This window comes from Helianthus annuus, chromosome 11 (assembly GCF_002127325.2).
Source record: "Helianthus annuus cultivar XRQ/B chromosome 11, HanXRQr2.0-SUNRISE, whole genome shotgun sequence".
Taxonomy (NCBI): Eukaryota; Viridiplantae; Streptophyta; class Magnoliopsida; order Asterales; family Asteraceae; genus Helianthus; species Helianthus annuus.
This window is the reverse complement of record NC_035443.2, coordinates 63,679,633-63,751,721: the sequence shown is the minus strand read 5'-3', so window position 1 is coordinate 63,751,721 and position 72,089 is coordinate 63,679,633. Positions and strand designations below refer to the sequence as shown.

At 37.1% G+C, this 72,089-nt stretch overlaps 1 protein-coding gene across 1 annotated transcript; it reads right to left on the bottom strand.

The window, feature by feature from the left end:
• Nucleotides 1-40,966: 40,966 nt before the first annotated feature.
• Nucleotides 40,967-57,173, bottom strand: LOC110937518 (DNA (cytosine-5)-methyltransferase 1B). Its single transcript, XM_022179950.2, has 12 exons — nucleotides 56,837-57,173; nucleotides 52,956-54,501; nucleotides 50,721-52,224; nucleotides 50,474-50,638; nucleotides 49,855-50,059; nucleotides 49,651-49,762; nucleotides 49,429-49,576; nucleotides 48,442-48,639; nucleotides 42,910-43,188; nucleotides 42,130-42,291; nucleotides 41,846-42,064; nucleotides 40,967-41,312 (listed from the first exon to the last, which is right to left on the bottom strand). Exons 1-12 carry the CDS (start codon nucleotides 56,889-56,891, stop codon nucleotides 41,169-41,171), a joined length of 4,737 nt encoding a protein of 1,578 aa, XP_022035642.1. The 5' UTR covers nucleotides 56,892-57,173; the 3' UTR covers nucleotides 40,967-41,168.
• Between the last annotated feature and the right edge of the window lie 14,916 nt (nucleotides 57,174-72,089).

The window sequence follows — 72,089 nt, the reverse complement described above, 5'->3', positions numbered from 1 at the left end:
AGCTACAAGAGAAGTTTCAATGAGCTACGTGACGTGGGAATCTATCATATATACGTTAGACTTTGTTTGATTTCTTTAATGTCCAGATATCATAAGAAACTTTAGGGACATATTTAATAGAAATCTTAATAAGTATATATATATATATATATATATATATATATATGAATAGATTTCTTCTAAGACCGTGAGCCATATGCGACAAAATTTAGATACAAGTTGATAGTCTTTTAAATGATAAATGAATTATGTCTGAATATTCCATTTGGAATAAGTTCCACGAATGTCAATGAATGATGTATGATGGACCCATGCTTATTCCTTAAGCCAAGTAATATTTAGGGTTGTAACGTCATGATTTAAAAAATCACTTAGAATGAGATTAGATGAAAAAATTATCCTCATTAACCATGTCATGATTTCTCATGAATTTTGGTTATAATGGATGAAATTTATAAGTCTCATTTTCCTTTTGTCAAATTCTCATTTGCATGATGACAAAAGTTGTGAAAATGTAAGGTATCATCTAGTTTCATCTTAGTAATGTTCCAATCCAGATATTTAGAACATATAATATGAGAGTTTAAGGTAAGTGTGACTTTATGTTGACTATGCAAACCTCACAACATTCATAACATTGCTTAATTATGATACTATATTCTGATTAATCTTCAGAATATATAAGGTATCGAAAAGCGTTGTTAGAAGACTGCTTATTATGGTTCTTATAGTCTTAACATTTAATTTTGTCACTAACTCTCATGTTAGTTATTTGTTGACTTCTGGTAAGGAAACGTTTAAAACTAGAGTCAACTAATCATGTGTTAATAGGAATATTAAAGTTATCAGACTTAAATATCATTAAGAAATGACTACCTAATTAACTTATCCAACTGTTCTTTAGAGTAATGGATAGTCTCGTTGCTTATGCCTAGTCTAATGGCATAATTATGCAGTGAGATTTTTCCCTTGAAGAACCTTAGATTTGGGATTTTGTACTTGTATTTTGTCTATGGACCTTAGAACAATCCTCTTTTAAAGTTTAAGTGGTTGTAAGGTGAGTAACAGCTTATTTTCCAGCTTTAAACATTTATTTCTTTGTACATATGTTGCTTATCAACACACTCATTATACTTTGGTACTTTTGAGTGTTATAGTTGATTTATAAGGCATCAAATTGTACAAGTGAAAATCTTAGTATGTAATGTACTGGAAAAAATGTACTTATTTCCATGCGTAAGCCCTTAACTTTATGGGTCATGGTTTTGTACATTATTATGTATTCACATATACCACTTAACTTTATAGTTTAGAATTTTAAATGAAGGCATGCATCTTAGGAATTCTTGTGATTATTTCACAATTATAGATTAGTCTTAGGAAAGACTTAATCTGAAATAACCCATTTAGTGACAGCACTTATGTTAGAGAGTTCTTGATTATCATAAGAGACATCGTGTTCGATTTGTCCTATTAATCATGCTCTACTTTTCTTCTATAGTAATCATTATCAGAAGAGAGCAATAGGATTATCGTGTCTTAAGAGATAATCAAGGATTTAATTTTAAGAGCTAATTCTTATAGAAACTTTAAGTAAAGCAAAACATATTAGATATAGGAATTAGAGTGGATGAGATATAGATTTATAGAAGAAAATTATAGTGAATAAAATTATGGGTACTAAGAATAAGGCAGACGAAATGATCATAAAAATTAATTGAGGATCATTAATATAAGGATCATTATGTGAAGAGGTTGTGATATGTCTATTACTAACATCAAAATAATAGACCATTTAAAGTTCTACTTAAACGAAGACAAATCAGCTTTGGCCAGAAGTGTAATCATTTAAGCATGTGTGCAAAGTGGTTGTAATAAATCAGCTTTGGCCAGAAATTGAGACAATCACTTTAGTTATGCACTTGTTAAGTATGCCATCTATGAAGGAATTAAATCAGCTTTGGCCAGATATTAAGACATTCATGTTTATGATGCACACTTAACATAGCTTTCGTAATACTTGGATGATAAGTAGATGCATCAAATCAGCTTTGGCCAGAAGTGATACAACAGAAGCTCATTCAAGTTAAGCCATTTTGGTTTTGTAAAACATTATTTGATCCTCATTAATTAACTAAGTAATTACAAAAACCAATCATTTAATAGCAAACCACCTATTAGCGCGGATCGAACTCCGCGGTGAGTTCGCTGGGGGGTGCAGGGGGAACAGCGTGCCTCCGCACGGGGTTCGGGGCGGAGCCCCGAGCTAAGTCTTAGTTCATATTAAACAGCCTAAAATAATGAGGTTTCGAGTGAGATCTCGACTCAGTTATGAGATCTCGAGTCAAGTCTTGACTCATCATTATGAGGTCTCGACTCATTAAGGTCTTGAGTCGCAACCTCAGTGTCTCGAGTCGTAATCATGGTCTCGACTGCTGTGAATTATGAGATCTCGACTCCTTATGAGGTCTCGAGTCGCAACCATGGTCTCGAGTTGTGACATTGTGGTCTCGAGTTGTAGCTTTATGGTCTCGAGTCGCAATCTTATGGTCTCGAGTTATGACCTTCTGGTCTCGAGTCGAGACCTTTAACTCGAGTTGTAAAGATTGAAGCCCTTAGTCGAAACCTCAGTGGTCTCGAGTCGAGAACTTATGGTCTCGAGTCGAAATCGTTGTCTCGAGTTGTAAACATTTGAGAACACTTATGATTTCGAGTCGAGACCTTGTGTTCTCGAGTCAAGATCTTGGTCTCGGGTGGTTAAAACTCATCTCGAAACTTCTGTTACAGCTATTAATGTGAAAACATAACCGAAAATTCGAATTGTTAGGGATTTTGAGATATGGTTTCCTGTTTTAATGATGATCTAGTTTTATCATAATATTTCGAAAATTTTATCTGATTATCTATTAACGGATTTCGAAAATCTTTAGAATGCAAAACAGATCAAAACAGGAAATAACACTCAAAAATCCAAATTATATTCCAAAACATAAAGGAATTTTTGAATTTTCCTAAGAACATGATGAACCCTAAAAAATAAAACATAAATTCTGGAACCCGAAACCTGAATTTTAAGGCCTTTTAAAACAGATTTCGGACATCAATATTAACCATATGATTTCGAGTGAACTTTTATTATCCTTTTTCCGAAAAAACAATGATTTCGGCACATATGACTCGAAACCAGCGGTGAATTTTATTGAGTTTTCAAAACTTCTGTTTTTCAGATTTCAATCCCAGAATAATGGATACGAAAACAGAACTGACTAATCAACATATGCTCTGATACCACATGTTGGTCAGTTCTGTTTTAGGCATAATGGAAAACATATAAACATACCTTTGATTGCATCAGCACAGGGCCAGCAGAGAATCCAGATGGAGACGCAGCAACAGTGTTTGACATGATTGTCAGCTTGATCTGGTTCCTCCTTAGGGTGCAATCTAATGATGGTGATAAGAGAAACCGATAAAGGGTAATCGGCTATGCAGAGGAGGTCGAATTGATGTTATGAGTAATTAGGTTATCTGTCTAACCCTAGAACCTCAACATTAGTCTCCTTATATATGCACCCAGGAGGAAACCCTAATTAGTTAATAAGGGTAATTAGGCCCATCAACAATTACCAACTAATTATTTAATAGGATTGTTATATATTTTGATCCATATAATGTAAATGATTATAATGGCTACTAGATTAAATATAAAATAAATATATTTAATCTTACAGGTTAGAGACATAGATGGATTTAGCAATAGTTTTGAAACCTGGATGGTCAAGTTAAGAAAAATAAACTTTTTAGATGGCTGGCAAATGTATCCAAACCCCTTGGGGACAATTTTAGTAGTTAACTCTGTATTCTTTTTGATCAATTTAACAGTGCTTTGGTATGTCATAAAGTTTGACATTTTCTTCCAACGTAACCTCGCCATTGGCATATTGTCTTCGGGTAGGTATGACTTATTGAGTTTCATTACCTAGTAGAGCAGGATCCAATCATTGCATTCATGTTATGTCCTACTTTGGTTGTGATGTTCTCATTATAGCTAACCCTTATTTTAATCAAAAGGGCCCCCTCTTTTTTGTTTTCTGTTAAATATTATAATTTACTGGATCTTACTTTTTTATTATTTTAGAAAATTAAAAATTATTTATTTTTAATTGTTAATATATTTTTATTTTTTGAATTTTACAAACTCGATAAGTCGTTAAATACTCAAATTTAGAATAATGGTAGCTGGTAGAGGCTTTGGGAGGCGCCAAAGCCTCTAGTTGCTTTATTTATTGAGATATGTTATGTTTTATTTCGGACAAATGTAATATATGAATTATAGTTCAGAAAAACATTGCAAACATGCATAGTAGATATTACGAAATGGGCCTTCACACTAATTCTGCATCCTCTAGAGCATATTTTAAACCCATTTTACCCTTTGATTTCAAAGTTATTAAAGGGTTTGTGTTGTATATTAGATATCTACTAGGAGCTAAAGGAGTTGTTTGTGGTTGCTTGAGGGGAAACTTACTAAGACGTCACTCATTCAAGATTGTAAAGCATGCTAACATGTGAAACTCTCCTATCATCCATATAGAATTGCACTCAAAATGCAATAGTAACATTTGAGGCCTAACATTCTTTATGGCTTAATATCTCTCTGGTTTACAGACTAGAACTAATTGATGTGAGATTTGTCAAAGGTATCACAAACACCCCCCCCCACTTGGGCTCCCCTTCCCCAAGATTTGGCCCACCATCGTAAATTGAAAAGAATAGGCGTGGTTCTGATACCATTTGTTACATTCGGCTTCTTAAACCAACCAATATTGTTCTCTTTGCCCCCAAGGAGCTCACAGAATTGAATTTTCTTTGCCCGAGTGGAAATTTCACATGAGGTTACTCATAGTGCATCATAGTGCATTGGTTTCACTCAATCACGTTTGAATGTGGAGTTATCCTATCATCCATAGTCAATGCATCCAAAACATGTTGGTGATATTTGAGAGGGGAATTCCTATGAGATGATATCTCTCATGTCGACTCAATTGAACAAAACGATGTGAGATTTGCCTAAAGTATCACAAACATGACAAGACATCTCGAAGTGAGAAACACAAAGTTGCATAATTCAAACGTTTTAATGCATCAAAATCTTATATCATAAAAAGACTAGGACGAATGCGATAGTTCGCAAAAGCAATAGACTAGGTGTAAACGGACACCAATGACAAGGTATAACGAAGATAGTCGAATCAAGCTTCATGAGAGTAAAGTCAGACCAGTCAATCCCACAATCACCAATAAAAGAGGTGAGGCTCTCAACTGTCAAAAGAGAGGACATTTCTTGCATGTTATATTTCGGTAACCATAAAGAGAAAAAATATATAAATAAAATGGTGAATAAAATGGTTAGGTTTGTCTAAACAGCTTGTAGCTCGAAACTAGATTGATAAAAGTTTGCTTTAAATTTTCTCAGTATGTAAATGAGTTAAGAAAAGCCTACTTGGTTTGTAAATAAGCTAAGGCTCGCTTGAACTACTTAGTTTTTTTTAATATTTTAGCTTTTGTTTTACAAGTGTTAAACTTAGTTATACTTATCCCTTCCTTGGCTACCCTACATTTTAATTTAATTCCCTTCCATATTCCCTACTTCAAAATTCACTTTCTTGAAACTTGAATCCCTAGAGTCCCAAACACAGTACATACCAATGTGATGATTTCACACTCTTTATCTCCTAAATTTTCCAAACCATTTCAATTCCTAATCCATGAATATCCAATCCCAAACCATCTTACTCCATATCCTAATTCATGACAATTCTATCTCAAATGATTCCATCTACCGACCACCAAAATCAAGGTAACATTCTAATACTTTGCTACCAATCTAATTCTTTCTTAGTCATTCCACCCATCTCCACATTCCACTTAGATTTTACTATTTCTCTGCTGTCCTAGGCCACTATTTATATTCTTCTTTTATCGTGGCCTATCCTCAATCTATAAAAGATTGATGATATATCCTCTTAGTTCATGTTATTCTTCTTACCATCAAAATCTGCTCATAGGCTATGGATGTGTTTGCATATTTTACTATCTCGAGTCGACTTCTAAGTCATGAGCTAGATCAGTATGTAAATAAAGCAGAACTCAAGTTTAAGTTTCCAGCTCGATGGGATAGTTCAAGTTGAGTTGAGTTAGCTCGTTTAATGTATAAAGTATGGTTCGAACTTTAGTTAACACTGGCTTGCCTCTGGTCGGTTCAATTTGTGGACAACCCTTAAAATGCTTGAATAAAGAAAAGGAAGCAATAAACGAATCTAAAATTAAATGCTCGCTTAAACACATATATAACCCAAAATGCTTAAGGTTTCAGACTAGATACTACCAAAACCACTTTGCCATGCAAAAAAGGTGATGAATTTAAAATTGGAAACGTTGACAACCTTTTTAGGGGAAGAAAACAAACAACCAACCATTAATTACGATTTGAAAGTTTAAAAACGATCAGTAAAAAATTGTGACACGTTACACTTTCAAAAGGTAACCATCACTTAGGTGTTGTTTGTTTTTTCTGAGGTAAAATGTCTGTAGTCTGCGGACCACATCTGCAGACATCTGTAGCAAAAGTGCTGGACCAAATGTCTGCAGTCTGCAAGATGAAGACTGTTTGTTTTTTTACTTCTGCAAACTGTTGAAATAAACTGAAATATAAATAAACTGATTTATCAAACAAAAACTCTAATCAAACAAACAAGCGAAAGCATCACACAATCTTTAATCAACTGATTCATCAAGTTGAACAACCATATACCATAACATAAATGAACAAAAATTATACCCAAAGAAGCAAAATGTTTAACTTTATAAGAGAAAGCATCAAGTAGAACAAACAAAAACTCTAATCAAACAAGCAAGCGAAAGCATCACACGATCTTTAATCAATCGATTCATCAATTTGAACAACTAATCCAACAAACAAACTAACAAAAATAACAATTATAAACAAAAATCAGAATTAAACTAACAACAAACAATAGAAAGAACAATTTTTTGAAAAAAAAAATAACTTAAAACATACCTGTGTCGGCTGGAGTGGGTTTCGGCTGGATGGGTGTTGGCTACAGTGAATTGACCAACTACAGTTCTGTTAACAATTGTATAAATCAGTAATATGTTAAAGGCTACCCTCATTTGCCTCATAATCATGAGAAAAATCAAGTTGTATAAATCAGTTATGTTAACAATTGTATACATCAGGTTGATTTATGGAATTATATGACACAATATATACAAAAGAATACATACCTTTCTTCAAAGCATATAACCTTTGAGTGGTGGAGAAGACTTTGGAGGAGGTGTCGGCTGGAGTGGAGGGGCGGCGGAGGTGGGTGTCGGCTGGAGTGGAGGGGCGACGGAGGTGGGTGTCGGCTGGAGGAGGAGGGCGACGGAGGTGGGTGTCGGCTGGGGGAGGAGGGCGACGGAGGTGGAGGGGGTGGCGGAGGTGCAGGGCGGCGGAGGTGGAAGGGGTGGCGGAGGAGGTGAGGTGCGATGGAGGAGGAGATAGGGGCTAGGGTTAAGTGTGTTTTGAAAGAGGGAGGATTGGAGAAGAGGAATGATGATATTGGGACTTGTCTCACGAGGAAGTGGTGGGAAGAGGTTTTTTAATGAAACCTCTTCCAAAAAACAAACAGGCTGCAGACCCCTACGTCTGCACGTGGTCTGCACGGAGAAGACAAAAGAGGTTATGAAGTACTTTTTCAAAAAAAAAAAAAAAACAAACACCGCCTTATTATCTTTCAACTCCACCTATTGATGAGAAATGTAACAATACACGAAGTGATGAGGAGAGGGCCCCCACCTATATCTATGAGATATCATACAACCCCCAAAAAAGAACCGGGGAAAACAACTAGCCCTTGGAAACATTTACGTGAACAAAGAAAAATGTTAATATAACAAGGCAAGACCTTTGATGTGATATGCGACACGTTATCAGTGATTGCTTAGGTATATCTTACGTCATTATATTCTGCTCAATCACAAGAGAGATACTAGGCCATAAGAAATGTTGCACAAATACAACCAACACATTTTGGGCATATGGTCTAGGGTGACTAGAGAATTCCAAAGTTAAGTGTGATCCTAAAAAGTTATAACTCGGACAACAAAAAACAAATCCATAAGCTCCAAACAAGCAAAGAAAAAAAGTGTTGGTTGGTGTGAAAGACTAGATGTGACAAAAGATTGCTGAGCCGCCAATGTTCGGTTTTGTTCATGATAGTGGGGCAAACCTTTTTAGAGACGATAAGCCCAAAGGTCTTTTCTAGCACCTTAGGAGTATCCTACATTGTTCAACTATGTTGAATTTATAGCAGAGATAATCCCCCCCAGTATCAACAATTCATTTCGGCACGATGGCTGTCAGTGAGAGGAAAACTACATAGTTAAGCATGCTCGAATGAGAGTAGTAAAAGGATGGGTAACCTCTTAGGATGATTCCACATGGGCAACTAAAACCATATTCGTGAGATCCTTGCATGCAAAACAAACTATATTGGTTGGTATGAGAGGTCAAATATTAAAAGATCCCTTATAAATAGACATAATACCCAACGCATGGACGGTTGGACTATGGGGACCATAAAAAGAGTAACCTATAAATCATCACATCCAAAAAAAGGTCTAGACAAGACACACCACATGCACGAAGCCACAAGCTCTAGATTAGAGAAACCACATGTATATAAGACCACAATCCGACAAAGGATGCGGCATAGTCTGACTTCTACACTTAGAATGTTAATATGGGTGCCACTAGTAACATATATCTTCTCGGACCAATAGTTGGACATGACATAACAGCCTATAATATGAGACGGAACTAACACATTGTATGATGCTCTGAACAACAACACGACATGTTTTAGGGACTACATGCTATTTCGACAGAAGGGTTCAAATCCATATCATGTATAGGGATAGAAAAAATCTAAGCTTTATGGGAATACAAGAACATGAAACATCTTCGATAGGTATTCGGTTATCAGACCGGATATGGATTGAAAAAAATTATTTCACGTGATAGGTATGAGATAAATTAATACACGACCCGATTACCCAACACTATATACTCGTTTTGCTCAAACCATTTTTCTGAAATTTTTAATTTTTAGTTTATAATACTCCCTTATCCTATTAGTAGTTATTCATTCTACTCGCTTAATTACTTGAAAAAAGAATTTTCCCTTTGTTATATATATATATATAGGATAAAGGTCGGTAAAAAACCACCCTTTATTGCGAGAACCGTGAAAACCAATGTGAACACAACCAAAAATACCTAAAAAACACACAAAAAAAAATTATTATTTTTTATGTAAAAATCGCTACTTTTAGTTTCAAAAAAAATCGAGTAACAATTATAAATGCACATGTGCATATGTATCATTTCTTTAACAAATTCCGTAATACATTACCAGTATTAGATCATTGCATTTTCATTTACACTACCATCAGTAATACAATACTTTTTACATTAAAAATATTAGAAATGCACATGTACATCTATATGTATGAACAAGATATAACATGTTTTTGGTATACTACTTTGAATACACTTTCCTTTTCATCTATCATACCATCCATAATACACTACCATTACCTCCTACTATCCATAATACACTACCATTACCAATATGTATAGTATTTTTCACTTTATGCACATGTCCATCAACACCCTTCATACCGTACCAACTAACATATTACATCAAAAAGTAATAAATATAACCAAACCATCAACCACTAGACATAACTAACCAAAAACATGTATATTGGCCTACTTCATCATTCAAAATCACAAAACTTTTGTACCAAAACATGTTATATCACGTTTATACATATAGATGCACATGTGTATTTTATATATTGCTAATACAAAAGAGTAAACTCCCATTTTGGTCCCTGAGGTTTGGTCACTTATGTAACTTTAGTCCAAATTTGAAATCTTTTGCATCTAGGTTCTGTGGTTTCATTTTTTTGCCATTCTAGTCCAAAAATGAAATCAGCTCATATTTCTCAAATTAAATCCTGGTTTTTTGTCCTTTTCCTCGGGAGCAAAATGGTCATTATTATTAATTAATAGTGGGTTGATCGATGTCGTAAGGTCGGTCAAAAATATAATTAAAAAGTCTCCTATTCACCTTTTACTAGTAAAGGGCAAGTAGGGTGTCGTATCCATGGGGAATCAGTGGAAAATGTAAAAGTTCGTTGCTTTAATTATCATCTACTTCTAAACTGATTGCTTTTTGCAGTTGAGAAAATGATAATGAAAACAAATGTAAATTGTAGTTGTAAACAATGATGAGAAAATGGACCAATCTCCGGGTTTTTAGGTTATGCAGAAAATCAGGTTACTTAACTAATACTGATTGGAAATCACATAGACAGGATTTGTAAAACTTGTTTGATAAATAACTAACGGATAATATATTTGATTGCACTGATCCACGATCGAAACCGAAAGATTTATGCAAATGAATAGTAATCCAGTTAATCACCAATTTTAGGTTTCATAAACATTAACAGATTCAATGATTAAAGGTTTAAAACAATGACAACCTAGAATTTAATCTTGGTCGTTGATGAACAAACCAAATAAGTGATGAACATGAATGAATACGATAATCAAATATTGTTTAATCAAACAAAAACAATAAGACCAACTAACCGAAAGTTTAATCGAATCCTAATCCAAAACAATCGTAACAATAAGCAACCCAATGTTTAAACACAAACCCTATTCCCGGAGATGGTCACGGGACGATTAGCCGCTCATGACGCTTGAATGATCCTCCGTAGCTTGAAAAGATGTCAAGCTCATGATTCAATCGGATCTTTGTGGGAGATGTTATGATGAATGATAATGTTTGAGTTATGAGAATTCTAGAGCCAAAGTCTGATTCTTGCTGCAAAGAAGTCGGAGAAAAAAACATTTATTAGGGTTTAGATAAACGTTGGGAAAAACTTTTATTAGGGTTTAGATAAACCTTTTATTCCCTTCAAAAACAACCCACACGTGTTCTTTTTTTTCGTATCTACCCGTAAGCTACGGTCAAAACTTTAAGCTACGGGTCAAACCTTCTGCTCATTTTATTATTTCCACATAGATATATTGCATGATTTATGCTATTGGTACTCGTGCCCAACATAGGTCTCGACGTCGGCTGCCAATTCATGGGTGGACTTAATTGATGTTGATGGATAATTAATCCTCTCCATGTGACACACTTCCCAATCTCCTCACCAAAGAATTTGCATTATTAATTATCATGATGATGCCAAGATGATTTGAGAGTTCTCCTCTATGGCTACCAAAAACATGAAGATGAAGTTGGGCTAATTTTTGAGCCCAAAATAATGTTTTATGGCTGCTAATAATAATCGATGGTAATGATGATGTTGATTATGAAATTCTGGGATCCCCAAAATAATAAAGTCTACTCCCCAAAATTCATGATGGATGATGTCTGACCTTTGTGCATTATCGCATCCATACGTTGCTTTTATAATTCATCCGTAAGCCTTGTTTTACAACCGTAAGCTGCACGTTGAAGTCCCTGTTCATTTTGTGTACCTCACACATCAACCGTAAGCCACGAGTGCATTCCGTAAGCCTCAACTGCTACCTGCTGTGAACTTATAATTCCCCCATAATCAACTGTAACCTACGGTTCAAAAACCGTAGGTGACGGCGACCTTCACACCTCAAGAATAGACTGTATGTAACTTTCCCGAATTGACACGAATGGCCTCTGAACTTCATTCTTCCTCATTCCTTGCACATATAAACTCCATTTTGAATCGAAACATATTCCATTTGCTACACTAATCAGCCTTGGACGCTCCGCTTCATCTCTTAACCAGTTAACTTCCCCGAAATAAGCAATTTAACCTGCAAAGTCACAATTTCTTGTAGTTACCATATTCAACACATATAACTACTTAAAACCGAATAACATACATAAGATAAACATTTTAAAGCTCGGGTTTCACCCTCTCCATCACATCCCCACACTTACCTTTGATTGTCCACATTTGCCTACCGAATTTCCAAGGTGTGTTCGATAGTTGACATGTCGAGTCTTCACCTTCTTTCGTATCATGAGTGCGTCTGTTGGATCATCGTATAGCCACTTCAATATACCTTGTCCAAGATCTTCTCTACTCACCTTTCTCTTATTCCCACTCGAGCCATCGTCCCCAACTTTGTTAGTTGGAGTAATCAAAATATGCAGCGATTCGGGATAAACTTGGACTACATCAGTCTCTAGTTCTTCAGTGGGTGCTAAGTCTTCATGTGGGTTTAAACATATAACTTCAAGTTTAGGAAGACTTTCAACCACTTCTTTATCTTCATCAACTAAAACAAGTATTTCTTGCGTTTTTTCAACAAATGCAAGAATGGATGTGGTATTATCCTTCACAGCCTTCGATGATGCAATTTGTTCGTCTATTTGATTTGATCGTTGGACCATAGCCTCAGTTCTCAACCTGCTCTCTTATGCCACCTCCATCATAATATCCATGATTTCATCAAGTTTAGAATTTTGGTGTTTGCCTTCACAATCATTTTGACTTTGGTGTTGCTGATCTTAGCTCCCTTGGTAATTACCATGATTACACCATTAATTACGCATATTAAAATCATCATATGTTGACTCAGCGTAGTCATGGTGACGACCATTATAATCTTCTTGGTATGTTGAGAAGGGCACCACCTCGGATTCGTAAGCATCATAATCCAAATTTTTCTCATACTTGTAGTTGACATTTGACTGATAGTATCCCTGATATGAAGGTGCCTTGTACCCGGACATCAATTTTCCTTTCCAAAACACTGGGTATGTCCAAAACACTAGGCAATCTTCATGTATGTGAATTTTCCCACAACAAGGGCATGACTGACGAGCTCCATCCATGATCCAAAGATTTCACTTCCTACACAAACAAACAAAAATACCCACGTAGAAAACTAACATATAAAAAAGAGTGGGGATCCTACGGAAAGTGTGTTTTTCCTAAAAAGTCTAGGAAGCGATCTGGGTCATCCAATGGGCGTGTTTAATGGTTGAGATCATCTTGGTGGCATTTTGTTAATATGTGTTTCTTAAAATAGGATTATTTAATTAATCAAGGGTAGATATGTCATTTAGCTTGTTTTAAATATGGAAATAATTGTCATTTCATAACTACCCCACATTTCTTGTGATTTTCTCTCTCTCTCTCTCTCCTTTTTCTCTCTCTCTCTCTTCCTTCTATCCTTCATGAAGAAACACATCAAAAAAACACATCGTATTAATATGCTTGCTAATCTGTTTGTTGTTAAAACACAGCGTCAAGAAATCCTCCAGCATTACCAGCATGGATGGTAAAACACAGCGTATGAATCTGCTTGCTGTTAAAACACAATGTCAAGCAGCTTGCTAATCTGCTTGCTGTTAAAACACATCGTCAAGAAATCCTCCAGCATTACCAGCATGGATGGTAAAACACAGCGTATGAATCTGCTTGCTGTTAAAACACAGCGTATGAATCTGCTTGAATGCTAAAACACAGCTGTATGAATCTGCTTGCTGTTAAAACACAACTGTATGAATCTGAATGCTAAAACACAACTGTATGAATCTGCTTGCTGTTAAAACACAACTGTATGAATCTGAATGCTAAAACACAACTGTATGAATCTGCTTGTTGTTAAAACACATCACCAAGAACAAGCAGATGGTTTTGCAGTTAAATGTTAATAACCATCTCCACAATCAACAAGTGTGTTTGAAGCCATGATTTTTCTCTCTGAAAAATTTATTGAATACGAATAATGTTGGTAAAGAAGAAAACGATAGAAAAAATTGTATATACATATGATTTGAATGAGATTTGGATTTGGATTCGAAACACAACCAAAATTCCGAAAATCATGGACATAATCAGTTACCTTCGAGATCATGCAATGTTAGTTAATGAAATATAAATTCCAAAAATAAAATTAAAATGTAAATTACATAATTGACCTTCTAGTTAAAATAACTCAATGCCACATGTCCAATTTTCATTACTTCCTAGACTTTCTAGGAAAAATACACTTTCTACCCAACTCCTACTCTATAAAAAAATAAAAACTACAAGAAATATTTTTGGATTTTTTTTTTGTTTTCTCTACCTTTTTAATTTTTTTTTAAGAAAAACAACTTACTAAACACTAAGCGTACCAATTCCCCGGCAACGGCACCATTTTGATCGATGTCATAAGGTCGGTCAAAAATATAATTAAAAAGTGTCATATTCACCTTTTACTAGTAAAGGGCAAGTAGGATGTCGAATCCACGGGGAATCAGTGGAAAGTGTAAAAGTTCGTTGCTTTAATTATCATCTACTTCTAAACTAATTGCTTTTTGCAGTTTAGAAAATGATTATGAAAGCAAATGTAAATTGTAGTTGTAAACAATGATAAGAAAATGGACCAATCTCTGGGTTTTCAGGTTATGCAGAAAATCAAGTTACTTAATTAATACTGATTGGAAATCACATAGACATGATTTGTAAAACTTGTTTGATAAATAACTAACGGATAATATATTTGATTGCACTGATCCACGATCGAAACCGAAAGATTTATGCAAATGAATAGTAATCCAGTTAATCACCAATTTTAGATTTCATAAACATTAACATATTCAATGATTAAAGGTTTAAAAAAATGACAACCTAGAATTTAATCCCGGTCGTTGATGAACAAACCAAATAATTGATAAACACAAATGAATACGATAATCAAATATTGTTTAATCAAACAAAAACAACAAGACCGACTAACCGAAAGTTTAGTCGAATCCTAATCCAAAACAATCGTAACAATAAGCAACCCAACATTTAAACACAAACCCTATTCCCGGAGACGGTCACGGGACGACTAGCCGCTCATGACGCTTGAACGATCCTCCGTAGCTTGAAAAGATGTCGAGCTCATGATTCAATCGGATCTTTGTGGGAGATGTTATGATGAATGATAATGCTGAGTTATGAGAATTCTAGAGCCAAAGTTTGATTCTTGCTGCCAAGAAGTCGACGATAAGAAAAAAACTTTTATTAGGGTTTAGATAAACCTTTTATTCCCTTCAAAAACAACCCACACGTGTTTTTTTCCGTATCTACCCGTAAGCTACAATCAAAACCGTAAACTACGGGTCAAACCTTCTGCTCATTTTATTATTTCCACATAGATATATTGCAGGATTTATGCTATTGGTACTCGTGCCCAACATAGGTCTCAACACCGGCTGCCAAGTTATGGGTGGACTTAATTGATGTTGATGGATAATTAATCCTCTCCATGTGACACACTTCCCAATCTCCTCACCAAAGAATCTGCATTATTAATTATCATGATGATGCCAAGATGATTTGAGAGTTCTCCTCTATGGCTGCCAAAAACATGATGATGAAGTTGGGCTGATTTTTTAGCCCAAAATAATGTTTTATGGCTGCTAATAATAATCGATGGTAATGATGATGTTGATTATGAAATTCTGGGATCCCCAAAATAATAAAGTCTACTCCCCAAAATTCATGATGGATGATGTCTGACCTTTGTGCATTGTGGCATCCATGCGTTGCATTTATAATTCATCCGTAAGCCTTGTTTTACAACCGTAAGCTGCATGTTGAAGTCCCTGTTCATTTTGTGTACCTCACACATCAACCGTACGCCACGAGTGCATTCCGTAAGCCTCAACTGCTACCTACTGTGAACTTATAATTCCCCCATAATTAACCGTAACCTACGGTTCAAAAACCGTAGGTGACGGCGGCCTTCACACCTTAAGAATAGACTACATGTAACTTTCCCGAATTGACACGAATGGCCTCTGAACTTCATTCTTTCTCATTCCTTGCACATATAAACTCCATTTTGAATCAAAACATATTCCATTTGCTACACTAATCAGCCTTGGACGCTCCGCTTCATCTCTTAACCAGTTAACTTCCCCGAAATAAGCAATTTAACCTGCAAAGTCACAATTTCTCGTAGTTACCTTATTCAACACATATAACTACTTAAAACCGAATAACATACACAAGATAAACACTTTAAAGCTCGGGTTTCACCCTCTCCATCATGGGTCTGTTTCACCACTGCACCCCTGCCACAACATCCCTGGGTACTACACCCACCACCACCATAAAGTCGTCACCACCGCCACGAACAACCCATCAGCCGCCATTCTTTTAGATTTGTTCAACCAAAGCCACCACCACCTCCAATATCCGGTCAATTTCTTAAATCTTTCCGATCTATTCAACCACCACCACCACAAAACAACCGACCAACATACCTATTCGGAGTTGAAAAAAGGGGAAAAGATGGGAGTTTGAAGAAGGGGCATAGCTAATCTCGTCGGAGCTTCTAATCTTGCATTCCACCACCACTACAACACATCTTCACCACCACCACCACCACCGCCACCACTACATCCTCACCACAGCCGCCACCACCACCTCCTCACCACAGCCACCGTTCCCCTCCTTAAATGTTGTCGACCTTGAGGTTTGGTCACTTTTGCCACTCCATCACGACCAAACCACCATCCCCTGTTCATCATGGTAAAGGAAACAACCACTACAAACTCCCAAAAACACACACTTCCACCATTACTTGCTTGTTGCAGTTGCAGAAGTGAAATTAATGCAATGAATCACTTCTCTCCACTCATACAACTTTATCTGCAAGCTTAATTGCACTGTACCTACACTCTCTGACTGAGACGGATCGGACTGTTTCACTGGTGTCTGGAGTTGAGAAACGGCAGTTGGAGAGTCAATTAGGGTTTGAGATTTCGGTGAGAAGTGTGAAACCGGCGAGTTTCTCGGCACAGGTGTCGTCTGTCTGTACTGAATCGGAGAATGTGATTCATGAGGTGGAGGATTGTGAGGTTGAAGTGAGGGAGAAGGAATCTTCAGTTACGAAACTGGTGGTTTTCTGCGGAAACGGTGGTGGTGTTGTGGCTGGGATATTGTATAAATGGGTGAACTATGGTAAAGGATGGAGATCAGAAGGTGTGAAGGAGTTGATGGTGGTTTGGGCTGTAGATCAGAAGGGGAAAAAGGGAAGAAAAGGAGAGAGGGGTGGGGTTGGGTAGGTGGGCAGGTGGGCAAAATGACCAAAATGCCCTTCAGTAAACTGAGGAAAAGGATAAAAAAAACCAGGTTTTTTTAGAAATCTAAGCTGACTTTGCTTTTGGACCGAAATGGCAACAAAAATGAAACCACAGGGACCCAGATGCAAAAGGTTTCAAATTTGGACTAAAGTGACAAAAGTGACCAAACCTCAGGGACCAAAATGGCAGTTTACTCAATGTAAAAAGTAGTGTATTACGGATGGTAGTGTAAATGAAAGTGCAATTGTCTAATACTGGTAATGTATTACGGAATTTGTCAAAGAAATGATACATATGCACATGTGCATTGAGAATTGTTACTAGAAAAAAATTGGTAACGAAAAATAGTGATTTTTAATTAAAAAATAAAAAAAATGTGTTTTTAGGTATTTTTAGGTTTTTTTGTCTTCACATTGGTTCTCATGATTCTCGCAATAGGAGTGATTTTCAAATGAACCCTACCCTATATATATTGATCATATTATTTATTAGGAAATATGAAGTTTTCTTTTAATATTTATATCATAATGATATTTACAATATTAAATCTTTCTAATATATAATGATAATCATGATAATATATTATAGAGTTAATTACATAGTTAGTTCTTGTGGTTTGCACAAAATAACATACTTAGGTACTAATAGTTTAAAATCACCTTCTAGGGTATTAACTTTTCATTTTGTAACGTTTGAAGGTATTAACTTCTAGGGTATTAACATAGTTAGTCCTTGTGGTTTGCACAAAATAACATACTTAGGTACTAATAGAATGTGATTTTAAACCTACAAATAACGTTAATACCTCCAAACGTTACAAAATGAAAAGTTAATACCCTAGAATGTGATTTTAAACTATTAGTACCTAAGTATGTTACTTTGTGCAAACCACAGGGACTAACTATGTAATTAACTCTATATTATATTAGTAGTTATTGTAGATTTTAAAAATTATATAAAAAATTGTAAAGAAGATAAATATATATATGTTGTACACAAATGAAAATCTTAACGGATATTTTTTAAATCACTAACAGATTATTAATATACTTGATACCCACGAATATGCAGAATACCTAACGGGTAACTAGCACACAAACACCCGATCAGGTATGAGATCAAAACCATACCTGGTCTATTGTCATCCTACTCGTGTATAAACACACTTCGACCAAACACAAGTATAGAGTTAAAAGACATTGTAGTTACTCTCCAACCTTGTACTCTATACAATTATTCTCACATATATTTGGATACATAGTCTGATGTGGTTAGAAACTTACCATCTCATGCAAAAAAAATTAATTTTTGTCGTATGTGGGACTTGAACTCAAGACCTCTTCCTTCCAAACCTAGGTGTTTGAAGGCTTTGACTTTACCAATAGACCACCATCTATTGAAACCTTAAACAACACCTCTACTTGGATCTAGATTTCTTCTTTATATGTTAGTATTTTTCAAAACAAAGATTTTCTTTTTTTTTTTTGGATTCCTAATTTTAAAGAACATTTTCTTTTGGTCTTCTTGATTAAGTTCATAAGATAAGATTTGTTCTTGGATTATATGATCCAACATTACAAAATCTAGCATATTTATCATGTGTAATTTACTATTTGTTTTCCTGGAAAAAAATAGATTTTGAAGTTCTTAAACTATTTATGTCTTACCTTTGAGAAATAATATGTATGATTACGGTAGAGAAATCAATGGTTTTAACTAATTTAATATTCAATATGTAAAGTTCATATATTCAAATTTAGGTTTGAGTTAACGCGTCCAACGTTGTTTGTTCTTTGTATGTAGTGGTTTTGGTAAAGATTTGGCAGTTTTGAAATTGGCTTTCCTTCTAGTTGTGTATTATTATATTATATTATTACTTGCTTTGATAGCTTTAAGATTTGAACGCTTACGTTTTCATTATAGTTTGTACTAAAATTTATTTCAGTATGCAAACACGTATCATTAGTTAGTATAGTTCTATATTAAGTATTTCTACAAGCTGCATGATTTTTTTCCTTCTAACAACTAACTATTAAGCATGTGAAAAAATTATTGCGTTATTAATTGTACCTTTTTGTTGAAATATTGCGTTCCCTTTTCTGTAATAAACAAATTATTGCAATAACCAAAAAGACTTTGGGAAAAAATGTGGTTCAACGAGTTCGTAGATACATTTTTATAAAAATCGTGATTATATGTATTTAATGTAATATTACGTTTTTTTCTCTCGTATAAAAACTTCAAACTGAGGAGGCTGACAACGAGACGTGCACCTAGTCTTATACTCTTATGGATTATTAAAAGACCAAACCAGTAGGTTTCATTTCGTTACATTTTTTTTAATATATGACTCAATTGTCTTTCTTGCATTTATGTAAGAAAATCTTTAAAGGCTTAAAATGTTTTTTTAACTCTTTTGAATACGTGTGTATGAATATTGACACAGTTGGCGAACGGTTTTTTTATCAGTTCACTCGCTTGAGGTTGAGGATAAATTGAAAACAATAATATTGAATTATGGAGATAGAGACCAAGACGGGTTATAGATGCTTCTTGTTGAATTATTTATTGAGACTTCAAAATTTTACTAGGAGGAAATTGATAGTTTATTAGATATGTTTATCTAGTTAGTTGTTTTATTATTTAAAGAGAAAAATTGTTTGATAGTCCATGTGGTTTGCTTCATTTTCACCTATAGTCCCTATATTTCTAAAATTATAGCTATAGTCCTCAACTTTTGCATATTCATTCTCGGATAATCCCTAGCGTGGATGGAGGTTAGTTTTTGTTGTTAAGTGGGTATGAAATAACTAAAATGAAAAAAAAAACTAAATAAAAATAACATTACCAAAAAATAATTTATTATCTAAAATTTTAAGTGGGTACACCCCTCACCCTTACCCTCTCCCCACCCCAAACCCCCCACCCCATTGTATCCCTCCATCCACCGTCTCCACCCTTCCTCCGCCGCAACTTTCTACGGTCGTTCATACAACCAACAACCAATGCCACTACCCCACCTAATAGTAAATCATTTGCAGCCAACGGTGAAAGAAATATCACTTGGCCATCTTCATGATCGCCACGGAGTGAATACAGATATGATTTCAAACACAACCACATGTGATTTCAAACAATTTTCAATCCAGGTTAGATGAAGACCCAGTCTTTCCCGCCAAAGATAAGAACAAATAACTGGTATGGGTTGTTCTTTTTGGCAGAAGTATCTTATTGGACTTGCGGGTAGACGGACGAAAGAATATTCGTCAAAGTGGGAGACTTTGAATCTTTTCGTGTCTAGCAAGAAAAGAATAAAACGGTAAAAGCGGGGAGCTTAGTTTTTTCTTTGATCGGTGGATAAAAACGGTATAGTTTTGGTGACCTGGGAAGAGGGAGATATTAAAGTTGATCAAGGAATTGAAGTTGTTGATAATTGTGTGGATGTAAAGAAAGGGGTCTATATCAAGATTACGGGAGAGAATGGAGACGATAATCTTGAATTATGAAGATAGAGATCAAGACGGGTTATAGATAATTCTTGGTGAATTGTTTACTGAGTCTTTTATAATTTACATGAGGATAATTGTTGGTTTATTAGATATTTTTATTTAGTTAGTTTTCTATTATTTAAAATAGAGTTTGAGTTGGGTTATTGTTAGAATGAGTCTAGTATAAATAGATGGTCAAGGTTATTGTAATTCGTGTGCTTTCATTAATAAATAATAAAAGAGTCGATCGAGTTCGTTTAAATCGTGTTTGTGTGTTCGATCAAGTGTCTGTGTCTGATTTACCAACATAAATAGATTTCACCGGCCTTTATGACTTTACCTCGTTGCCAACTTCATGACATTACCTCATCTCTGACTTTAGGGTTTGTTTCTCCTCCCATATAACATACTTATTCTTAGGAATTTCAAGTTATCAACCATGTTTGTAGTTTACAAGTATTGATTTAGTCAAGACATATATAATAAATCGCATACAACATTAACGTGTTTTTCATATGCTTATGTACATGTCTTACATTGAATTAGATTTCTACTACAACCAACAGACCCTATTTTCTTGACACACAACAAAGAACACTAATCTCATGGTAATTCCATGGATCTGTAAAAACACTCACTAAACGTAGTTGTCAACACATGATGCACATACAAATGTTGGTTAATACACAAGATGACTCAAGCAGAACATGATATACACTTTCACTGTGCATAATAATTGAGGAACTAACTAGACATGTCATATATTTGACTCCCAACTCCTAGAGCTTCAATAGAAACCAAGTTACATCCTAAGTAGATAGAATAACCGTAGGTGGAACGTCTTGTTTCAAGACATTGTGCCCAATCTGCATCCGAGTATCCTACAAGTGTTGTTTTAGTGGGACAAGTGAACTTTAGACCATAAGATAGGGTACCTTAACACATCATAGGATTCTTTTAACAAGCTAAAAATGGGATGTTTTCGGGCTTTGGATATATTGACTTGCTTGGTTGACGACATAAAGAGATTCGGTCAAGTGGTGGTAAGGTGTTGAAGAGCACCTATTCGACCATAGATACATATTTTCAAAATTCATTGGTTTACCACCAAAAATCCATTTTTACTCGTTTGACCCATTTTAGATCGCGTCAGCAAGTATTTACCATCAAAAAAACTTATTTTTACTTGTTTGATCCGTTTTGGTTCGCGTCAGCAAGCATTTACCATCAAAAACTCATTTTTACTTGTTCGACAAATTTTGGTTCGCGCCAACAAGTATTTACACCAAAAACTCATTTTTACTTGTTTGACCCGTTTCGGTTCGCGTCAGCAAGTATTTACCATCAAAAACTCATTTTTACTTGTTTGACCTGTTTCGGTTCGTGTTAGCAAGTATTTACGTCAAAAACTCACTTTTAATTTTTTGACCCTTTTTGGTTTACGCCATAAAGTATTCTTTTCAAAACTCAGTGTTTACCACCAAAATATGGTTTCTTACCATTTTATTCGTTCAACCCGTATCAGTTCACGTCAAAACATCATATATCAAAAATTCATCTAATTCTTTATCATATTGTTCTTAACCAATTACATAAGTAGAGGTACTAGTTAAGAGGCGTAACTTACCTTACGCCCATTCATGCTTTCTTGCGCCTTTGTCCCGCTTGACTCATTCAATTACAAGCTTTTTACTGACTTGTCAAGAGTCAAACTTGTAATTTATAGGTTTAGATGATGTTAGAGGGCTAGAACCTTCAAACATGCAATCAAAATGCACTTGATTTCACTCTTGATTCCTAGATTTTGTGCTTGAAAGTTATTAGGGTTCTTCCCCTCTAACTCACTACACACACACACATTTTTGTGTGTGTGTTTGTGTTTTCATCAATTAAATACCTATGTCTTTTGTTCAAGGCCCCTTTTAGCCCCTATAGTTTGGTCGTATTCGGTTTGTCTATAACTCAACTCCACAACTGACAACATTAACTAGGTTTATATTTCGAGTTATGTACCTCATGTCAATTATAAAACGAACATGATAATTCTATTTACTAAGTTCGGGGATGTGACTACCCAACTAAAATTATGTCCTGGTAGCCCGGGTCTTTTATAAACTTTTATCTTATAAAACATTTATTCATTTTTATTTAACATTAGCTTTATTTAACTAAATCCTAATGTTTATCGGATTAATTTTTACCACTAACAGTAATTTACCCGCTCATCACACTTAACTTGGTTTAGTTTACCAAACTCGTTTTTGGGATGTTACAGAAAATAAACCGAATATTTATTTTTAAGTTTCATGTCTTGGAGTTTTGTTTACATTGTTTGAATATTTATTTGATTATGTGACATTGTTTAATTTGGACATGAATAATATTTAAACTTATTAATAATTGCCATGAGTTATAAACAATCATCGCGCCCCGGTCGTTAGAACATATATATATACGCACGTAAAATTAGGATCATGTGGGAATAGTCTATTGTGATGAGAACGCTAATGAAGGTTAGAACATACTTGTAGACTTAGAAACGGTATATTTTTTAAAAAAGAATTGCAATTAGTAAGTTGCTGAAGAAAGAAAACTATGAAACCAACTTTTGCACCACCTCCTCTATGAAAACCAACGGGAAATAAATATAAACAGCTTTAAAAAGACGTTGTGAATTGTGATGGCTCACAACTTTTAAAGCTTCGTTGACATATAAACAATTTTTTATACATACACGTAGATGCATGTATGATGATGATGATGATGACACGTAGATGCATGTATGTGTTTATTTGTAGGAATTTATGTTCGATATTGAGGGTTTGGTGCAATGTGCACATGTATTAACTACTTTTTAAGGCTTATTCCTATTTGCCAACTTGACACAATAGAAAAAACTTTTTATAGAAGTTGTAGTACAATATTTGACTGGACTTTTCTCTTGTGGAACAACCCTCTTGATTACGTTGACGCGACGGTTCACATTTATAATTATGTATCCAACCGCAAATAAATTAAAATTGCAAGACTTATTGCTAATATTTAAAATCTTATTTATTTTTTTATTTGCTTTTGGTTTGGTATTCAATAGTTTATGGTCATATATTTAATTAGCTTTAACATACTTTTTCTACTTATGAAAGGGTTTATATTTAAATGTTCATACTTAATTAATTTAAAACTAGGGTCTTAAAAAGCTAGCATCAAATGTATTATAATGCAGTTAAGATTAGGTTGTGTTCAACGTATGTTGGGACCTAATGCATGTAAAATATACATATATAGTAAATTGTTGTTTTGGTAAAATACATTGTTATATTTTACAAATATGAAGTGTCTTACAAATTATACATCAACGTTTCAATTTGTGACGATTTTAATCCACAAGACTAATTCCGTCACTTTATTGTTAACGGTATATCACATGCCAAGGATGTGATGGGCAACCACACGGCGAGGAACACTTCTTCTCCTTGTAGTTTAAGTTTAGAGTCAACATAAATGTGATTTGAGGATAGGTAATCTTTTAAGTTTCTTAATTTAGAGGTTGTTTGCCAACTTCTGAATGATTAAGTGTTAGAACTAGTAAAAGGTCGGAACCATTAAGTGCTGAACCAGTAATAGGTCTGAACCCTTAAGAACCAGTATAATGCTTAACCGTTCAGATTCAAATGTATGTCTGACCAATTCATGTTAGAGAACTTAACCATTCAGACTCAGTATCATGCTTTTAACCATTTAGAGGCAAATGTTTGAACCATTCAGACATCTGTTCACGAAACAAACAGTCTGAATCATTAAGTACTGAACCAATAAAGAGTAAGGGGTCCAAACTATTAAGAGCTCCATTAACAGCTAAACAAACAGCCTCTTAGAGTTAACTTTGTAGTTCGAACTCTAAAGTCAACCTTGATTGTGTGTCTATCCTCAAATCAGTGGCGGACCTACCCACAGCTGTGGGTGGGCGGTCGCACCCTTTGAAAAAAAAAATAATGTATATTTTAGGTAAAAAAAAACCCGACCGCACCACTTGAAATATGATTGAACGTCTCATCTGCACCCCAGCAAATAATTTCAATAATTTCTGGGTCCGCCACTGCCTCAAATGTGATTTTTTTCTAATGCATAGAGAATGTGGATGGTGTGACGATTCACTTTCCATATGTGCATATCCTTGTGCAGTTTGTTTGAGGAAAACAAGTGTGCCATTGCTGCAGAGCTAGAACTAGAAGGTATAATTCATACTTTAAATAAATTCTTATTGAAGCTGAAAACAAGTGTTTGATAAAAATTATTATAGAATTGGCAAAACCCATTTTCGTTATGTTTGGGTCTATTCTGTTTCATCTCTTGATTGGTCAATTTGATAAATAAAAAATAGATGGGAGCTTCAGACACGAGCCCATATTCGTCCAGATCATCGGTTGACAGTGGTTGGCATTCAAGATCGAGTTTCCGCAGGTCGAATTCACACTCGGATAGTAGAAGATCATGGTTATATTCACTGAAGAAATTAACTAATAATAAAACTGATGAATAAATGAAAAAAGAGAAGAAATGTGAAAAATATCATAATATACCTTTTCTATATATACATACATATCTTAGATTTTGAATGATGGGTTTGATCTTTTGGTTTGGTTTTTTAAGGAAATAAAAACTGAAAATTTCAAATTATTATAACTTATAACGTACCGATAAGAAGATTAACAAGTACCAATGTAACACGCTATGCAAATCTCACATTGGCCGTGAACATGAGAGATTCTTGATTCATAAAGAATGACCTGCATCCTAAATCACCAACGTGTTTTGGGTTCGTTGGTTGCGGAGCACATGAAAACTCCACAGTTAAGTGTGACCAGGTGCGAGTAGCATCAGGATGGGTGCTTCCTGGGAAGTCTCCATCGGGGCAACCAAAAAACAAATCCGTAAGAAACTAGATAGGCAACCCATCGGTAGCAAAGTGGAATATATTGGTGATATGATAGGCCGGGTGTTACAAATGGTATCAGAGCCACTCCTATGTTGTTCGGGATGTTGATCAGTTCTGTTTAGACATAATGGAAAACATGAAAACATACATTTGATTGCATCAGTACAGGCCAACAGAGAATCCAGATGGAGATGCAGCAACAGTGTTTGACATAGTTGTCAGTTTGGTCTGGTTCCTCCTTAGGGTGCAATCTAATGATGGTGGTAAGAGAAACCGAATAAGGGAGTTCGGCTAGGAGAGAGGGGGCGATTTCATGAGTGATGTTATTGTGAATAGAGTCTAACCCTTTAACCCTCTAATTATCTCCTTATATATACACCCAAGAGGAAACCTAATTAGTTAATAATGGTAATAAGGCTCATCAACAATTACCAACTACTTATTTAATAGGTTGTTAAATATTTTGATCTATTATTATATAAATGATTATAATGGCCATATATAAATAAATATATTATTTATTTATTCTTACACGGGATGGTGAGGCAATGTAACACCCCGTGTTTTCGAATGTCAAAGTCAAAGTCCAAGTCAACTTTGACTTTCTTTGACTGTAGATAGTCTATCTTATGTTTTAATTGTATTATGTGGAGTAAGTATTGTAATCAGCAAGAATCGAAGTAATCGAATGTGTTAACGCGAACCGATCTACGACTGTGAATGATAGGAAGTAACAATGCGATAAAGTTAACTAATCAGCAATCAAACCAATCTAACAATCAATCGAACTCGAGACTCGAATTATGCGAATTTTGGTATTGTTATACGTGTGTGTGCCTTATGTGTCGCTTGTGCGTGCTTACTTCACGTTCGGTGTGGTACTCAAGCGAATCAATCGAAAACCAAATCGAAACTCGAAAAGCAATCGAACACAATCGAAACCGACATCGAAACGTGACTTATAGAAGATTGTATGTTAGATATAGTGATTGGGACTGAAAGTAATTTGATTAGGAACTCTATCGTATTCGTATCATCGTCCATCGAAATTGAAACATCGAAAACCGTCGTGAAATACTCAAAGTGTGACGCGGATCGAACAGGAGGCGTCCTGATCGAACAGGCCAGCCGATCGGCTAGCATCTTGCCAGCCGATCGAGCAGCCCACTCGATCGGAACTCCTGGCCGATCGGCTGCCACTTTCCTCTTTTGGAAGCCTATAAATAGGGTTGTCCTTGTCTTCATTTCCACTTTTGGAAAGTTCTGACCGGTCAGCTCCTATTCTTCATCTTTTCTCAGATCTCTCTCAATCCCGGTAAGTTTTCACTCTAATTCTTGTACGTTTTAGATCATTACTTGATTCTACACCTTTCTATCTTTCAAAACTTGAATTCTAACCGTGAAATCACCAAGATCTAGGTGTTCTTGGGTGATGTCATCATGGTGTTCTTGAAGAACATCATGTTTTGGCCTCATTCAACTATGAATGGCTTAGATCTAACCGATTTCCACATAAACTGTCACACCCTCAAAATACCACCTAGGGAGTGTCCCTGATAGGCGTGTGACGTACCAATAACGAGCCACCAATTACATTGAACCCATACAAGTTATAAATAAAATCCCCATTAATAATAAAAATATACTCAACAAGTTAAAATGAAAATCAATAAGTTCAGCGGAAGCAAATAGTAAAACAAGTTAAATTGTTTCATAACCAAAGTATGGTCTCATGAAATCAATCACATAATCCTTCCAGTCGACCCATGACCACTCCAGTTACTCCAGACAGCAAGTTCCCCAAATCGAAGATACCTAACGACCTGCGAGCATGTAACAAGTGTATCAGACAAAGCTGGCGAGTTCACAGTTTTAGAAAACGTTTGTTACCGGTTGTATGTAAAACAGTTCACTGACAATGCAAGTAATATTGTTAATATCTCAATTCTGAACAAGACGGCTCCTGAAATACATGACTGCCCTTCCCACGTACTCCTATCTAGTACTGGGCCCGACTGGGTCATTAGTTCACATCCGTCCTCTCTAGGAGCGGTGTGAGGGTGCCAAACCTAAGTAGCGCTACCAACTAATACCCGTTACCCTCCAGGTAACATAATAAGGGACTTACAAGAATGATAGGTGAGAATATTAACCAATATACCCGTTTTTACCCAAAAGACTTATCCCTCCACGGGATACCCACTGACTGTCCCCAACCACTAGGACGCATGCTCGAGTGTAGTGAACTCACCTTGGGTTTGCTCGGTATGTTTATTTACGTATTCAAATTGATCAATCAAGTCCTAGCATAGTTGTAAAAGCCAATCAGTTTCATATAGACTCAAGTCGCATAGTTTCATACTCATATTACACAAGTAGCATACACGTATCTCACGTATTATCATGCAAGTCACAGTAGCCAATCATATTACAAAACGGTTCATTAGAGTTTCGGCCCATTTAATATAGTTGTATTAACCTACCGAATTAATTTATAAGCATACTCCATTGCTAACACTAACTTGCAATTCGGACAAGTAACAGCCCATAACATGATACTCACATACATATATTACTCACATTTATCTACAAAGCCCAATGTAATTCATGCAATTTAAAGAGGATGTGCGGCCCATAGAAGTATTCGACCCAACATGAGTTTGCATGGCATTCATTCTAATTCATTAGCCCACTCAAACTGCAAGTTACTAATTCAAATTCATAAAGTGAACGTGCAGTCCTTTTCCACCACAACTTCTCCTATTTTTCTAATTTAACTACACATGAAACTTAGACCAAGTAATAATCAAATAGATTCCTATTGTCAGTTCTAAATCACCCAACCCAACACCAACAGCCCAGTACTAGTGCACGACTTATTAATGTGCAGCCCACTAAGGAACAGCCCGCAACCCTTGTGCGATTGTCCTCTGGATGTGCGATCGGTACCTGGTTGTGCGACATGTATCATCTACTTGTACCAGGTAGACTTAATCATATGTGTGTGACATGAAGTTGTGCGACTCAACACAGAATGTGCGATCACGCAGTTAGTGCCGTAAATCATGGAATGATTAGTTGCAAGTTTCAATCATTAACCCCTACCTTAATTTGAGTCAATTATTATTGTATCTTTTAGGAACCTTAACAACAGTTTATGCTATTATCATTGCTGATCATATTGGATCGACAAGTGTTCGTTCCTAAATCACACAAGATCAATTCATTTATCATACATTCAGTTACTTATCAATGGCAATTCAAAATTAATGTGCAATCAATTCAAATAACATAGCGCTTTCAATATTCGATCATCATCATGTGTTCCCAACCCATGGACTAGAGTTTGTTACCAATTACATAATACTTTTGTGTTTGCCATATCATACCAACAATTATCGACATCACCTAACCTTTATGACATAATTTTTAATCATCACATAAATCATGATCATGGCCACCTACCCTAACAATTTATAATAACAGTTCCTCATTGTTGGCCTACCTACCCCTAGTCTGACTCAACCACTTACATGTTTTCACATTTGTGTAGAAAAAAGAATATCCCTTATTACATACACCTGCTAACCGATTACATCATAAAATAATAACATATGCAAAATATAGTTCACATACCAATCAACTGCACTCCTACGCATGATGCCTTGACACTGTTAAGGGTTATTTCGATTGGGGGGTGGTTCCACAGCCGCACGTAACTAGGGAATAAGTAGGGTTTGTTTTCAAGTTCTTGTGATAACCCTTTTTGATATTACGTATGCATAGTTATACTACAAGTTGGGCGGTTTACCTTTTTGACCGAAGTGGGCTCTAGCCCATCTAATCAACAGCAGCCCACTCTAATCAATTGCACATAATCTAGGCCCACTAAATCACTTATAATTTCCTTGAGCGTGTGTTTTAAATGGTGGCAACAGGGTCGGCCCATTAACAACCTCAACCGGCCCACTACAAGGTCTTAATTGTTTATGTTATAGTTAAGGCGTGAGATACCCAATTGTGTGTGTGGGCCGAAGTTATTGTGTAGCCAAAAGGGATATGTAGATGACCCATCATATGCGGCCCAAAGATACAAGCACACAATCCAAATCCGTTTACGTTTAGCATAGAATAAAATGTTTCACTCTAATTCTTGTACGTTTTAGATCATTACTGGATTCTACACCTTTCTATCTTTCAAAACTTGAATTCTAACCGTGAAATCACCAAGATCTAGGTGTTCTTGGGTGATGTCATCATGGTGTTCTTGAAGAACATCATGTTTTGGCCTCATTCAACTATGAATGGCTTAGATCTAACCGATTTCCACATAAACAAGCTAAGATCTATCAAAGATCTAAACATCCACATGTTGTGAAGAATTGAAAGAAGGAATCCCACTTTCTTTCAACTCTTTTACACTCAATGCCTTCAAACCGGTAGAAACGGAGCCTGAGCCGACCCACCGATCATTCCAATGGTTGGATGGTTCAAGATTCGGGTTCTATCTACGAGGTTCACCGACAATGGGTTAAACTCTAAGCCGACGTTCCGAACCGCTCAACGGACGGATTCGGGTGATTCCTGTCCGAGCCGGAGAGACAAGTAAGAACGAAGGTATCATAGTTCAACTCGTTATCAAACTACCTCAATATAATGACAAGTAACCAAACAGCCAAGTGTTAGACGAAAGGCCGACCAGGTCGGAGATGCTGGCCGGACGGCCAGGCTGTTCGAACAGCCCAGCCGATCGGACATGCCAGCCGATCGACCGGGCCAGCCGGTCGGCTAGCACATGGTCCCACACTTTTAAAATTTCAGGAAGCATAGTATTGAGGAAGAGATGTTCGATCGAACTACGTTTGGTGAACATTACTCTTCGGATCATGAAATACTATACTTCAACACTTAATCGTTTTCACAACTCGTTCGTAGTAGGGAATGCCAGCCGATCGAATAGACTGTTCGATCGAGTGACATTCAGTTGAGGACTAATTCTGAAGTTCCTAGCCAATCGAGCGAACCGCTCGATCGATCGACTTGAAAGGTAGGAACACTTCAGTGTTCTCAAATGCTGCAATGAAAACTTCAAAAGTTCAAATCCTCAAACACGAACACACCAGAGGAAGAAACAATCCACTCGAATGGCCCAGCCGATCGAGCCTACCGGCCGATCGAACAGGACTGTCCAACCGGACATACCAGCCGACCGAACAGCCCGTTCGATCGAACCTGTCGTTCGATCGACCAGCCTATTCGATCCATCCACACTTGTTTACTTTTCCACGTTACTTATTGTTGTGCTATCGAACTATTCAAGCTAATCTTACTCTCAGCGCTCCCTTCAATCCATAATCAATCACTTTGAGTATACTCGATCCCTTTTTGCTTTTAGCACTTTTGGGTGTTACATACGTTACCTATCAAATCACAATCAAACACAAACTATTTGGACGCTAACCATTTGCATGTGCTACTTGACTAAATGAATGCTGTTTATTATGTTTACACGTGGAGTGCTATCTACCTGCCTTAGCAACATAGTACTATAGTTTGGACTCAGCACCCGTTCACACGGGGGTTGTTAAGGACAATTACTTGCATGGATTACGGTGGTAATCATGTATTGCGAACCGTCTCGGACGGTCAACCCGCAGTCGTTGGTACCGATGGTCCCATGTCGATAATTAACATGCATCGTTTTCCTCTGTGTACGTGCCTGGTTATGCGTAAACTATTCGAATTCTATATGCTATTATCAAACTTGTGTGCTCACCTTTACATTTTATGTATTGACTTTATTTTAACGTATGTGACAGGTGCTTAAGTTGCTAGGATGCTTAGGCGCGTGGTGATGAAATCGAGGCTAGGGAGTCTAGAAACAATAAACAATTGTCTATAATAATAATTGAATCTGAGTTGTCGGAACGGAATTATTTGCCTAGTTGCTTTCTCTGATAACTTGTTTATTTATTTGGGATACGGTATGGGACGTATCACTTAACTGAATTTGTAATAATAGTTGTTGTGGAAACTTCTGGACAATCTGTTTCGGTCAGTGTCGCGCCCCGATGATTCCGCCATCGGTTGGGGTGTGATAGATTGGTATCAGAGCCATAACTATAGGGAATTAGGATAGACACGATCTAGTCCGGGTCACTGTCTTAGAGACCTAGACTATAGTTAGGAACCAACGGACCCAGTTTATGTGCTTATTCTGCAATCTTTCACTGTCCCTGCACTCGAGTTTTCAAATAGAGTCGGGAGATTTAGTTAGGAATAGGTGTGAAAGCCGCAACTCCTGACCAAACCGCCTGACTTATGCTGATTTTATCCGTTTATTCATGCTTATCTCATTATTTACACCAACAAGCAAGGGAGATTATACCAAATCAGGAGTGAAATCCATATTTTGATGAATAACCCCCTTATTTTATTAAAAACAAGGAAGAAGTTGCTAAGCCAAGGGGTGAAACCCTGACCTTGGCAGTTTGTTCTGGATTTTATTTATCTCACCAAGGCCACGATGGACTCCAGCGACCTGAACTCACAAGTATGACCTAGGAAGCGCGTGTGGAATGCCCAAGAATCGAGGCCAAAAAAAAACACAACCACTAGAGTCGAAAGTGATGACAAGTCTACTGTAAATAGTCGAGTTGCCTTGAGTAGTCGATGTCTAGTAGCCGCAGACAATTTATCTCTCGATTTTATGTGCTCGATTCTGAGAACCGCAACCGCGTACTCTGATGACTCGTTGATTTTTGTGTGCTTTCCCTGTTCTGTGTTTTTATTTTGGGGTATTATTCGATTTTGCTATCATTTCAATCGACACACACGACTCGTACTGTTATTCTATCCCTAATCGATCCCCAGTTGTTGCAATCTAAACGATATTACGATATGATGTGCTATACGACTAAGTAGGACGAATACGATACTATTCGATATGTTATACGAACGACACGCAAGCTTTGAATGATAGGATCTTGAGGCAGTCAGAAAGCTATATGTGCTTATAGGGGAATTACGTGATATTACCTGCTTCTGTGATTAAATGGTTACGTGCTTTCGTGTTTATGTGACTCTGTGCTTATGTGCTTCTGCGCCTACGTACATCTGTGGTTTTGTGCATATGTGTTTACGTTCTATGTGTTTCGACGTGATTCTAAGCTTTAGATAATAGTAGACGTGTGAGGTGAGATTCGATTCTGTTGTGTTGAGTCTCGTGACGATGTCTGTTGCAGACCATGTCGTCGTCTGGACACCGAACCCCACTTACCCGCTAGGAAAAGAGGGACAGACGTCTCGCTGCTATCATCTCCAAGCAAGTGGCGAAATCTGTGAGTGAGGTGTATGAAAATGCCAGCAAAACGTCAGAAGAATCCCGAGCTGAAAACCCTAAGGATTCAAGCAAGGCTGCTTTCAGCTTCAAGCAGTTCAAAGCATGCGGACCAAAAGAGTTCACTGGCGAAGATGGTTCTACAGCCATGTTTCACTGGTTTGACTCGGTCGAAGTCACTCTGCGCCAGAGCGGATGTCCTAAACATCTCCGCACTCTCAATGCTACAGGCGTCTTCCAGTCCCGTGCTCTAGACTGGTGGATGGCCAAACGAAACAAGCGCGGAAATGATGCAGCTTACGAGCTAACATGGGAGGAGTTCAAGGCAATTATGACCGACGAATTCTGCCCTCCTCATGAACGCCAAAAGCTGGAGGACGAGTTCTGGGGAATCAAGCAGAAGGATGGAGACAACGCTGCTCTCACTGCTCGCTTCAAGCAGCTTAGCATTGTCTGTCCTGATCAAGTCAAGACCTCAGATCAAGCCATCAAGAAGTACATTCGAGCCCTGCCCGACTGTGTAGCCGACTTTGTTCACGTCGCCAAGCCAGCAACGATCGAAGAAACCTACCTGCTAGCCGCTGAGATCAATGACAAGCGGGTAAAGTCTGGTTTCTGGGATAAGCCAACCAAGTCTCTGCACCAAGCCACCACAACACCCACCGACTTCTCTGCTCAATCCTCCAAGTTATCGAGAAGGAAGAAGAACAACAACAACAACTCCAGCAACAAGAGCTGTGCTGCCGCGACAAACGCCACTCCTCTACAAGCTGTACCAGCTCAACAGCAGCAGCACCCTCGCTTAGCTCCAGTGATCAATGCACCGCCAGCAAAGCGTGCATACACAGGCCCTCACCCACTCTGCCCGACATGCTCTTATCATCATCCAGTGGGTCTAGCTTGTCGTTTTTGCGCTCACTACAACCTGTACGGTCATTTCACTGCGAACTGTCGCTATGGTCCTCGTCAAGCCCCAGTTCAAGCTACTGTCAACCAAGCTCTACTCCCCGCCACTCAAGGCCAACAAGCAGCTCCAGCACCTGCAGTCAATGCTCGAGTCTGCTTTGCATGTGGTGACCCTAACCACTTTGCAAACAGGTGCCCGAACAGGGTGGTTAAGCAAGAGCCCCAGCAGCAACAGCAACAACAGCAGCCTCAGCAACAGCAGCAAGCAGCCCATGCCCGAACCTTCAACATCAATGCCCGTCAGGCTCAAGCGGATAACAACGTGGTTAATGGTACGTTCCTTGTGAATGGTATTTATGCATCATGTTTGTTTGAGACTGGAGCCGATAACTGCTTTGTGTCATTTGAATTCGAGAAGCTCCTTAGTCGTAAGCGCTTCTATCTATCCTCGTCATTCGAAGTCGAAGTCGCTACAGGAAGAACTATTGCCGTTAACTCTGTACTCCGTGATTGTACTCTCGAGCTCAACAATCACATCTTCCCAATCGACCTTATTCCAATGCGACTCGGAAGCTTCGATGTCATAATAGGCATGGACTTTCTTCGCGAAAACCATGCCGAAGTTGTATGCTTCGAGAAGATGATTCGATTCTCACTCGCGAATGGTGATTATTTGTGTGTGTACGGTGAAACAGCGTCGAAAGGTCTCAAGCTTATGTCGTGTATTCAAGCCAGCAAGTATCTCCGCAAGGAATACCGAGCTTTCTTGGCCAACATCGTAGTAGCGGAGAAGGGAAAGAAAAAGAGAGTTGAAGTTAAAGACGTTCCAGTGGTTCGAGAATTTCCTCAGGTGTTCCCTGACGATCTTCCCGAACTACCACCAAGTCGTGATATCGACTTCCGCATCGACCTCATTCCTGGAGCTAACCCCGTTGCCAAAACCCCTTATCGACTCGCTCCATCCGAAATGCGGGAACTCTCGAACCAACTCCAGGAATTACTCGAAAAAGGCTTTATTCGCCCAAGCACCTCTCCTTGGGGCGCACCAGTCCTTTTTGTCAAAAAGAAGGATGGATCGTTCCGGATGTGCATCGACTATCGGGAATTGAATAAGCTAACCATCAAGAACCGATACCCCTTACCCCGAATTGACGATTTGTTTGATCAGCTACAAGGTGCAGCATGCTTCTCTAAGATCGATCTACGTTCAGGATATCATCAGCTACGGATTCAAGAGGAAGACATTCCTAAAACCGCTTTCCGAACCCGTTATGGCCATTACGAATTTGTAGTTATGCCCTTTGGTCTAACCAATGCACCCGCGGTTTTTATGGACCTGATGAATCGCGTGTGTAAGCCTTATCTTGACCGTTTCGTCATCGTGTTCATCGACGATGTCTTGATTTATTCCAAATCGAAAGCCGAACACGCGCAACATCTACGTTTGGTTCTCGAGTTACTCCAGGGAAACCAACTCTATGCCAAGTTCTCCAAATGCGAATTCTGGTTGGAGGAGGTTCAATTTCTGGGTCACATAGTGAATAGTCGGGGTATCCATGTCGATCCTGCGAAGATTGAAGCTGTCAAAAGCTGGATTACGCCTAAGAACCCGTCAGAAGTTCGTTCTTTTCTCGGACTAGCGGGCTATTATCGACGATTCATCGAAGGATTCTCCAAGATCGCTGTGCCACTTACCGCTCTTACGCATAAGGACAAGCCTTTTGTGTGGGGAAACGCACAAGAGACTGCCTTCCAAACCCTCAAGCATATGCTGTGCAACGCACCTATTCTTACGCTGCCCGACGGAAGCGACAACTTCATTGTCTACTGTGATGCTTCTAACCTTGGCCTCGGCTGTGTCCTCATGCAGCGAGACAAGGTTATAGCCTACGCATCTCGACAGCTCAAGATCCACGAGAAGAACTATACAACCCATGACCTCGAGCTAGGCGCGGTTGTCTTTGCATTAAAGATTTGGCGACACTACCTGTATGGCACTAAGTGTACAATCTACACTGATCACAGGAGTTTACAACACATCTTTAATCAGAGAAAGCTTAATATGCGTCAACGCCGATGGGTAGAACTTCTCAACGATTACGACTGTGAGATCCGTTATCACCCAGGCAAGGCGAACGTGGTTGCCGACGCACTCAGCAGAAAGAGTTACGTGCTCAGTACCCGAAACATCCAAGCCCAGCACAACCTCGAAACCCTTATCCGCGAAGCTCAACATGCTTGCTTTAATGAGCGCACATTGAAGAAAGAGAGAATCTATCACGATGGAGCTCAGTTAGTAAGCAAATCAGATGGGATATTCTATTATCTGGACCGAATTTGGATCCCTAAGCGGACCGATTTGCGAAAGATTATCATGAACGAAGCCCACAAATCCCGGTATTCTATTCATCCCGGCGCAGACAAGATGTACCAGGATCTTCGTTATAGGTACTGGTGGCCGGGTATGAAAAGGGATATCGCTCTTTACGTGGGAAGTTGTCTAACGTGTGCAAGAGTCAAGGCTGAACATCAAAGGCCTTCTGGCTTACTCGAACAACCACCGATGCCTATATGGAAGTGGGAGAGTATAGCTATGGATTTCATAACAAAACTCCCGCCAACGCCATCAGGTCACGACAGTATTTGGGTTATAGTTGATCGTCTAACGAAATCAGCCCACTTTTTGCCAATACGAGAAGACTACAAAGTGGAACGACTAGCCCAAATCTACACCGACGAGATCATTCGTAATCATGGTACGCCTCGTGACATCATTTCAGATCGTGACACTCGGTTCACTTCGCGATTGTGGGAAACGTTTCAAGCGGCCCTTGGTACGTCGCTTAATCTGAGTACTGCATTCCATCCTCAAACCGACGGACAGACTGAAAGAACGATCCGTACTCTTGAAGAAATGCTCCGAGCGTGTGTTATAGATTTCGGTGGTAGTTGGAACAAACACCTGCCATTGGTGGAATTCTTGTACAATAATAGCTATCATGCCAGCATTCAAATGGCACCTTTCGAGGCTTTGTATGGTAGAAGATGTCGATCGCCTATTGTGTGGCACGAAATCGGTCACTCGCAACAAACCGGTCCCGAGATTCTACAAGAAACGACTGACAAAATCCACCAGATTCGAGACAATTTGGTAAAAGCTCGGAACAGACAGAAAAGTTACGCCGATAGAAGACGCAAGCCCCTTAAATTTGAAGTTGGTGACTACGTACTCCTAAAGGTATCACCTTGGAAGGGTGTAGTCCGATTCGGCAAGAAAGGGAAACTCGCGCCTCGATATGTTGGACCTTTTAGGATTCTGGAAAGAATCGGAAAAGTCGCCTACAGACTCGAGCTACTGGAGGAACTCAGTAACGTCCACCCGACTTTCCACGTCTCTAACCTCCGAAAATGCCTTGCTGATCATGATCTAATTGTACCGCTCGACGATCTTCAGGTCAACGAAACGTTACACTTCGTGGAAAAGCCTGTCGAAATCATGGATCGCCAAACATAGCAGCTCAGGCGCTCTCGCATCCCGATCGTGAAGGTCTGATGGGAAGGCAAACGAGGCGCGGAGTTCACTTGGGAACTCGAATGCGACATGAAGGCAAAGTACCCGCAGCTGTTTAAATGAATAGATCTGAAGCATCGAGTTGGTAAATCACGGCGTTGTGTAGCCTTCGAGCCTAATTTCGGGACAAAATTCCCTAAACAAGGGGAGGCTGTAACACCCCGTGCTTTCGAATGTCAAAGTTAAAGTCAAAGTCCAAGTCAACTTTGACTTTCTTTGACTGTAGATAGTCTATCTTATGTTTTAATTGTATTATGTGGAGTAAGTGTTGTAATCAGCAAGAATCAAAGTAATCGAATGTGTTAACGCGAACCGATCTACGACTGTGAATGATAGGAAGTAACAATGCGATAAAGTTAACTAATCAGCAATCAAACCAATCTAACAATCAATCGAACTCGAGACTCGAATTATGCGAATTTTGGTATTGTTATACGTGTGTGTGTGCCTTATGTTGCTTGTGCGTGCTTACTTCACGTTCGGTGTGGTACTCAAGCAAATCAATCGAAAACCAAATCGAAACTCGAAAAGCAGTCGAACACAATCGAAACCGACATCGAAACGTGACTTATAGAAGATTGTATGTTAGATATAGTGATTGGGACTAAAAGTAATTTGATTAGGAACTCTATCGTATTCGTATCATCGTCCATCGAAATCGAAACATCGAAAACCGTCGCGAAATACTCAAAGTGTGACGCGGATCGAACAGGAGGCGTCCTGATCGAACAGGCCAGCCGATCGGCTAGCATCTTGCCAGCCGATCGAGCAGCCCACTCGATCGGAACTCCTGGCCGATCGGCTGCCACTTTCCTCTTTTGGAAGCCTATAAATAGGGTTGTCCTTGTCTTCATTTCCACTTTTGGAAAGTTCTGACCGGCCAGCTCCTATTCTTCATCTTTTCTCAGATCTCTCTCAATCCCGGTAAGTTTTCACTCTAATTCTTGTACGTTTTAGATCATTACTGGATTCTACACCTTTCTATCTTTCAAAACTTGAATTCTAACCGTGAAATCACCAAGATCTAGGTGTTCTTGGGTGATGTCATCATGGTGTTCTTGAAGAACATCATGTTTTGGCCTCATTCAACTATGAATGGCTTAGATCTAACCGATTTCCACATAAACAAGCTAAGATCTATCAAAGATCTAAACATCCACATGTTGTGAAGAATTGAAAGAAGGAATCCCACTTTCTTTCAACTCTTTTACACTCAATGCCTTCAAACCGGTAGAAACGGAGCCTGAGCCGACCCACCGATCATTCCAATGGTTGGATGGTTCAAGATTCGGGTTCTATCTACAAGGTTCACCGAAAATGGGCTAAACTCTAAGCCGACGTTCCGAACCGCTCAACGGACGGATTCGGGTGATTCCTGTCCAAGCCGGAGAGACAAGTAAGAACGAAGGTATCATAGTTCAACTCGTTATCAAACTACCTCGATATAATGACAAGTAACCAAACAGCCAAGTGTTAGACGAAAGGCCGACCAGGTCGGAGATGCTGGCCGAACGGCCAGGCTGTTCGAACAGCCCAGCCGATCGGACATGCCAGCCGATCGACCGGGCCAGCCGGTCGGCTAGCACATGGTCCCACACTTTTAAAATTTCAGGAAGCATAGTATTGAGGAAGAGATGTTCGATCGAACTACGTTTTGTGAACATTACTCTTCGGATCATGAAATACTATACTTCAATACTTAATCGTTTTCACTACTCGTTCGTAGTAGGGAATGCTAGCCGATCGAGTGACATTCAGTTGAGGACTAATTCTGAAGTTCCTAGCCGATCGAGCGAACCGCTCGATCGATCGACTTGAAAGGTAGGAACACTTCAGTGTTCTCAAATGCTGCAACGAAAACTTCAAAAGTTCAAATCCTCAAACACAAACACACTAGAGGAAGAAGCAATCCACTCGAATGGCCCAGCCGATCGAGCCTACCGGCCGATCGAACAGGACTGTCCAACCGGACATACCAGCCGACCGAACAGCCCGTTCGATCGAACCTGCCGTTCGATCGACCAGCCTATTCGATCCATCCACACTTGTTTACTTTTCCGCGTTACTTATTGTTGTGCTATCGAACTATTCAGGCTAATCTTACTCTCAGCGCTCCCTTCAATCCATAATCAATCACTGTGAGTATACTCGATCCCTTTTTGCTTTTAGCACTTTTGGGTGTTACATACGTTACCTATCAAATCACAATCAAACACAAACTATTTGAACGCTAACCATTTGCATGTGCTACTTGACTAAATGAATGCTGTTTATTATGTTTACACGTGGAGTGCTATCTACCTGCCTTAGCAACATAGTACTATAGTTTGGACTCAGCACCCGTTCACACGGGGGTTGTTAAGGACAATTACTTGCATGGATTACGGTGGTAATCATGTATTGCGAACCGTCTCGGACGGTCAACCCGTAGTCGTTGGTACCGATGGTCCCATGTCGATAATTAACATGCATCGTTTTCCTCTGTGTACGTGCCTGGTTATGCGTAAACTATTCGAATTCTATATGCTATTATCAAACTTGTGTGCTCAGCTTTACATTTTATGTATTGACTTTATTTTAACGTATGTGACAGGTGCTTAAGTTGCTAGGATGCTTAGGCGCGTGGTGATGAAATCGAGGCTAGGGAGTCTAGAAACAATAAACAATTGTCTGTAATAATAATTGAATCAGAGTTGTCGGAACGGAATTATTTGCCTAGTTGCTTTCTCTGATAACTTGTTTATTTATTTGGGATACGGTATGGGACGTATCACTTAACTGAATTTGTAATAATAGTTGTTGTGGAAACTTCTGGACAATCTGTTTCGCTCAGTGCCGCGCCCCGATGATTCCGCCATCGGTTGGGGTGTGACAGGCAACCTCATCGACGACGATGAGTCCCTAAGAGGGTGATTGTAACGATATACGATACCGAGAAGATTAACAAGAACCAATGTAACCCCTTAGGCAAATCCCACATCGGCCGTGGACATGAGAGATTCTTGGTTGATATGGAATGTAATGCCTTATAAATCACCAACGCGTTTTGGGCTTAGTTGGCTGTGAAGCACATAAAAACTCCACATTTCGGAATCAAGTAATTTGTGGATAGGAAATCTTGATCAAATAATTCAGAATGTTCAACCAGCACGAGCGTTTAAGTTTTTGTGTTTGAAGACCATGTATCTAACAGATCATACGTTTTGAGCTAATACAAAACAACTTTTCATGAAAGAGTAATAGTTGAGCGCAGTGGGTGTGACATCCGGGTGAAGGCTCGGCTCGGGATTTAACCCGGGTTCGAGTCCAACGGGGGGCAAGGGTTTACCCATTCCACGGGGTTCCCGCGCATCAGGAGTGTGCTACACTTTCTAGCAGTGGTCAAGTAGTCGGCCTTTGGACATAGCTCGGAAAGGGTGGGTTTACACGTGGAAAGCAATCAGCCGTTCAAAAAAAATGAAAGAGTGCTAGTTAGCCGTTATAACTAACCGCAATTATTTGGCAGATCAGAAAAAAAAAACGTCAGCAGTGTTTGTATTCAATCCGGTGAAACATCCACAAACTAAGCACAACAAGACCAAGGTAAAAATGTTCATAAACACTAGATATATTTTATAGAAATGCTAAGAAACACCAAGATAACAAAGACGGATATCAAGAATTACGAACTCAGCATGTATATACATTCAGCCATGCACAATTACATGCTTGCTTATTCAACTGTTTTGTGTTTTGCTTCAACCGCTTCCTTGAGTTTCCTACCCAATGCATATGCTAATGGAGGAGGAACCGCGTTTCCAATCTGCTTGTGCTTATGTTGGATGTTGCCAGAAAACTTGTAACCGTCAGGGAAACCCTGCACCGCGTAATCAAGAACAATTAATGCATTAACTACTTATGTTTGTCGGCCCTTGTCATCTGATCCATAGGTGATTAGCTAGGTTTGTTTGTTTAACCTTTCTTATCCTAAGGTGTCGTAGGGTCGGTTTTTGAGTTATACGCATCAGGGACATTCAAAGTTGAAAACTTTGAAACCCAATTAGAATTGAGGTTTATTCAAATAAATTGAAAAAGAAAAAATAAAATATATAAAATACATAAAAATATATATGTACCTTTTTATATCAAAAAATTACATATTTAATTCAAACTCGAACTCGAATGTTCAGGTTGAATCCATATGAAAACCAAAAACTAGAATGTTAACACGTTTCAAAAATTAAAAAACTGAATCGAATTCGATTAACTTCAAATTTTGTTTTTTTTTTTAGTTTGGTTCGTATAATGGGCACCCCTATTGTCTTGTATTTTTTCATTCATATCAACAGAATTTGTCAGACTATCCCATTAGCCAAAAAAAGGTATGAATTTATCGAACGAATCGTGTACCTGAGATCGAGCGCATTCACGGACCGTTAAAATCCGATCCTGATCAGGGTGAAAGCACATCCCAACCTTACCCATAGGCTGAGGGTCGGTAATAGAAGTCGGAAAATTTCCTTCCCAATCAAGCCTTCCAAACAAACCCTTCCATTGGTTATGCCTTTTTGCCGTGTTTGGTAAACACCACGGTATAAGATCAACCATTTGCCCAGTTGATAACTTAACCTACAAGAAAAATATTGTTTCAATCACCGAACCATAATGAATACAAATTTATACTTTTTATGTACCTTCTCCTCAGGGAGGTCTCGCCAGTCAGCACCCGGACGTTTGGGGATCCTTTGACACCTAATCACGTTCAACTCGTTCATTTCTTTCGATATATGATCTGTTAGAACAGATGCATCGCCCCGGATTCGTTTTTGAAACCAAGATATAGGCTCGGTTTTGTACTGTACACAAATACAATGACTAAGATACTTCACAACAGCAATTTAATATTAAAAAGAATAATATTATAGATAATAATAAAAACTAGTATTTAACCCACGCGCATAATGCGGCGCGCTAAATCGACTCGATTTTGGTTTGATAATATGTACACCGAAACTCGGCATAGTAACCGGAAGGCGATACCTATATACAGTACCGTTAGCAACCAAAAGAGAAAACTGAAAATATAAAGTGGTAACACAATCCCCAAAACAATATGAAAATTACGTCACACATAAACCAAGTGAAATAACACATAAAAATAAGATCGAAAACGTATTATATCTGGCCTGCCTCAACCAATCTGAATTTATATCGACACGTACATAAAAAATAAAAATTTGAAAGTTTAGAAACTCGAGGGGGTCAAAATGACATTTTACAAAGTTTTTAGAAAGTTAAGGGGTTGTAACTATCAATGCTGAAAGTTGAAGGGTTAGATAAAAAATTAAAAAATTAAGTTACTGTAGCGCAGAAGTGATGGATGCTACAGTGTTTTTGACTTGTAATTTGATAATAATAATTATAATAATAATAATAATAATAATAATAACAATTATTATTATATTATTATGTACCTCTATAGTAGTTGCAGATGCCCCATTTCCAACCTCAGGGAGTTCGCCAATTGTGTCTCTAACAGTTATTGCACGGAAAGGGGCCCCACTTGCAGTGCTTCTAACAGCAGCATATTGTGTGTTACTATTTAGCGAGACCCGAAGTTCTGGGCTGGCAAATACGTGCATTGGTTCAGGCCACTCGGGTAGTATTTCTTCAGGAGAAGCAGCCCATATGAAAGCCCGTTTGCGTGATTGCGATACGCCAAACGCTCCAGCCTCCAATATTCCAAACCTCACCTACAATTAGTAGAAAACGTAGATGAAGTGCATATTTTTTTTCAAAAGTTAGCCATATATTTTAAAGGATTCTGATAAGAGCTGAATTGAAGAAAAGAGAATGCAGAGAAGAATATTCAATCAACCAACTAACTTCTTATTAACCACTAACAGTCTTTTATACAGTTGATTAACTAACTATAACTACCTAACTAATCTTCACAACAGACACCCTACACTATGACTAAATGACACATAAGTCCCTGAACTCTACTCTTCCATACATTTACACCTTTAGCCCCTTTTACTCATAACAACACTTCCCCCTATAACATTTTTTGACCTCAAAAAATAAAGTCTGGAAACCGAATTTGTAAATCTTCTAAGTTCTCCCATGTTGCTTCAGTGATAGGAAGACTATCCCATTGTACCAACCCTTTGACTGAAGCCTTATTTCCCCTTCTCACCATCTTCCTTTTAGTACTTGCAATGGTTTAAACATAAACCTTGAATTCTGGGGTAAAGGTGTAGTCTGTCCAACATTTCCCCTGGCCAGTTTAAGTAGAGACACATGGAACACTGGATGTACTTGAGCATCATCCGGTAAATCCAGCTTGTAAGCAACCGCCCCTATCCTCTCTATGATCAGGAAGGGACCGAAATACTTAGGTCCCAGCTTGTTGAAATGAGAGGATCTTAGTGTGGACTGTCCATACGGATGAAGTTTGACATAAACATGATCTCCCACCTTGAATTCCCTTTCACTTCTGTGACTATCAGCCGACTGTTTCATCCTATTTTGTGCTCTGGACAGAGCAAATTTCAGCAGCTTAATAGTTTCCTCTCTATCTATTAGCACTTCATTAACTGCTGCCACCCGTACATCTTTTGGCACATAAGGGACAAATAATGGTGGTGGATACCCGTACAAAGCCTGGAAAGGGGTCATTCCTAGTGCAGTATGAAAATTGGTATTATACCAAAATTCAGCCAAGGACAGCCATTTCACCCATGCTGTAGGCTTATCCATAACCATGCACCTGAGGTATGATTCTAAACACCTATTCACCACTTCAGTCTGGCCGTCTGTTTGTGGGTGATAGGCAGTAGACAAATTCAGCTGAATACCTTGCAATGCTGTGAATTCTCTCCAGAACTGACTGATAAAGATAGGATCCCTGTCCGATACTATGGAATCTGGCCAACCATGTAGCTTGAATACCTGGTCAAGGAAAACTTGAGCTACCTGAGCTGCGGAAAACGGATGTGTCAATGCCATAAAATGACTATACTTTGTAAGTCTATCCACCACTACTAAAATTACATCTTTTCCCTGTGACTTTGGCAACCCCCCAATGAAATCCATAGAAATTCCCGAAAACACATCATTGGGAATTGGTAATGGTTGTAGCAGCCCTGGAGATGCTACCGTCTCATTCTTAGCTCTTTGGCATACAACACACTGCCTTATAACATTTCTCACCTGCTTATACAGCCCCTTCCAAGCAAACAAGGACCTGATTCTTTGAATAGTTCCATGGATACCTGAGTGCCCTCCTACAGCACTACTGTGACATAACAAAATAATATCTTTTTGTAATTTCTCATCTTTACCCACTGCAATCTTCCCTTTCTTAAACAGTACTTGACCATTCCAACTATACTTAGGATGTGCCTGCCCAGCTAATAAACTCTCCTTGATACTTTTAAGCTGAACATCTGAGTCCCAAGTCAGTCGAACTTTATCCCATATAACAGGATCAAAAGTGTTGACAGTTATGGCTAAAAGTGCAGGAGCATGCACTCTTGAAAGGGCATCAGCTACCCCATTATCATTGCCTTGTTTATATAGAATTTCAAAGTCATACCCCATGAGCTTGGACAGCCACACTTGTTGTAACAGGGTAGTTATTTTCTGCTCCAATAGATGCTTGAGACTCTTCTGATCCGTCTTGATTATAAAATGCCCAGCTGCCAAATAGTGCTGCCAATGTTGAACAGCAAAGATAATTGCTAACAATTCCCTCTCATAGACCGACAATGCTTGTTGCCTTGATGACAATGCTTTACTTATAAATGCAATAGGGTGACCCTCTTGCATCAACACAGCTCCTATACCTTTACCCGAAGCATCGGTTTCCACCGTAAAAATCTTTGACATATCTGGTAAACTTAACACCGGGGGTGACAAAAGAGCCTCTTTTAGATGTTCAAATGCTGCAGTAGCTTGATCAGACCATTTGAAAGCATCTTTTTTAAGTAAATTTGTCAAGGGTTTTGCTATCATCCCATAAGACTTGATAAACCTCCTGTAGTATCCGGTAAGGCCCAGAAATCCCCTTAGTTGCTTGACGTCAGTAGGAACAGGCCATTCTTTAATAGCAGCTAATTTTTTAGGATCAGTGGACACCCCTTTATTGGAAATTATATGACCCAAGTATTCCACCGAAGACCCCCCAAAATTGCACTTAGATTTCTTGGCATATAACTGTTGTTCTCTTAAAATCAGCAGCACTTGTCTAAGGTGATCAAGATGAGATTCCCAACTATCACTGTAAACTAATATGTCGTCAAAAAAAACCAGCACAAATTTTCTTAGAAACTTCTTGAAAATGGAATTCATCAACGCTTGAAAGGTTGCTGGTGCATTAGTAAGGCCGAAAGGCATTACTACAAACTCAAACAGACCCTCGTGTGTTCTGAATGCAGTTTTATGAATGTCATCATCATGCATCCGAATTTGATGGTATCCAGCCCTAAGATCCAGCTTCGAAAATACCAAAGCATGACCCAATTCTTCAAACAATTCATCCACCAATGGAATTGGATAACTGTTTTTGATTGTCACATCGTTTAACCTTCTGTAATCAATACAAAACCTCCAAGTGCCATCTTTTTTTTTAACCAGAACCACAGGAGCTGCAAATGGACTTGAACTGCCCCTCACCACACCGGTTTCCATCAGCTCTTTGGTCAACTTTTCAATCACATCCTTTTGAGTTGATTGATATCTATAAGGTTTGAGATTGACTACTTGTGACTCATCCTTTAACAGGATTCTGTGATCGAATGCCCTCTTTGGTGGTAATGTAGTAGGAGTGTTGAACACATCTTCAAACTCAGATAGCAACCTATCTAACTGCATGTTATTCTCTACTGCAGTAACTTTGGTTTCATGCTGAAATTCCTTCTTGGTAGGCTGCAGCTGCATGCTAAACAAGTGAGCTTCTACCACCTTGTCTTGTTGACCTAAAAGAGTGTGCATACTGTTTGCTGAGCACAAGGAAATCTTATTACTGTCAACCCCTTTGAGACTGCATTGAGTGTTCCCAATAGTAAACTGCATAGTCATATCCACAAAATTCCAAACAATAGATCCCAAGGTGAGTAACCATTGTACCCCCAAAACCATGTCATAACTATCCAACGGAATAACCAACACATCAGTTGTAAACCATCTACCTTGCATAAACCATTGGAAATTAGGAGAGTAATTTTCACACACAATTTCATTTCCATTAGCCACCCCTACTGTAACACTATCAATAGGCTTCAAGGGACACTTAAGCTTCTTGGCCAAACTCTCATTCACAAAGTTGTGAGTCGAACCCGAGTCAATCAATATCCTTAACTGTTTGTTCCTATGGTACCTACCACTTTCATTGTTGAGTATGAAACCATACCAGTTAAGGCATGAATAGAGATCTGTGGTGGATCCTGCCAATCCTGATGATCCACAGTCTCATCAATTATATAATCTCCTCCTTTTTCCTCATCTTCATCTACCCCTATCACTTCCAATACAAACAACTTTTTATTTGCACACTTGTGCCCTGGTGTGAACTTTTCAGGACACCAAAAACATTCTCCCCTAGCCCTCTTTCCCTCAATCTCTTTACTAGATATCTGCTTAGTATTAGTGAATCTTTTTGACATGGGTGGGGATGGTAACAAAGGTAGGTAAGAAACATTAGTAGGAGGTTTGACTGTACTTTGCATCTTATTTCCTACTGCAGAGTTATTAGAGTAATACCTGTTACCCCCATAAGAAGATCTCACTGATTTATTTGTTGTATCTTGAATCTTGGCCAAATAGAATGCTTCCTTCATGGTTTTCGGCTGAAACATCCTCACAGGACCGCCAATTTCAGGCTTAACTGCTTTCAAGAAAATGCTCACAGCATAAGGTTCTGGAATTGAGACCTTAAGTAAACAAGCATCAAATTGGTCACAAAACTCCTCCAATGATCCTGTTTGTACCAAAGAAGTTAAGATACCCATTGCATCTTCAAACAGGACCGAAGAAAACCGATTAACAACAGCTTCCGAATACTCTTTCCATGTAATTTCCGATATAGGCACCGTTTTAGTCTTCAAGAAAGCTTGATGCCACTTAACTGCCTTTCCTTCAAGATGAATTGCTGCATAACGAACCTTGAAATTCTCCGGGGTCTCATCTACATTGAAGAAGTGTTCACATTTGTATATCCAGTCATCTACTTCATTTCCATCGAACTTTGGGAAATCAATCTTCCCAATCCTATGTAATCGCTCGTTTCTGTTGCTTGTACCTGCTGTGGGATGATTGACCAATTCGAAACCAGAATCACCACTTAGCTTAGCCAATAATGCTTGAACATTCGCATTAAGACTTGCAAACGTCTGTTCAGACTTCTGCATGAATGCATCCACCTTTAAAAGAGTAACACCATGTTCTTCTACCGTTTTTTCAAGATTTGATTTCTCCGAATCGGATCTGCTGCGAGTTGCCATCTTTTTCCCAATTACTAGGGTTTGCAATCGATTGAAGTTATTGACACGAATGAAGGTTGAATTGACCGAATCAATGATCAATTCCTGTTGAAATGAAGGTTGAATTGACCGAATCAAAGATCAATTCCAAACGGAAATGAATCGCAGATGAATTTGACCGAACAATGATCAAATTCGCTGAAAGAATTGAATGGATTTGACGAAATCGATCGAATCAAGAGCGTGCCGAGAATCGACAGCTCTGATACCAATGATAAGAGCTGAATTGAAGAAAAGAGAATGCAGAGAAGAATATTCAATCAACCAACTAACTTCTTATTAACCACTAACAGTCTTTTATACAGTTGATTAACTAACTATAACTACCTAACTAATCTTCACAACAGACACCCTACACTATGACTAAATGACACATAAGTCCCTGAACTCTACTCTTCCATACATTTACACCTTTAGCCCCTTTTACTCATAACAGATTCTTGCGGAAACATAATCGTGTACCTGGTAGCCCATTTCAAGCAATGAAGCCAGAGTTAAACGAAATGTCTGGCCTTTGTTAAAAGACACAAAGTTCCTCACGTTTTCCAACAGAAAATACTTGGGTCGGAAATATTCAGCGAATGACAAAAATGCCAATATCATCTCACACTGAACCTTGCTCCATGTGCTTTGATTGAACCTATTCATCCCAGAAAACCCCTGCAGATATTTTAAATGTCAACCCATGTATTTATTTTCATTACGAGTGCGAAATTATGGCACGGCACAAACCTAACACGAAATTTGTGGGTTTGGGTTTGGTCTAAACGAGTTCAGGTTGGGTTTGGGTCGAACCCGCAAACATGTTGGTTTCGGTTTGACCGATATGTTCCGTTTATTTTTTTTTTTCTATTAAAATGTGTTTTGTATTTTAACTTAAAATGTTTGGGCTACGTGCCAAATTTTTAAATCTTAAAAAAAATAACATCAGCTTTTATAATTTAAACTAACTGATTTATATACATTTGTGTTTTTATGTAAAGAGCTAATTACTGTTTTCGTCCCTGTGGTTTGTCAAAAATCACTATTTCAGTCCATTAGTTTAAAAATTGCGATTTCAGTCCCTATGGTTTCACTTTCGTAACCATTTCAGTCCACCTCGTAACCATTTCAGTCCCTGTACTAACAGAATAAATGGACTGAAATGGTTACGAAAGTGAAACCACAGGGACTGAAATCGCAATTTTTAAACTAATGGACTGAAATAGTGATTTTTGACAAACTACAGGGACGAAAAACAGTAATTAACTCTTATGTAAATTTGTAATTTTAGAGTATTAATATGCAAAAAAAAAAAAAAAAAAAATCCAGCTTCAACAAGTCGTGTTCATGGCAACCCATGAGTAAGCGTGTCGTGTTTGGGTTCACATCTCTGAAACGATTTTCATGTTCATGTCGGGTAGGCTTCAGACCGCCAACCCACGAACACGACCCGTTTAGCACCCCTACCTGGCATGGAGGGCCTCCATTGATGAAATCCACTTGTCCGGGTCTAGGTAGATTTTTAATCTCATCTTCGTCAAGTTTTGCAGCCATTTCTTCAGCCTCGGAAGTTGAAATACAGTCATCAGTGTCCCCACACGCTGTCATTATCGCCCTGTATTTCAAACAATCATTAGAAACAAAGACAAGTAAAGATAACTAGAAACTATTTAAAAAAGATTGTAGAACCTTAGTATGACATTGCAATTATGCACAAATGCCAGTGCATCGGGGTGATTAAGCCTAAATGCATCACCAGCGGGTTCTTCATACTCAATTGCCCATTTGGTTACCGATGCCCCTGTAAGTAAACATAATATTTTATTAGCTAAACTTATTGAAGACACAAATAAGACGAGTTTTTAACTTTTTATGTAGGCAAAAGGTAATTACCGGCTTTTTGTAAACCCTCCGATAAGCCACCACAACCGGCAAAAATATCTAATGTCGTTAAGCGATTGTTTACGGCAGAACTCGATTTGTTGTCCATCATCTCGATATCATTTTCTCCTTCTTTAGACTTCCCTTTTCTCTTTCTGATTGCAGCCTCATCAACCGAGTCTTCTTTTGGAGAACTAAACTTTATGTTAACCGGTAGCTGTGGAAAAAAAGTCAAATCGGTCAAAACTCCACTCAGCAGTGTATCTTTTGTGCATATAACCGCATACACAATTTTATCTAAAAGTACATGTTATTACTGAAAAATACATGTGTAATCATATACAGCATTAGGGGTGAGCAGAAAACCGAAAACAAAAAAAAAACAAAAAACCGAACCGAACTGTTGTTAAAACCAAAATCGTACGGTTTTCACTAACCGAACATTTCGGTTACGGTTATGGTTTCGGTTATAACATGAAACTGAACCGAACCGAGCACACCCCCATATAGCATGCTAGTTATTTAAAAAAAAAAAAAAAAAAAATCTTAAGAATTACACGAAACCGGTCCCAAGTAAACACAAACTGTTTTGACCCAATATCCAACCCGCTCGACCAGCCCCTATTTATACCTGCTTAAGCGATCCCTTATCTGGATCATACAGACGTTCACAAAAGAAGACATGATCGACAATATATGTGCTGTCAAGAGAAGAAAGATCTGTCTTCCTTTTAACTTCACACTTCCCTTCTAATGCTGACACCGACAACTTATGTGTTTCTTCACTGTAATATACCTGTTAATAAAATTAACACTAACAGTAAGATATGTAATTTCATAGAAGTTATACTTTATTTTATTATTTTCTTATATATTACCTCCTGAATGTCGGACCGGTACGCTTTGTCGGAAGACACATCCTCAGGCCTGTAAAATCTTCTAACTTGGACTGAAACCGATTCAGGGTCGACGCGTTTTGAATTCTTCAGGGACTCGACTTGTATCAGCTGACAAACAACATATGCTTTAAGCCCTACGTTTCTCCCACTTTTATAAGTTTCGTTACCCCTTTCATCTGAGTCAAAGTGATGTGGACCAACATAAACGAAATCATCAACACGGTACTCAATACCCATGTAAGTAAAACCCGTCTTCGATTCATTCACCTCGAAAACCTCTTTTTTCTTTTCATGTTCGGTGATCTTACAAGAGTAACAAACCCCATTTCCGAGTCCCATTTTGTCGGTTTTTAACGAAAAGAAAGCACCTCTTTGCGGCCAATATAAACTCTTACAATAATATTCAACAGGCAAACCTTTACTTCTCCTATCGTCCGCTTTTGCTCTATCCATTTTATCGAAATTAGCATTAGCTTTCCGATGCTCGTGACCCCACACGGTTGTTCTGATTTGAAGCGTCACTGGTTGTATGACATCATCAAGTTCGAAATCCGTGCATTCATTAGTCAAAAACACTTCCCGCTCGTTTGCTATATTGCCGAGAACAGTTTCACAACCTCTTAACATCAACCGTCCGTGAACAAATTTTCTAGAATTGGAATCTTCAAACAAATATTCAACGTAATATATCGAATCTTCCACAAGAACCGAACTACCTAACCCAACTACCTCACCCCGAATAACCGCCTCTTTATAAAGAGCATTGCCATTAGCCATCTTCCCAACCGCTTTCCCAACCCAATTAATATCGGTTTTCGACGAACCCCCACACGGTTTCTTTTCTTTTATAGCGGAATGTGGTTTCTCGGGTTCTTGTACAGCAAGGGTGTTATTTTCTTCTTCGGGTTCTTCACAATCCTCCTGCTCGTTTTCTTCCGCTTCGTCATCGTCTTCGTCTTTCTTCATATCAACGATATCACCCTCTTTTACCTCTTCGGGTGAGTAATTTGAGTAAAACTCACCCCAAATTCTGTTAATGAACCGTGTTGTTGTAGCAGGCATCGCCTTACGTTTTGACACAACGGGCCCCATTGCTGCTCTCGGGTTCAAGTTTGCTTGCTTTGTCTCGATTGTTTTTTTCTTAACTGTCCATTTGGTATGGTGTCTTTCCACCATTTTATCCTCGAGACCGGAAATAAACGCGCATTTCCTGATTGTAACATCGGGAAATTCTGCAAATTGTTGCAAAATAATTTGTCCATGAACCACTACGTATCTTTCTACATTCGCGGGGTTTGAAGATATGTAAGCAGGGTGGTTCTTGTCAAACTCTGATAACCTTTTTATGACTTCGGAAAATGATAACTTTGATGCACGTGTTTGCTCTTTCAGCAATGTGATGATCGCAATAGCAAGCCTCGCTGTTTTAAGAACTGTTTGATACCACGGGCCGTATTGCTTTGATGGCTTTCCTAGTCTATACCTGAGAAAAAAACACAACACAAGCATATTCAACAAAACAATTTTTTTCTACGATTCCAATCCAAAAAACTAACCCCAGTTAAAAAACTCAGTTAGCACAGCCTCAGAGTTAACCGAGTTTTTAAACTGGGGTTAGTTTTTAGACTAAAATGGCACGTATCGAGAATGTCAGGGAGGAAAATGGTACACTTTCGAAATTTGGCCTAAAATGGCATAAGTGGACAAACCGCAGGGACATAAATGACAGTTAACTCTAAATCATGGTTTTAAAAACGTTTGAGGCGTGCGCCTCAAGGTGCGCCTCGAGGCGAAACGGCCAAAAAAACAAGTCTGAGGTGCGCCTCACGGTGTTTTTAATGTATACGCGCCTCAGAGGGGCGGAGGCGCTAAGAAAGCTGCGCCTCAGGGGATTTTCATAGTTGTTTTTTGATGTTTTGACTTTTTGTGTCATATTTCATGTCTTATTTAAGTGTGTTTTTGATGATTTTGATGAATCTGATGATGAAATTAGTTAGTATTATTATTTTTATAATCTATATAATTTTTATATTTATTTATTAATACCGCCTCGGCCTTACGCCTCGTTTCGCCTCAAGGCTTACGCCTCGTGAGGCGAAGGGAAAACGCCTCGAAACTCGTTTCTGTTCTTTTAAACCTTGCTCTAAATGTTTTGACAAACAAACCAAACACCACCTGAATGTTTGAAAAACAAAATTTAAACCAAGAACTCACCAGGCCATATCAGTTCGAATCGAAATGATAACCATTGACGAGCCGAATTCAATTTTCCATTCCTTTATAGCGCTCAAATAAATAGGAATGCCATCTTCATCCTGTGCAGCAGCAGAAGAACCGGTAGCAGTACTAGGTTCATTATCGAAACAGAATCCGCTTCCATCATCGGTTGTCATTATCCCGGATCCAAACACGGTGACATCAATGTCTGCACAAGGCTTCATAGGAAGAAGCTCTAAAGAAATCAATCTTGAATCGCAGTTATAAAGTGACCAGTTATGAAGCATGCTTTTTGGAAGATAATCAGGGTCAACCGTATCAAAAAAGTCATCGAAGAGTAAATATTCATCGGTTTCTTGAATGCTTGTTTTGTAATAAGCAGGGAGCGGATAGTCGTTTGCGATTTCATCTTCGTTTATCTGAATGTATAACTTGCTTGATGAATTAGCGGCATGTCTTGGCCTTTTGTTTTGCTTCATTGATTGCCAGTTTTCATTTTCCTGCAAAACACGAGCCAGCTTCGTGTCGTCATCCTCATCAGCTGCAAGTTTTCCTTTTGACTTGTTGACTTTTTCACCTTTTTCAACCTTTTCTCCGTCTCCGATCTTCAAAGTTGCGTTCGTTGATCCATTAAACGCCGTATTTATCCCGACAAACTCTTCGTTTTTCTTGCTTTCGTCTCTCAAAGCAGCAAGAGCGGGTAACTCAACAAACAGTTTATCAGTACCGTTTGGTTCATCATCCAGCCCAACAAGTTGTTCGTAAATAAACACGCCCCATGAAACGATTAAGTCCCGAATAGACGCCCCGTGAGGAAAGTTTTTACTCCCGCTCATCGACCGAACAAGCGAAGCAAGTAATTCGTCTAAACTCAAATCCGGGTCGCCCCCGGAAGATTTCGACAACCGTTTGTAGACTTCAACACATGAACGAGCCTTCTCGTAAAAAAGCCCGTATAGTTTGTTGTAGCTTCCGGCAGGCTTAACGCAGTCATAATCAGCAAGATCGGTCGAGACCCAAATGACGGGAGACCCGTCTTCGTAGCCGGAGATTGACCAATCTTCAATACGCCCGAACCCTTCACACCTAACTCCTGTTTCCTTTTCTTTTTCCACTTTCTCAAAAGGCAATATTACACCCGAGATGAACAGATCATCCACTTCTAGCATTTCAACAGGTTGTGGTTTCCCATCGGCATCATGAAAGATGAAATCTGTCAATCGTCTATTGGGTCGTGGATCATCTGGGCCGGGTGTCAAACTTAGAGCGGCTATTTCTTCTTCCACCACTTGAACCTTTTTATTCTCGATCGTTTCGTGCTTATCTGACAAACGGACCGGTTTGGTTTTGAAACTAGTGCATGAGGCAGCGCGTTTTGGCATTTTTCTAGGAGCTGGAGCATTTTCGCTGCTGTCGGGTCTTCCTCGTTTTTGTTTAGGTTTTGTAGCAGCCTTTGGTTTAACCTCAGCTGTAATGTCGGATACTTCGGATGTTGACTTAACCTCAGATGTTGACTTAGCTTGTTTTCCTTTTTTCTTCATTTCTGCAACCCGAAAATTAAGTTTCAAAGGTTAGAAAACCTACAGGACAGTGACAATCTATAAATAAATAAGATAACATTCAGTTTTGCAGTATAAAGTTTATACAGAAAATAAGAACAGCAAACAAGCGCTATTTCAAAAAAAAAATAAAAAAAAAAACTAAAATAAACATAGAATTCACTTTTGGAAAGAAATAGAACAACTAAAGTAAAACAAATCAAGATGGCATGTTCCGATGAGAAACTAAAGTCCGCAAAGCCATTCACCATCATGTTGCGTTTCTTAACCTAATAAACATGCCAGTAATTTTTCCCGTTCACTCTTCATCATCAGCAAATCAAGTTTAGGATTATCAAATACGAGACGAAATCATCTTCAATGAAACCGCAACGATACGATAACGCAAAAATAATTCTCAAATAAAAAGTCTAGTGTTCTAAGTTCTAACACAATAATTTGGCTATCATTACACTTCACCGAGACTGGTTTATAAATTTATTAAAAATATATCTATGTGAAATATAAAACCAAAATTTCCAAAATAATTTAAACTAGGCACAACTAGACGCCTGCTGTCAATTGTTTCTTGTATTACATAACCAAGAGTAGAGTTTTAATAACGCATTGATACATCAACATATAATACATATAAAATCCATATATAACCTTCAAATCGATCAAACTAATCTATTATCAAAATACATAGTATTTACAATTACTAAATTTTCATTTTGTTTAACTATCCATCTTTCCTGTTAAGTTCAGCAGTTATGGAAACATATGATGAATTTCTCTGGTGTAAAATTATACATTCTACGCTACGTACTCCGTGGGGCCCCATCATGCTTGAAGTGGGAACATTCCCACACAAGAAAGGGTAAAAGAGCGTCACGAGAAATACACGTCCATTTTATATGGTATCATTAAGCTATCTAGATTCATACATGCACAATAGTTACTCACAACTATATTGAATCAACGTGAAAAGTAAAAGGAAAGCACATAAAATCCATCCCTTCGATCAGTGTATTCTAAAATATTTACATTTAAGGGGTTCGTAAGTTAATGCAATCGTAACGTTTTTTTTTATAAAGTACACGTGCAATTAAATAAATGCAAGATACTGCATTGACGTATGTTTTGTATTATTCAAAGCTTCTACTCCAACAATGTAAGTTATTGTTTGCAAATCATTGGCAGCTTGGCGGACCATACTGCATAGCAGGAGATAAGAATTATCATAATACACACTACTCCCCGTGCAAACAAATTCATAGGTAAACTACTCTCCTAACTCAACCGTTAGAGCGCACTTTCAAATTTTGCAATATTTACATATATACATTATAACAAAAAGTAAAACCCAAATGCTGCCCTTGGTTTTAAAAGCGTGATGCACTCTTAAGGCATTTAGATCCCAAAAGCCGAGACGTGACAACAGCCCCATGTACGTGAGTGCCGAGCGGTGAGGCATTACTCTATGTACAACCAAACATGGTATTTATCTCGTTTATTTTACATATAAGCCTTTATATCAATTAAACCATTCATAATCACTTAATAACTCCAAATTTAACCTAGATGTGCATGAACCGCCTCCTCATGGCCCTAAAACGTTCCGAATCACCTTGTCACGCCTCACGCTTTCTAAAACCAAAACGTTGACTTGTCTAACCCTAAATAGAACAATTATCTAAGTCACACAAATTAGACCCCATTCATACAAAAAATAAACACACATTTAGATACACTTTCCTACACCTTTAGCTACTTGTGTGTGTGTGTGTGTGTGTCATTACACCTAAACACACACAAATCAAAATCAACAACACATTCCTAAAGATCATAGAACACAACATAAATCAAAATCAACAACACATTCCTAAAGATCATAAACACAAATTAAGCATTCAAATCCAAACCTATTCATCTAGATTTAAAAGAAAAATACCAGTTGATAGAAGAACATGTATCATACCAATTAGCTCTCCAGAACGCTAATCCATGGGTTTGCATAACATGATTTATATATAAAATAAAATTAAATAAAAACCCTCACTCTCACTTTCTCTCTCTAAATGTGATACATATTCTGTAATATCATTACATCATATTATCTCTCTAGACAAAAACAAAATTAAAGAAAATAAGAACAAAAATACATAAACAAAATTTATTAAAAAAAATAAAAATACTAACACTCACTTTAAATATCATGTTATCTCACTAACAAAAACAAAATTAAAGAAAATAAGAACAAAATGCATGCAAAAAACTGCAATTAATAACACATAAATAAATTAAAAAAAAACTAAAATCAGCATAAACTAATCTGACCTGTTGGTTTAACTGCACCACCTTCTTCGGATTCTAATAAACTCGCAGTCCCCATTTTCCGGATTCAATTAAAAAAAAGTTTCTGATTTTCAGGAAATATTTTTGTACCCCACAAATTTATTTAAAACTACTAAAAATTTGAAGCTGAAATTTGTGTTTTATATGAAGCAGATTTCGAAATGGAGGGAACGAATCAAATGATTTAGAACAAATTGTTTGAAAAGGTATTGAAAATTGTGGCGGGAAAATTACCAATTTGTTGAAACAATTCCCGCCATTGACATCGTTAATGGTACTGGATTCCGAATATGGTAAAAGAAAACCCTAAGAGGGATAATATCTTTGATTTTGACTTATGACAGTCAACATTTGAAGCAAATTATTACATTATATGATATTAAATAATAATAATTATTATTATATGATATTAATATTAATATTAATAATAAGGAAATAAAAGGGTGTATGAAATTACCGTTGTGTCCTTGGGCTTTGGAATGATGAATGTTCATGTTTGTTGAGAGTAGTGATGTGTGTTGTTTTTATTTGGGTAGATTTAGTGTGTAGGATGAGATGAAGAGATCGAGATATTGAGGATTGTTTTTGGTGGTAGGTGGTTTATTGGTGATTTTTGACTAGTACGAAAGGTTCAAAGGGTGATTTTGGCACTTTAAAGATTATATTATTGATCGTGGAAGTTGACTTTTGAGTTTATTTGTAGCGAGGATTGAACGGGTAAAGTAATTTAGCGGGTTAGTTGAATTCTAGTTTCAATTTAGGGTATAGATTGAAACTAAGCAAGATGGTTCTTTTCGGCTTAAAAGCTATTTATTTAGTTGAAATTTTAGCTCAAACTTGGCTTAGATAAAACTAGATGAGCTTGCCCGAAATAGAAGACATGGGTAGCCAAAGAGGCAAAGACTGGCAGCTAGCAACCACCATAACAAAAGATATAAGGTTGCCAGATTGGGATGATCGAAAGAGAGGGAAGCTTGCAAATCTAAAATTAGCTTATTAGTTAAAGGTAGACACGTACATACCACCACACGTGTCAATGAATACAACTGGAGATCGCGTCACCGATGATCGGCATATGGTTGTCTTGAGTTCTTCAGGTCTCCTATTGGTTGGTAGAGAGTGGAATGGGGCATAGATGTGTGGCAAAAGGGAATTAAATTGTTTAATAACTTCATCGGTGATAGTGATAGACAAGAAGGGTGTCTGGAGGACGATAAGGATTTCCGATCATCCAATGTGGATGATATCAAAGTTTTATTCTTCAATCCTATTTTATACAACATGACGATAAGGATTTCCGATCATCCAATGTGGATGATATCAAAGTTTTATTCTTCAATCCTATTTTATACAACATGAGGGATAAGAGCAGACACTAGAGTTTCAGAAGGTTGTTTTAATATGCTTTGCATATGGGATTCACGCTAGTAGTGTCTGGGAAATCAGCCGGAAGAAGTTATAATTAGGGATGAGCATTTGGGACTTGGTACCGGTATCGAATTTCCCGTATCGAAATTTTTTTGGTACCGATTTAGTACCCACTTTTTGGCGTTTTCGTTCTGTATGGTACCGGTATTTTACCGAATTTTACACACAAATACCGGTACCGTACTGTACCGAACATTTTCGAAACTGGTACCCATATTTGACGATTTCCGGTACCGGTACCAGTACCGAGCTTATCCCTAGTTAGAATGAAGTGAAGACCAGAGACTACAAGTTCAAGGCACCGCCTACATCCAAGGGGGAGTTTGTTAGTGTATAATGTGTCTACGGTCGTCTTGGAAAAAAATGTCTAGAATCTTGTATAGGTTGCTCGTATGTTTTGTGTCTTTTGTATCTCAAACGTATGAGTCATACGTTTGAGAAGTTACTCGCATGAGTTATCCAGACACATGGGTCATACACTTGTAAGTAACCAAACACACAAGCCATACGTTTAAGTTGTTCGGACACATGCACATGTTCAAAGTGAAACTTTGTCCAATTGAATTATGATAATAAAAAGGTTTATTTACCTGATTGTTTATGCATGATCAAGCTAATATGTTAGATTTCACACTTCATATTAGTTAACCCGTAGAAAACAAGTGTGTTTAACGTGTATTCGTGAAAACAAGATCCAACAATGGGATTTCAAGATCCAAGTCTGATGGTTGAATGTGTTGTTGTTCAAGATGCAGCAGTTCTGAGTTCGTCTAATACTCAAATGTCAAAAGCTAATGACGACGCGGTGGAGAACATTGTTTATGATACCGAAGATTCAGACAATGAAGTGTTTCAGGAAGTTAACTCTAAATTTTAGTTGATCAAGATTCCGAAATGTTAATAACAACGGTCATGAGAAATATAATCTTAACAAATCGGGGGAGAATGTAAATGCTAATGAAGAACCAACTCTTTGGATTCACAATATACATTCGAAAGAGAACATAATCGTAGTTCCACCCGTGAAGTTCAGACTCGTAGTCAGGTGGCCAAAACGTCAAAGTGTTTGTACTCATCAACCAGGGAATTGGGAATCTAAAGCACTATTCAACATACATGCTTTATTTCAAGTAGAAATGTCAAATCATAGCACGGCGTTGAAATAATTATCATGGATAGAGGCAATGCGAGGGGAAATCCAACAGTTCCAAAAGCTCGGTGTTTGCTAGCTAAATGATCTTCCACCAAACACAAAGAAGATCAGAGCTCAATGGCTTTTTAAATGTAAGAAGGATGATCAGGGAATCATTATTCGAAAGAAAGCTAGATTGGTTGTACAAGGTTTTATGTAGAGAGAATGTATTGATTTCAATGAGTTTTATGCAAACGTCGCACGGGTAGAGGCGATAAGAATTTTCCTAGCCTATGCATCTTATCAGAACTTTAAAGTTAAATAGATGGATGTTAAAACTATGTTTCCGTACGGGAAGGTGCGAGAAGAGGTTTACATTAGTCAACCTCTAAGTTTCGAGGATCATAACTTCCTAGAGAAAGTGTATAAGTTGGACAAGACACTTTACGACTGTCACACCCCGACTAGCAGCGGAAGTAAAAATGGGATGTAACAGACACCTCTAGTACAAGCACATTGTTTATAAAGATACTATATTGTTATTCAATTGTATTTTGGATTACGTTGTTGATTACATACTACATGTATGCTACAACGACATGTTCTTGCGAACCACATTAATCTTCTAAACAACATGCTTCTATACATGTATTCATCTGTAAAGCACATCTTGAACAACAAACGCATGTATCACACGAGTCTAAAGTTATCTGAAAAGCATGTTAAAGTTTTGAAAGGTTAACTACAAATAGTTGGTGAGTTTCACAAGTTTTGTTTGTATCACATAATGTAAACGTAAGTCAAGTTTTGCATATTTGATGTAATTATACCAAGCTTACAAGTGAAACCTTGACTGTTCGCTAGTGTCGTGGCCGACATCCGCCACCTCAACACTTTCCCATCCCAAGTAGTTATACCTAACACTACATAGCGTGTTCATAGTATATGCATGGACATGTGCAATTGCAGCAGAACCCATGGCATCCGTGTCAGTTCAATTGGGTTTGTCAGACCAATAGTACTACTCACACATCCACTGGCCTATAGTTGATCATTTGTGTTTGTGGGGACTTTTCCTATGTTAGTGAAACTCAGATAATTCACATCAAATCACATTCTCATACGCAAGTATCTACGTATGTAACATGCCATTCACCCCTTGTAAAACAGTAAAACAGTTTGAAAATGGGGTAGTGAAAACTCACGTAATAGCGTAATCCAGGTAGGTATGCTTCCCAAACTAGCGTGTAATACACCCCAATTACCCAATTTACCATGGAACAATCCGAGATTACTCCGACTTTCGAATCATTGCCAATTAAGCTATCAGTTAGTTCACAAATTCCGACTGGTTCATTAAACGTTTATTTTGCGGGTTTTGTTAATAATAATGTATTTTAAATTCCAATTTTTATAACAATTATGTATATTCAATAAGATTCTGAAAAATTTTATATAAACTTGTAATAATATATATAATTTAGAAAAAAAAAATATTGTTAGAATTTATTAAACTCATTTATTAATTTTAATAAATTTTCTTTAAAATTGTATTTAACCGATAAATTGGCAATTATAATGATCTGACTTTTAAAAATTCCCAAATTTTTACAGAAGGTATATCCAGGAACTTCTTGGAAAATTTTCAGATTTTCCGAATTTTGTAAACTGGGTTTCAGCTGCCAAAACTTTGCAACAACGCGATTTTAAAACCACATATAAAATCAGGCAATGAAACCTAATTTTTTCCAGGATAATTATTATGTCAGACACAACATTCCTGGATAAATTGGTGATTTATCGAATTCGTTTGCTATTTTTACCGAATTAATGCCATTTAACAGTATAAAATTCACTAAAAATTACCAAATTTTGAACAAGTCTTATATTCATAATACATGATCAACCTGTAAATTTTGAAGTCTTAATAATACCCACACAAAATGTTATCAAAAAACAAAGTTTACGACACTTAAACTCAGTTTTCGGGTCGTATACCTCGCTCTTCTCAATCCTTTGTGCGATTTATACCCTTTCAATGGTTGTGCTAAGCTAAGTCCAGTACCTATACATCACATAGAACACAAATATGCATTCAACTTGTCAATCAAGCCTTATAATCATTCTTTTTCGTTTATGGTTTGAATTGTCCGTTTAGTGTCGAACAATTTGTGTTTTTTATCAGGATGTTTTGCATTACCAAACACCATGTATGATCTTATTATATATTATTCATGTTTGAACAACCTTTTGTCCCAAAAACAATTGTGATTTCATGGTCAAAATGGTTTCTTTTGTTAAATACATGTTTTAACATGAAAAAAAACTAATCAAAACTACTGAATTGTTGGATTCATCTTGTCGATATAGAGCTTTGAGAGGGTTTTTTTATTGCATAACGTTCAAAAATGAAAGAGATATCCCCTTTAATTGCGATCGGACAAAAAAAAATATGGCGGTTTTTTGTTGATATTATTATTAATATAATATTATTATTATTATTATTATAACTTTATAGTTAATTCAGCTGCTTCACTCATTTTACTCAACTTTCAAAATATAGCGCTTTATAAAATTATGAATATGCCTCTGAGACGAGCTTATTTTTCTCTACATTTGGACATAAGTTTCGTTAAAAACAGAGTAGGGTCAAACATAATATATTTTAGTATTATTATGAAACGAACTCTTATTGTACTCAATACCCGTCAAGGTATCTCATGGTTCAAATCGTCAATTGACCTGTCACTTACTCGTTTAACAAAAACAAAACGTGAAACATAAATTTCATATTTCTAGTTTTTATAACTATTACTTTCAGTTACCATGGATTCGAAAAAAATAAAATGTTAACACGTTTTGATAAGCATCTCAGGGTGACTTTTGGGTTTCACGTAGTCTTCGGTTATTAACACACCCCTGGTTCGGTAACCGGTCGCGCGAAACGATGCGTTTTTGCGTGGTTTTTCGTAACTAAAAAATGAACCTAACATTAACAAAAACCTTAATGCTTTCACGTATTTACTTAAAATACATTATATTGATGTTTTATAAGTTTTTTAGGCTTGACTAATGATACAATGCAGGTTTGGATGCTACGGTGCACGTTAAAATCGAAAACATTCTGTTAACCGGGAACTGCTTCATTTAACGTATTAGCTACATATTAAGGTCACAAAACACTTATGTTATAGTCTATAGGTCATGTCTACATAATTTTGTGCCCCTGGAATCATTTACGACACATTCATGTTTAACTGTTAATCAGAAATCCTTCCGTTTAAACTGTTTTCTGTACACTGAGGCCCCAATATCAGTCTGTTAAATTATAGCGTTCATATGTTCACTATAACGTGCCCTTGGATTCGTAAGATGCACACAGTACTGTTCTCATTACATACGTGTAACTTCACGTTTCGAAAATCGAAATCTAGTTCATAGTAGGTACTCACGTATCACAACAAGCATTCTAATCCTAAGTCATCCATCAACACGTCTATGTTATACACTGTAGTTCATGTATTAGCAAATTCGTGTTTTCATGGTCGTCTAAACACTCACGACTTAGTACTGTTACGTATGTAATGCACTGTGTCAACTAAGGGTTTACAATGAATCTACACACACATCATAACTAATGGTTCGTACTCTACGTTCTAGAAATCATGTGTTAACAATTTTTTATTCTCCAAATCATCACAAGCTATTCGATTGCACGTCGTGTTTTGTTACCGCGGACTAGCAACGATTAGGGTTTACCCGGATTTCACAATTGTCACAACGATCTTCATCAAACCCCAAGAACTTGGTATGGAATGCTATCCACACACTTGTTAGAAAATAGATTTACCCGTGGTAGAGTTGACTATACATTGTTCATGAAAGAAAAAAACTGGCGATTTAATTATGGTGCAAATCTTCGTTGATGATATGTTTTTTAGGTCGATAAACAATGCGTTACGGGAGGAACTTGAAAAGGTCATGCAGACTAAATTCAAGATGAGCTCGATGTGTGAAAAACAATTCTTTTAGGACTACATGACAACAGTCTGATTTTGAGATTTTTCATCCATCAAACCAAATACGTTGGTGAAGTCTTGAGCCGATTCAAGAACAATGAAAGTACCACCTACACCACTTTATTGTCCGTTAATCATGGAGTTTCCCCCGATGAGAAATGTGAGAATGTAGATCCCACCCTATATCGTGTAATGATTAGAAGTCTCATGTACCTTACTGCATCTCTTCTTAACATAATGTTTCTGGTTTTCCTATTGGCCAGATATCAAGCCAAGCCAAAAGTTTCCGATGTGATTGTCGTGAATAGAATCTTGCGTTATCTTAAGGGTCACCCATCCACCGGTTTGTGGGATAAAAAAGATAATGACTTTGGGTTGAGTGCATATATGGATTTATATTGCGACAACTATAAAACTGATGTAAAATGCACATCAACTAGATGTCAGTTTTCTGGGGAATCGCCTCATCTGACAGTGTAAGAAACAAACTACGGTCCCCAAAATGCCGAAGCGAAGTACATAGTCACGTCGAGCTGCTGCTCACAGGTGTTGTGGATTCAACAACAAGTTAGAGACTATGGTTTGAAATTTCTTACTACCCTTATTCAAATCGATAACATTGTTGCTATTTGTATCACAAAGAACCCGATACAACATTCGAAAACGAAAATATAGATATCTGACATCACTTTATACATGATTGTATTGAGAAGAAATTGATCGACTTGGTAAAGATCCCCACCGACTTTCAAAAAAGCAGATCTTTCTAACAAGGCTTTCAATTCAAAGAGATTTAGATATCTACTTGAGATCAATGTGATTAAAATGTTAGACATCATAAATTAGTTTTCTTTGTTTGTGTTTTCTTATTTAGAAAAACAAAAAAACAAGTTTTATTTTTGTTTTACTTTTTGAATTGGGGGGGGGGGGTGGGGGAATAATATGAAAAAAAAATACAAATACATTGAAACTTCTAAAAGCCAAAAACATTAGAAAATTAAAAATGACTTTATTGGAGCGAAAAAGAGAAAATGATAGTTTATTAGTGGATTGTCTATCGCATTCTAAACTAAAATTGCTTATTAGATTGACAGATTCACAATATGATGTGTCAGCAATCTCAGCATTAGGGCTATCCAAAGAGCTCGTGGCTCGGAGCTCGCTCGGATTTAGCTCGTAAAACGTTCGCTCGATACGGCTCAGTTTGAAACTGAGCGCCGACTGGATTAGAAAGTGAGCCTAGCTTAGCTCGGCACATAATGAGCTAGATTAGCTTGTTTGTTAGCTCGGCTTAGCTCGGGTTATTTTACTTATAATATATTTTAATATTTATATACATTGTAATATATTACAAAAAAGTGATTATTATTTACATGAATTTTGGAGTGTAATTTGATATCGATGGCATATTTGAAGGTTGATTATCATGCTAATGAAATAATATTGTTCGTTGAAATTTAAAACTCATTTTGTGTTGTTGAACTTAATTTTGGCTTGTATTGTATTAGGTTGAACTAATTTTGAATTATTGAATAATATTTTAGACTACTAAATTTTGGTAGCTATGTATTAGTTTTTCTTTTCATAATCGAGCCAAACCAAGCCGAGCCGAGCTAGTTCGGATAAAACCAAGTTGAGCCTGAGCTTGGATATTCAGCTCGGTTTCAAATCCGAGCCAAGCCAAGCTAGCTCGATTTATAATTGAGCCGAGCCCTAGCTTGCCCTAGCTTAGCTCGGCTTGGCTTCTGAACAGCCCTACCCAGCATTAGTTAAAAGCTTTTATAAGTGATATAAAGATAGTGAACTATTAACTTAGTGTGCGTAACATCTCATTGGCATATCGTCTTGGTACCGTAATTTCGTTTGATAGATTGCCAAGATTATGAGATATTAGGTCTTTATATCGCTTGCCATCAGAGATATGATAATCGTTCTTTTTTCTGCACGATAATGCTAACCTAGAACTTGGATGATACCTTAACACAAACCGCGACATTGAGTAACCCTGGGCGAATTTCTTTTCTACTAGACTACACTACCAAACGGTGTATAAGTCTTTATCACATGTAATCATTGTCGAAAGATATGATAATTTCATAGAATTGCTACCTGAATGGTATAATCATTATCGAGCTTCAAACTCTTTGTTTGTACGGTAGTACTAACCTGAGCTCTTGAAGTGTCGCATGTGACAAACAGCAAAATAACTGGTAATTCCGTACAACTTAATCATTGTTTACATATACAATTACGTGCATTAGACTTAATTTTGATATAATTGATTCTAATAAGTCTAGCAATTGTAGGATATACATTTACATTGCATATCACATAATCGTATTCGCCGCGTCGCGATACGATACAAACTATGTCAGAAAAACGTTGGTAGACAATGCGAACACACTATTCATGCCAGGAGAAGGAGAGTTCTGGTACTCTCTGAAACGGCAAATACAAGAAAAGAATTTATGCATGAGATAAATTATATACAAAACCCTAAGTAGGGAAAAACAAGTGTATATAATATAACTTTTCGGAAAAAAGCATAAAGACTAAACTATCCGATCCGATCCGATATACAAAAGTTACCAATTCCATAAACCGGTTAACAATTCAAGAATCAATGAAGCACTATATGATCATTAAACCATGTTAATGATCACATACAATACCAAGAATATCATATATATCACAAGGCTGTAAAAAGGAATATTAATATGTAACATCATACAAAGTGCAGGTAAATGATCCGATGAGGAAACTAGTGTCATTTTCAACATTTAAACACTAATTACACTAGTCTAGTGAACTAGTTAACATGATTTAACACCCTAAACCCTAATTAGCATCCTAATCATCTACAATTATCTCTAATTACATAAATATCTGTTATAACACTTCAACACATGTCTAAATTATTTAAAATCTTACAACACCATGCCTAACCCCCCCCCCATTTTGGATGTCCCACATGTGCCCCATACCACCTCATGTTGTGTTGAAAAATAATGCTAGAAGGCATGGTGTAGATGTTGGTTCCTATTTGTAAAGATTTGATAAAGATATAAAGGATCCAAGACTTCATCATTCACCACAATCTTACACACACTAGAACACACACTTAGCAATACATTCATCCTCTCTCCTCCCTCCCAATACCTACGACCTCATCCCATCTCCTTTCATCTTCGTCTTTTCAACCCAAAAAAACACAATACAAGGCCTTAAAATGAAGAACAAGATGATCTAAGGTGTTTGCAAGTTCAAGGATCTTCAAGAAGGTGTTCTTGCATTTGTGGAGCTTTTCTTTTCTTCTTTGTTCATCAAGAAATCATCCCTACCCCTTGTGCTAGTAGTAAGCTCCTAATGCCTTTTTTTAAGCTTCTTGTTATGTATAGATTACAAAAGTACAAGTTGATCATCTTGAAGCTCATCTTAAAAATACAAGAAAACCCTAAAACAAACAATATAAACTAACTTATATAAATAATCTTACGTTGTTTATGTGTTGATTCTTGATGTTGATGAAGATGTGAAGATGATGATCTTGCAAAGATGTTGTTAAAAAGTAGATCTAAACAAGTATATGTTTAAATCTAGCAAGATCCATAAACAAGAAGTATGATGAACTTAAATATAGTCTTAAAATGATTTTTGAAAGATATAAAGTTGTGTTAGTTCTAAAAACTCATGTTCATAATTTTGATCTTGAAAAAGTAAAGAATCTAGCTTAACATAAACTTGTTAAACATAGCGATGAACATGAGAAAAGAATGGTTATCTTGAAAGAACTAGTGATTTACTTGAAAAGTTCATGAACTTGTTGTTGGAAATATATATATATATATATATATATATATATATAGTGGAGAGTTTAAATGAGAAGAAATTTTTTGTAAGAAGAAAAAAGAACAAATTTCAACCAATAAGAATGCTTTATTTTACTTCATTTAATATAAGCATTTAATGTTACTATAAGGGTACATTGGTAAATCTACATAGGTCATTAATTTGTAGTCTTCCTCTTTAATAGCTAATACATTAAATTTTTTGTAACTTATCTTCAAAATATATATTTAAAAAAAATAAAATAAAATAATTTAAAGTGTAGGATAAATTAGAAGTTGTGTAGGATAAATTACGAGTTGTGTAAGATAAATTTCAACGTGTAGGATGAATTTCGAAATATGTAGGACAACTTTTTGATGTGTGTAGGCAAAAAAAAGTTAGTGTGGGGATAATCGTCTTTATGACTAATTAATTAGTCAAAAATAATAATAAATGAGATAAGTGAAAAACTATTTAATGTTTTACAAAATTACCCTTTGTTCTTTTTCTTCTCAATTAATTTTTCTTCTCAAATGAACCTTCCCCTATATACATATATATATATATATATGTATATATATATATATATATATATATATATATAGAATTACGCTAAAATAAGAACCACCTCGAGTTGTAAGAACCGTGAGAACTTTTTGATCCGGGGCGAGGTGGACCATTTTTTTTCATAAACGTAGATGCGTGTATTATAAACACATTTGTAAAAAGAAATTAAAAAAAAAAATGTCGTGTGTGTAGTTTTGAGCACCACAAGTTTGTGTTTACGGGTACCATAAATTTTCCGGTAAGATTTACGGTACCCGTAAACACAAATTTGTGGTGCTCAAAACTACACACATTTTTTTAAATTTTTTTTTACAAATGTGTTTATAATACACGCATCTACGTTTATGAAAAAAATTTTTGGTCCACCTCGCCCCGTACGGTGTATTTCTCACGGTTCTTACAACTCGAGGTGTTTCTCATTTTGGCGGTCCCCTATATATATATATATATATATATATATATATATATATATATATATATATATATATATATATATATATATATATATATATATATATATATATATATATATATATGGAGAAGATCATGCGAGAACCACCTCTTATTGTGAGAACCGCGAGAACCAATGTGAACACACCAAAAATGCCTAAAAATAGCTAAAAATCACACAATTTTTTTTAATATTTTTTATATAAAAATCGCTACTAAAAACAAATTTTTTTTTTTTTTTTTGGGGGGGGGGGTGGTGGGGGGGGGTTTAGGTTTTTTTGGGGGAGGGGTTAGATTTTTTTAGCTATTTTAGGTTGTGTTCATATTGGTTCTCAAGGTTCTCACAATAAGGGTGGTTCTCGCATGAGCCCCTCCCTATATATATATATATATATATATATATATATATATATATATATATATATATATAGGGGAAGGTTCAAATGAAAACCACTAGTTATTGTGAAAACTCGAAAACTAATTAAAAAAAGCCAAAAAAACATACAAAAATTTTTTTTTTTAATTTTTTTTTTTGCAATCAAAATTTCGCAGGTTTTTTAATATAAATTTTTTTTTTTTGTGTAGTGCACATGTGTAATACTGCACATATGTATGTGTACTACACATGTGTATTATTACACATGTGCACTACACAATTTTTTTTTTTTTTTGAAAAAAAGTTTTTTATATATATAAAAACTAACGATTTTTATAAAAAATAAATTGAAAAAAAAATTTTTTGTGTGTTTTTTAGGCTTTTTTTAGTTAGTTTTCAAGTTTTCACAATAAAAGTGGTTTTCATTTGAACCATCCCCTATATATATATATATATTATGTTCTTGTTGTTTATTGATGATTTTGGGTGAGTTGAAAATTGATTTTTGAAGATGTTATAAAATATGGAAAAGTCCATAGTTTAGAGGAAATTATGGCAAAATTTTCTAAAAATATAATCATGATTAAGTTGTGATTAACAATGGTTTTACAACACTAAAATGTATTTAGTGCACTTAATCACGTTTTACAAAGTCTTGGTGGAAAATACTAAGTTAATTTTACTAGTGTTTCTCATAAACTAAAATGGAATTATATATATTGTGCGCTAATTTTTATATATAAAAATATTTCAAAAAAAGAATTGTATGTGCAATAAACGGAAAACCTAAACCACATAACCCACCCATACCATACCGACACCCCCCAAAAACCTAAAGCCCCCATCCCCCAAAAACCTAAATTCACCCTCCCACCAAAAGCCTAAACCCCCACCTCCAAAAACCTAACCCCCCCCCCCAAAAAAAAAAGCTAAAACTAAACCCTAAACATAAACCCGAAAAAAACCTAAACCCCCCACCCGCACCCCCCCAAAACCTAACCCCCCCACCCCCACACCCAAAAACCTAATCCTAATCCTAAACAACCAAAAAAACCTAACTTTAAAAGTTAAACTAAACTCAAAAACTAATTTTAAGCATGTAATGCACATCTGCAGTACACATATAATACCAAGGTTGGAGAACTCGCTAGTCGCTAGTCGGCCGGTGAAGTGGGGACTAGCGACTACTCAGGATTACTCGGGATTAATCAGGATTAATCGGATCAGGTTTTTTATATGTAATTTTCAGTTTTATGTATTAATATATACATTTTTATAGGTAAATATTTTAAGTAGCTAGGTTTTAAATCTTACTCAACTCATTTATTTAAGTATACATGATTAATTGTTGGAATTCAAATGATTTGGTTGGAAACTGACCGGAATTTAGAGGTTTTGACCGGAATATACAGGTTTTTTGTTGGAATCGTCGACTTTTGGCTGGCCTAGTCGGACCTAGTCGTGCCTAGTCGGACCTAGTCAGTTAATGGACCGATTTAAGAAAAATTACTCATTAACTGGACGACTAGCGATTAATCGCCGACTAATCGTCGCCTAGTCGCGATTTTTACAACACTGTATAATACACATGTACAGTACAAGTTTTTTTTTTGAATTGTTTATATATAAAAAATTGCGATTTTTAATAAAAAATTGTAAAAAAATAAAATTTTTGGTATGCTTTTTGGGATTTTTGGTTAGTTTTTTAGTTTTCTCATTTATATGTAGTTTTCTCATGATCCTCTCCCTATATATATATATAAGAGGAGTTGGGTAGAAAGTGGATTTTCCTTGAAAGTCTAGGAAGCAATCAGAATGCGACACGTGGCATTGAAGTATTTTAACTAGAAGGGCAATTATGTACTATCACAATCTATTTTTATTTTAGGAAATTATCTTCAATAACTAATTATCCATGTACACAAATGAAACCGATTTCCTCCATAATTTTCGGAATTTTTTGTTTTAAAAATCTGATCTCACGTAAATATCAATCATTCCTTCGTTTTCTTGCTCACAAGATTCATCGCTGATCATTAAACTTTATCTGGAATCTATCAGCATGTTCTTGGTACTGTGTTTTAACAGTTAGAGGGTTAAAGTCAATGTTTCTATAGATCCCATAATAAGAATGATGTTTGGTAACGCTGGATGATTTCTTGACATTGTGTTTAACAACAAGCAGATTAATACTGTTGTGTTTTAGCATTCATGCTGGTAATGTTGGAGGATTTCTTAACGATGTGTTTTACCATTCATGCTGGAGGATTTCTTGACATTGTGTTTTAACAGCAAGCAGATTAATACAGTTGTGTTTTAGCATTCATGTTGGTAATGCTGGAGGATTTCTTGACGCTGTGTTTTACCATCCATGCTGGTAATGCAGGAGGATTTCTTAACATTGTGTTTTAACAGCAAGCAGATTAATACAGTTGTGTTTTACCATCTATGCTGGTAATGCTGGAGGATTTCTTGACATTGTGTTTTAACATCAAGCAGATTAATACAGTTGTGTTTTAGCATTCACGCTGGAGGATTTCTTGACGCTGTGTTTTACCATTCATGCTGTTACGATGGGTGACATTTGTCACGATGTGTTTTCTTAATGTTGTGTTTCTTCATGAAGGATAGAAGCAAGAGAGAGAGACAAGAGAAAGGGAGAGCGAGAGAGAGAGAGAGAGAGAGAGAGAGAGAGAGAGAGAGAGAGAGATAGAGAGAAAATCGCAAGAAATGTGGGGTGATTTATGGAATGACAGTTATTTCCATATTTAAAACAAGCTAAATGACATATCTACCACTGATTAATTAAATAATCCTATTTTTAAGAAACACATATTACCAAAATGCCACAAAGAAAATCTCAACCATTAAACACACCCATTGGATGGCCCAGATCGCTTCCTAGACTTTCTAGGAAAAACACACTTTCCGCAGGATCCCCACTCTATATATATATATATATATATAGGAGAAGAATCCGTTAGGAACCACCTTTTATTGCGAGAACCGCGAGAACCAAGTGTGAACACAATCAAAAAAATACCTAAAAAATCAAAAGCACTCAGATTTTTTTAATATTTTTTATAAAAAAATCGCTATATTTCGTAAGAAAAAAAAACAAAAAAAAATTTGAATAACAATTATCCATGTACATGTGCATATGTATCATTTCTTTGAACAATTCCGTAATACATTACTAATATCAGACAATTGCACTTTCATTTACATTACCATTCATAATACACTACTTTTTACATTAACAATATTAGAAATGCACATGTGCATCTATATGTATGAACTTGTTATAACATTAACAACACTAGAAATGCACATGTGCATCTATATGTATGAACATGTTATAACGTGTTTTGGTACGTACACCACTTTGAATACACTTTCCCTTTCATCTATTATACCATCCATAATACACTACCA

Excerpts from the sequence above, each read along its gene's own strand:
- LOC110937518 (XM_022179950.2), bottom strand. The coding sequence starts at position 56,891 with ATGGGGACTGCGAGTTTATTAGAATCCGAAGAAGGTGGTGCAGTTAAA. Across the intron at positions 50,639-50,720 it reads ACCGGTCCGACATTCAGGAG|GTATATTACAGTGAAGAAAC; the intron begins GTAATATATAAG and ends TTTTATTAACAG. Across the intron at positions 41,313-41,845 it reads GTGAATGCGCTCGATCTCAG|GGTTTCCCTGACGGTTACAA; the intron begins GTACACGATTCG and ends TACGCGGTGCAG.